Source organism: Eleutherodactylus coqui, chromosome 4 (assembly GCF_035609145.1).
Source record: "Eleutherodactylus coqui strain aEleCoq1 chromosome 4, aEleCoq1.hap1, whole genome shotgun sequence".
Taxonomy (NCBI): Eukaryota; Metazoa; Chordata; class Amphibia; order Anura; family Eleutherodactylidae; genus Eleutherodactylus; species Eleutherodactylus coqui.
Window position 1 is genome coordinate 216,827,088 of NC_089840.1, and position 72,089 is coordinate 216,899,176.

Consider the following 72,089-nt stretch of genomic DNA (forward strand, 5'->3'; position numbering starts at 1 on the left):
TGGTTAGTACCTACCAAAAGCGGTTCGAAGAAGGACAACTGGTGACAGGGTCATGGGCACCATAGGCTCATGTATGCATGTTGAGAGAGACTTTTGTTAAATGTAAATGAGCAAATTAAAGAAGTATAGGGATCATCGCACTGTAAGAGGTCATTAGATACCTCTACACCCTGGACAGTGGATTTCTAAATTACACTTTAGTTTTTTCTTGCTGGCACAACATTACATCTTTCCTCACAATTAAAACACTAATAAAAATGTAACTACAAAACTCATCTTTATTTTAGAAAATAAAAACATTTAGCAAAAATGTAACATTATACACAAGTTTTCACTGTATACAAATCTGAAAACAATCGTCCCTGTTCATTCCCAGTGAAGGTACAATGGTAAACGGCTTTATGGGTCGGGATAGTCACAAATGGTAGAAGACTTCAACGTGTAGCGATTTGTAGACTCATTCTATGGAGCGGCAACGACTGCAGTATAAGATGCTGGTTTTAGAAGAACAACTGAAGACATGGTAGAGGATGTTGAGCCCTGGTAGTACCTTCTCATGCTTGCACATAACAGTTTAATCGTTTAGTATGGTCCGGCTCAGGGGTCGAAGTGGGCTAGGGGTCATCTGCTTCCAACTCTTCCACTAATCCGGCCAACTTCTCCATCCGGGATACTTGTTGATCTGAAAAGATTAGACCTAAACAAATGTTACTGCAATTAGAACAGGATTCTCTCCAGTCTCTCCAGGTTGCTCCATGATGTCGGGTAATCACTGAGAAGGATCATAAGAAATCACTGCTTTTGACAGGAACATAGTCTTATCACAGTGTACATTGACACTTACAAGGTGCTCTCAAGCTGGTGACAGACTGTCTGAGCAGTTAGAAGACTTAGAAGGTTCTTTAGGGATGCTTCTTTACCCAATTAGTGTAGGCACAGGTTAGACTGTTCATATCTGTGCAAGCGTCTTCGGCACACAGCTGACATAGATTCCCGAGCAGCCTGGCGGAAGCCCGGAGGACACCATGCTAGTCAACTGGGTCCTATGGACATCATTCATGTCAGTTAAGCATGGGGTCCAGCACTTCCAATGTTTAGCTCCTATGATGGAGCCAAACAATGGAAATAATAGTGCAAATGTGAATCCAGCCTAGTTTTTGGCTGTGGATGGAGGGTTTATTATACTATCAGGATCAAATATGGCTGGATATTCAGAGGAAGTGGATAGTTTGATTGAGAAAAGAGGTCCATCCAAGTGTAAAATACCCCATTTTTAATTTTGCATAAAATGCCTTTATCAAAAATACAAATAGTGGGTGCCTTACTTGACTTATGGTCAGTAAATTACGGTGTAGCATAAGCAGAGGCAGTGAACGATAGCAAAGTACAACTCAAATGGTGCATTTCCTTGAAAGCCAACAAAATCTTGGAGATTTTCTACAGTATAATTGGCTGTGAAAATCAAGACTTCTAGACCAGCTTTTCTCAACTCCAGTCCTCAGAGACCCCCGACAGGTCATATAGGGGGGTCCCTGAGGACTAGAGTTGAGAAACACTGTTCTAGACCAGTCAACGCTTTGATGGGCTGCGCCAGCTGTCTTGGCAATGCTGATTGGAGGACCGTCTCTGACTGATGCATATCCCAAGATATGGTGCATATTTCAAAATGTTGGTGCAGAAAATGAACATGGCATGGGGTGGAGGGGGAAGGGGAAGGAAATATCATACTGCAAATGTGCTGATAATGTAAGCCTTTAAAAAGCTAAGTTGATATTTCTGTTGCCAAATTTTGTGCCTTCTGAAGTGTCTCTCGTTTTGATTGGAAAAATAGCTCTGCATACAACGCTGTTTTTCTAGTCAGAATTAGTGATGAAGGCTCCAAATGTAGCCCAACCTTTGCAGAAGTCCTTACCACCTCATGACATTAGCACAGTCTAGTCTTATAGTTTTCTTAAATCATAAGTCATAGGAGTACAAAAGTAACCAGTCATTTGTAGTAACTCATACCTCTTGTTATAGTTGTATATCTCAAGATCTGTAAGTTATAGCATTAACCTCTTCAGTGGCACGCCCGGAAATTTTCCAGGACTAGCTGCGCTGCCCATAGTGACATAGCCCAGAAGATTTCCTGGCTATGTTTCACTATAGGACCATGCAGAACACAATGCCATAAGCTGTGGCATTGTGCTCTGCCTGCATAGTCCCACAAAGAACCAGTGCAGGACTTTAAAAAAAGAAGCGGGAAGATATAACCGATCTACCGGCAACTTTCCGATTCTTCCCTGCACTGTTTACATCTGGCCACGGAAACCATCGGCTTTTCAGACGCCGGCTGATGGTCCGCGTGCAGGGAGAGCTGGTGACCAACTGTCAGATGATAGCCGGGCACCAGCTCTTACAGCAGAGAACAAAGAAAACCTCCAATCTCCGCTGTTTAACCCTTTACATACCGCAATCTCTGTGACCGCAGCATGTAAAGTGCTGACAGCTGAGAACGGAGAAAACCTCTGATCTCCGCTGTTTAACCCTTTAACATGTTGTGGTCTGTGCGACTGCAGCATGTAAAGGGCTGACAGAAGCAGAGGGCTCCCTCTGTCACCATTGGACAGCTCTCCCTGCCACGTGGACCATCGGCTCGTCAGAAGCCGGCCAATGGTCTCCATGGCAGGGAGAGCTGGTGATCGGCTGTCAAATGAAAGCCGTGTCACCATCAGAACCCTCGCAATGTGATCAGGCGGTTCTGAAGGGTCTCAGTTGCATCCGGAGGCTTGAATATAGCCTCCGGGTTTGCCAGCTAAATTAGGCTATGGCGCTAAGACTCTGAGCTTCATAGCCTGTCTAATACCCTACTATGCCTCAGCATTCCAGAGTATTAGAAGAATAAAAAAAAGGATTATGCAAGTTCCCTAAAAAAGACAAAAATGTAAAAAAAATGAAAAAGTTAAAAAATTATAAAAAAAACAACAATAAAAATGCCAAAACCCCACCATTCTCCCTTTAGGGCTTATTTAGACGGGCATATATCGGTCAGGTTTTCACGCCCGGCTGATATACGCTGCCCCTTTCTGCAAGGGGAGGAGCTAGTGCATTGAACTCCCGCCCCCTCTCTGCCTCTTGCTACTGTTTGCAATGGAGGGTTGGGTCAGGGGCGGAGCTATGTTCCATCCTGTTATGCCCCCTCCATTGCAAGCAATGGCGAGGGTCAGAGAGGGGACGGGATCTCAGTTCACCAGCTCCCCGTCCCATCTCACCTGTTTCTGGGCTGGTGCACTGAGCTGATTTCTGCAGGAAGCAGACAGCTCCATAATCACTGCAGTGGCAGGGCTCGGTATTGCATCAAATTTTCCATTCATTTCAATGACTGCAATGCAGGGGGTGGGGTTAGTACAGTTAGAACTGATAGATCAGCCATAAGTACGAATAGCAACAAAACAAATTTAAAAAACAAAAAAAATGAAATAAATTGTATGATCACGAATGCACGAAGTCTGATCGGTAAAGTGGGCGAGCTTGAAGCAAGAATGACTGATGAAAGTTATGATATGGTCGGAATTACTGAAACATGGCTTGATGATAAGTGCGATTGGGCGGTGAATTTGCAGGGGTACAATCTCTTCAGAAGAGACCGAAGGAACCAGAAAGGGGGAGGGGTATGTCTGTACGTCAAATCGAACTTGAAGCCGAGGCTACGGGAGGATATAGGGGTAGGAGACGAACAGGTGGAATCTCTGTGGGTAGAAATACAGGGAGGAAAAAATAACAAAATCCTGATAGGGGTCTTCTATCGACCACCAAAAGCAACAGAAGAAACTGAAGACTTACTACTAAGGCAGATAGAAGAGGTGTCAAAGCGCAACGAAGTAATTATCATGGGGGACTTTAATTACCCAGATATAACATGGGAGAACGAAACCTGCAAATCTCACAGGGGTGATAAGTTCTTGAGAGTAATTAAAGACAATTACCTGAACCAACTTGTGCAGGAACCAACAAGAGGGAGAGCCATTCTGGACCTAGTGCTAACTAACAAACCGGAACGTATAAAGGGGGTGCAGGTTGAGGGGCACTTGGGGAACAGCGACCACAATATAATCAACTTCCAGCTGTCAATCAATAGGAAGCCTTATCAGGGAGTGACAAAGAAACTAAACTTTAGTAAAGCAAAATTTGATGAGCTTAGAACTACTATCGGTAACATTAATTGGGACAACATCCTCAAAAATATCAGTACAGAGGAAAAATGGGAAAAGTTCAAAAGGATCCTAATCGCCTCATGTGAGCAGTCCATTCCCTTTAAAAATAAAAGAAACTCAGCTAAAAGGAAACCAATGTGGTTCGACAAGACGGTACGAGGGGCAATAAACGAAAAGAAGAAAGCGTTCAAACTACTAAAGCAACAAGGCAGCGAAGAAGCGCTAAAATCATACAGGGAAAAAAACAAAATATGCAAAGACACGATTAAAACTGCCAAGGAGGAAGCAGAAAGACGGATCGCAAAAGAGAGCAGAAACAACCCGAAGCTATTTTTCAACTACGTAAACAGCAAAAGGATTTGCAGGGAGAGCGCTGGCCCTTTAAAAAACAATGCAGGAGAAATCATTGATGATGACGAAGGGAAAGCAAATCTAATAAACAGTTTCTTCTCAAGTGTGTTCACCAAAGAAAAGGAAATGCCACACGAGATGCAGGGGAATAAAACGAACTCCTCACAAAATATCTCATACCTAACGCAGGAGGAGGTGCGGAAGCGTCTAAAGAAAACTAAGATTGATAAATCACCGGGCCCAGATGGATTACACCCAAGGATACTAAAGGAACTAAGTGACGAGATAGCTAGGCCGCTATACCTAATATTTCTAGACACTATCAAGACCGGAGTAGTACCATTGGACTGGCGCATTGCCAACGTGGTTCCAATTTACAAAAAAGGGAGCAAAAGTGAGCCTGGTAACTACAGGCCAGTAAGTCTCACTTCAGTAACGGGAAACATTTTCGAGGGGATTCTGAGAGACGCCATCGATGAGTACCTCAAGGAGATTAAGGGAATAACTCCTCACCAGCATGGATTCATGAAGGGTCGCTCATGTCAGACAAATCTGATCAGTTTCTACGATGAAGTAAGCTCTAAGCTGGACCAGGGAGAATCTATTGATCTTGTATATCTGGACTTCTCTAAAGCCTTTGACACCGTGCCACATAATAGGCTAATATACAAAATGAGGCAGCTCGGACTGGGCGAAAACGTGTGTAAGTGGGTAAAAAATTGGCTCAACGATAGAAAGCAGAGGGTGGTAATAAATGGTTCGTACTCTGATTGGACCACAGTCGCTAGCGGGGTGCCACAGGGTTCAGTATTAGGCCCCACTCTGTTCAACATATTTATCAATGACCTGATAGAGGGGCTGCACAGCAAAATATCAATATTTGCAGATGACACAAAATTATACAATATAATTAATGCAACGGAGGACAATGTGCGGCTACAAACGGACCTGGATAAGCTGGGGGCTTGGGCAGAAAAATGGCAAATGAAGTTCAATGTTGAAAAATGTAAGACTATGCACATGGGCAAGAGAAACAGATGTCACAAATATTCACTTAATGGGGTACCACTAGGGAAAAGTGATATGGAAAAGGATCTAGGGGTATTAGTGGATAATAGACTGAGCTGGAGTAACCAATGCCAGTCAGCCGCTGCAAAGGCAAATAAAGTCTTGGGGTGCATCAAAAGAGGTATAGGGGCGAAGGACGAGAACATTATCCTTCCATTATATAAGGCACTTGTCAGACCTCACATGGAATACTGCGTACAATTCTGGACACCGGTGCTCAGGAAAGATGTCACAGTGCTTGAGGGGGTTCAAAGAAGAGCGACTAAACTAATACATGGAATGACGGGACTGGAATACCCAGAGAGGCTATCCAAATTGGGACTATTTACTCTAGAAAAAAGAAGGTTAAGAGGCGACCAAATAACCATGTATAAGTACATGAGGGGACAACACAAGGATCTCTCCCGTGATCTGTTTACACCCAGGACTGCGACGGTAACAAGAGGACATCCGCTACGATTAGAGGAAAGTAGGTTTCATCACCAACATAGAAAGGGGTTCTTTACTGTAAGAGCAGTTAGACTGTGGAACTCTCTACCGGAGGAAGTGGTGATGGCAAAATCGATAGAGGAGTTTAAAAGGGGACTTGATGTCTTTCTGAAGAAGGATATTACAGGATATAAATTTTAGGTTAAGTGTCAATCCTGGTATATAGGCAGGTAGGAACCATTAGGGGTTGATCCAGGGAACAGTCTGATTGCCATTAGGGAGTCGGGAAGGAATTTTTTCCCCAAAAGGGCTAATTGACTTCTGGCCTTGGGGTTTTTTGCCTTCCCCTGGATCAACACAGTAGGATAGACAGGCTGGACTAGATGGACAATGTCTTCATTCGGCCTTACATACTATGTTACTATGTTACTATGCCAGGGCTGGCCACCGCACTGAGAAGGAAGCTGTCTGCTTCCTGCAGATTTAAACTTAGTGCATTGGCCCTACAAACAGCTGATCGGTGGGGTTCCTGGTAACGGACTTCCACCAAGCTACTATTGATGATCTATCTTCAGGATAGGTCACCAATAGTTTACAAACTCTTTAATTCACTTCCCTCAGCCATAAAACAGGCATGCATTACTTAATACAGTTTGATAGAAGAGAAATCTGTAGGATGAGTTTCTGTTTGCTGGTGTAGACTGGATTATGGTCATGATTTGCACTCGTTACTTACCATGTTTCACCTGCTTCAGCGCTGATGCGACTTGATAACTGAACACGGATTCACAAATGAAAAATCCCTCTGCGCCATCTGCAAACAGAAGGATAGAAAAACGCATGAGCAACGTTCTTGACCAGACTGCACTATTGTATGTCCTGCCTACAAGTTGTAGAACATCTACTGACACTGGCCAGGATTCCAATCATTTCCACCTACTTTTACTGACATGTGCATGTTATGGCCCCCCGTTCACGCTTATGGACTACTAGCGCCAAACACATGTCTAGGTTAAATGGCCGTTGATGAAACTGTCCCGCATCTGCAGGCGCGTGTAGTGTGTGTTTGCGATAGAAACATTACATTGTGAGCGTTACCGGCGACCATGACAGATATTAGGGACGACAATCTCTGTACATTGCTGCAGAATATGTTGGAGCTATAGAGGTAACAAGAAAATGAAGACCAGCACAAGTAACCATTTCTCCGCATTCACATGGGCGCTTGCGTATTTCGGTCTGTAAATACGCTGTTGCCTTGCGCTTTGCGGCGTATTGGTATTCTTTTACTTCACATAAATATGCAGCGTATTTCCGCATGTAATAGAAACGTGCGAAATCTTCTTGATTTTGTGGGTAAATACGTAGCGATTACGCAGGTTTCCTGTGTATTTTGTGTGCATTTGCGCATGCACATTGATTTCAATAGGCTTCTACAGTGCGTAACAGACGCTAAGATACCGTGCTTCCTTAAAAAGAAGACCCTGTCTTATATTAACCCCTTAAGGACACGGCCTATTTTGGGCTTAAGGATGCAGCTATTTTTGGCAGGGTTTTATATCCATTTTTCAAAAGCCACTTTTTGTCGCCACGGCCATATAAGGGCTTATTTTTTGCATGGCGAACTATAGTTTTTATCGGTGCCATTTTTTTTTACTCTAAATCATCACTGTTATCTATTGGATAACAGTGATCACGTCCCCGGTGACATCTCTCTGCACATGTTACCCAGGAGCAGAGGGATTTAAAATTTCCCGGGGCACGAGCCCCTCTGCGCAGAAGGATACTTCAGGTCCCAGAAGATTGGGACATCGCGGAGGACCCGAGTGAGTATTTTCACCTCTCCTTATGGATCCGATCCATGAGAGGAGATGGAACAAACTTCTTTCCAACCTTTTAAAACTTTTTCGTGATCGCCGCTTTCCATTGAATAGTGGCAATCACGTGCACAGGGGACCGGTCACCTCGGTCTCCAGTGACATCTCCTGGTTCCCGGCTACCTTCAGGAGTCGGCATCCAGGAGACTTTAAATTTGCCGGGGCTCCTGGCCTTCTGCGCATGCGCATGACGTCATACATCTGGCACACATATGCAGAAGAGCGGTGACGGGTCCCAGAGAACCAATTCCCCGTGGGAGACCACGGACAAGGCGGGTGAGTAATCTCAGCTGCCCTGATGGATCGGATCCATCAGGGCAGCTGAATCTTAATCTTTTTTTAACTATTTATTCATTTAATTGCGATCGGCGCTATACACCGGATCACATTGCCGGGGGGGGGGGGCAATAGGGCTTTAATTCTAAGAGGATGCATGTTTTTATGTCCTCCAGGATTAAAGCCCGCTTAGCTAGGACGTAAAAAGGCAATGGGGCCGTCACTAAGAGGTTAAAGTTGAAAGTGTAAATTGTTACAGATGCCCATAATCCCACTGACAGATGATGTCACAGGAAATCAGGTGACCGCTGCAGCCAATGAGAAGCTGCAGTGTCACCATCCATTCTCCTGGCATCGGCGCTCAGACCCTGATAGCCGCGATGCCAGGAGTTCAAGAACATGATGCTGCATTTATCATTGGCTACAGAGGTCATGTGACTTCCTATGCCCCTCCCCCTGAGTCTGCAGCAGGCTGCAGTGCTGAGTCCTGGGGTACGCGTGTATCTCTGTATATTATTTTCACACAGGGCGTCCTACTGAAAAGGGGTTGTCCGGTAACCGGAGAGTCCTTAAACATAGACATATACCTTATATTTACTATCTACAATGCAGTAACAATAAAGCAATATGACCGTTGTTCTCAAACAGCTGAGCGATCTCTCCGAATATAAGTGCGAGATTTACTAAACTGAATAAGGCAAAATTCTGGCTCAATCTTAGGCTGAAGCGGTGCGCCCCCTGTGTACGTATGATGTAACTACACGCTATGCCTCACACTCACTCATCATCACCATAGCATCTGCAGGGTGGTCCACGGAAAAGAAGGACGGCAGCCCACACTGTCTATAAGAAAGTCTATCAATGTTGTCCATAGCAACCAATCACAGCGCAGCTTTCATTTCTTATACTGCTGAGGTAAATGAAAGCTGCGCTGTGATTGGTTGCTATGGCAACAAAGATTTTCTTTTAGACAGCTTTGATGAGAGTGTGGTGACGGGCTAATATTCCGTGGCCCATCCTGTACAAGAAGCTTCATTAGAATATTGCTTACTGGGAAATATTGTAATTAGATGCGCCAAGAATATAACAAAAGTCTGGAAGCTGCTGAACAGTTCCGCCCGTGGCTACAGAAATATGGCGGAGGGGGCATGCAGAGGGACCTCCATGTTGGTTCACCCCGAGTACTTTGTGGATTAGGAACAGAGGACGCCTTTACATTATAACTATTATTCCTAAGGGCTCGTGTCCTCGGGTGGTCTTTCACCGCCTATTACACATGCGTTGCACGGCCACGTAAAGCGTGCTGAATGGAGCTAATGAGAGTAAATGGACCTTCATTAGTCCTTGCACATGAGCGTATAGACACTGCATGTAGATACCAGCGAGAACTAGATCGCAGCATGCTCTATTCTCCGGCGTACCACGCAGAGTGAGCCGTATACGTTTGTATAAGCAGCGTATGCAAACCTGTCCATACACAATACATTATGTACGGGCGGCGATTCATACGCAACGCAGATACGACACAGCGGGGGATTAAAAAAAAGACAGCCACACTGCGCATGACCGCGGCCGTGAGATACGCAGATATGCGCAGTACACTCGCTGCCCGTACGCGGTATCACAAACACTGGTAAAACGCTGCGAGGGCACCTGTGGACATGAGCCCTAAGGCCGCTGAGTAATTCTCCTGAGCATGGAGATATGTATATAGATTGCAGTCGCCGTCGGGACGGGCTTCCCAATAATACACCATATCCCTGCAGCACATCATATATTCTGTCACACAAGTACCACGTCCGCTGCCGGATATCCATACTAATAGTATACATGCTAAAGTAAGGCCCAATGTCCACAGGAGGATTCAGTTTGTGGAACCAGCGCTGGAGAACCGCAAATCAAGCCGTCCATAGGGATGCATGGATGTCCGCAAAGCAATGACAAGCATGCAGATGTGATTTTTCCCACACACCGCATACAGGGCTCAGGCAGGCAGATCAGCCGGAAGGTCAGTTTCTTACTTTGATATCTGATGTTCAAAGCAGCTTTCAAAGATGGCGCCCTTGTGCTGACTTCCCACAATGCCCTGCGCTCTCCCCCCTCTGTGTGCGAGCTCCCAATGACTGGCCTCGCTCAGCTCCCGTCCTGGCCACGCCCACCTCTAGTGAACTCATCTAAGTCTCTTCCTGCCCAGGCCCCGCCCCCTCTAAGTCCCTCCACAGGACAGCATGTTCTCCTGCTGTACAGTGTACTTAGAGGGGGCGGGGTCAGGAGAGACTGTCTATACTCACAGGATAAAATCCTGAACGACGAGAGTTCAGTGTAAACAGCAGCCGTTCAGTACTGAACGTCCGCTGTGCAAAGTGAATGGAGAGGGGCGGGGAGAGAATACCCGCTTGACAGGCACCTCCCCCCCGACCTTGACAAGTTATGGTGACAGCCCCCTCCCACCGTGCAACAAGTTATAGCAATAGCCCCTTCCCCCCTGCGACAAGTTATGGTGAGAACACCCCTCCGCCTCTCCCAGTGCGACAAGTTATGGTGAGAACACCCCTCCCGTGCGACAAGTTACGGAGACAGTCCTCCCGCGCGACAAGTACACTGACAGCCCCCTTTCCCCCCACATGACAAGTAACACTGACAGCCCCCCCTCTTCCCCGCGGCGACAAGTTGTCAGCACCCCAACTCCCGCGGCGACTAGTTGTCAGCACCCGAACCCCCGCGGCGACAAGATGTCAGCACCCAAACCCCGCGGCGACAAGATGTCAGCACCCAAACCCCATGGCGACAAGTTGTCAGCACCCCAACCCCTGCGGCAACTAGTTGTCAGCACCCCAACCCTCGAGGCAACTAGTTGTCAGCATCCCAACCCCCACGGCGACAAGTTATCAGCACCCCAACCCCCGCGGCGACTGGTTGTCAGCCCTCCAACTCCCGCGGCGACTAGTTGTCAGCACCCCAACCCCCGCGGCAACAAGATGTCAGCACCCAAACCCCCATGGCGATAAGTCTTCAGCACCCCAAACCCCACAGCGACTAGTTGTCAGCATCCCAACCCCAGCGGCAACTAGTTGTCAGCACCCCAACCCCCGCGTCGACAAGTTGTCAGCCTCCCAACTCCCGCGGCGACTAGTTGTCAACACCCCAACCCCCGCGGCAACAAGATGTCAGCACCCAAACCCCCATGGCGATAAGTTGTCAGCACCCCAAACCGACTAGTTGTCAGCATCCCAACCCCCGCGGCAACTAGTTGTCAGCACCCCAACCCCTGTGTCGACAAGTTGTCAGCCCCCCAACTCCCGCGGCGACTAGTTGTCAGCACCCCAACCCCCGCGGCAACAAGATGTCAGCACCCAAACCCCCACGGCGACTAGTTGTCAGCACCCCAACCCCCGAGGCAACTAGTTGTCAGCATCCCAACCCCCGCGGCAACTAGTTGTCAGCACCCCAACCCCCGCGTCGACAAGTTGTCAGCCCCCCAACTCCGGCGGCGACAAGATGTCAGCACCCAAACCCCATGGCGACAAGTTGTCAGCACCCCAACCCCTGCGGCGACTAGTTGTCAGCACCCAAACCCCTGAGGCAACTAGTTGTCAGCACCCCAACCCCCGCGGCGACTAGTTGTCAGCACCCTAACTCCTGCGGCGACTAGTTGTCAGCTTTTAACCCGCGCGGGGACTAGTTGTCACCCCCCAACTCCTGCGTCCACTATTTGTCACCACCCCAACTCCTGTGTCGAAAAGTTGTCAGCACCTGAACCCCCGCGGCGACAAGTTGTCAGCACCCCAACTCTTGCGGCAACTAGTTGTCAGCACCCCAACCCCCGCGTCGACAAGTTGTCAGCACCCTAACCCACACAGCAACTAGTTGTCCGCACCTCAACCATTCAAAATAGTCATGGCTCTCCTCCCTGCACAAACAGGATTACACTGAGATGAGACACATCTGTATAGATAACACAGGACCACTATTCACAATACTCACAGCTCACCTCCTCTCCTCCCTGCACATACAGGATTACAGTGAGAGGTGACACCTATTTGTAGAGAACACAGGACCCACCATTAACAATAGTCACAGCTCACCTCTCCTCTCCTCCCTGCACAGACAGGATTACACTGAGAGGTGGCACCTATATATAGATAACACAGGACCACCATTCACAATAGTCACAGCTCACCTCCTCTCCTCCCTGCACAGACAGGATTATACTGAGAGGTGACACCTATATATAGATAACACAGGACCACCATTCACAATAGTCACAGCTCACCTCTCCTCTCCCTGCACAGACAGGATTACACTGAGAGGTGGCACCTACATATAGATAACACAGGACCACCATTCACAATAGTCACAGCTCACCTCCTCTCCTCCCTGCACAGGCAGGATTATAGTGGGTGGGTTGGTGGCTCGCTGGGCAGGTCGGTGGCAGGGGCAGTTATACAACCCACTCCCCTCCCTCCCTGCAATAAGTTATGGCAGCCCCCTCCCCCACTCCCATGAGAGAAGTTATGACAGCCCCCGCTCCCAGTAGTAATACTTACCCTTCAGCTGATGACCGGTGGACACTCCTGTCCGTCTCTAGTACGGACTGCGCATGCGCGAATAATCTGACGCGTGTTCCTGAGCCGGCAGGCGCTGCTGCGCATGCGCAAAAAAACAGGCGCGCACCCCTGGCCCGAGGACGTGTGTTTACGGCCCGACAAGAGGAGAAGACTGAAGATAGGGAGCACTCCTGTAGGTAAGTATATATCTTCTGTATGGCTGATTTACAAAGCACAAAGTATATTACAAAGTGCTTTGTAATGGCCATACAGAAGTGCATACATACATTTGTCAGGGCCAGACAACGCCATAAAGTGCGGTGGAGCGGAGTGCCTCCACAAACGGGCAGACACCTGAGGGCAGACCTCGTTGCCGCACGTATGTGATTATTAGGCTAGCAGGGGTACCAGCGTTGCCCCGGATTAAGGGTGGGTTCACACAGGGCGGATTCCCGTCGGAAATCTCGCGGTTTGGCCACAGCAAAAACCGCGAGATTTCCGCCGGGAGAACCACCGCGGTTTAAGCTGCGGCGGCTTTGAAGCAGCTCGGCGGCATGCTTTTCCGTTGCGGCTGGTGCTCCCATAAAGGGAGAGCGCGGCCGCGGTTTCAACCGGATTTACTGCAGCGGATTAGCCGTCCCGTGTGGACGAGGTTTCTGAGAAGTCTCATCCACATGGCTGGCTAATCCCGAGATTAGCGGCCGCGGGCGGATCTGCTGCGGCAAATCCGCCCTGTGTGAACCCAGCCTAAAACTTGAATGAATGCCACATTAACATGGATTGAGATTTTAAAGAAAATCTGGGTTTCCCATAGCAACCAATCACAGCGCAGCTTTTATTTTACCTCAGTAGTATAAGAAATACCAACCAATCACAGCGCAGCTTTTATTTTACCTCAGTAGTATAATATATACCAACCAATCACAGCACAGGTTTTACTTTACGTCAGTAGTATAATACATACCAACCAATCACAGCACAGCTTTTACTTTACGTCAGTAGTATAATACATACCAACCAATCACAGCACAGCTTTTACTTTACGTCAGTAGTATAATACATACCAACCAATCACAGCACAGCTTTTATTTTACCCTAGCTGTGTAAGAAATGATTTTGACAATTGTATTTCCCATCCATTTTTTGCTCTTCCTGTAATTCGCCTCACAAGGACAAGTCAATCACAGAACATGGCCGTTACTTACTGAGTGAGGAGTGCATATAGACAAGTCAGCTCGAGCGCATCTGATGACCAGAGCATTTGTAATCACCATCAATAAGGCTCAAGGGCAAACACTGAGGCCCAATGTCCCCAACCGAAAGATACACAAAGGGAAACATGGCCGTCCGCAATGAAATAAAGCATGTGGATTTGATTTGCGGACCTTTCGGTCTAGAAACAAGTTGCAGCATGCTCCATTTCAGTGCGGATCCCTCATGGACGACTTCCATTGCAGTCAATGGAAGCAGTCTGACCCGCGGCCCACGCGTATCTAACTGTGCCGCCGGGCAGCGGATCCCGCGGGAAAGCAGGAGACTTGAAAAAAATCCTCCACTGCGCATGTACGGCGGCATGCCAGCCGGCACTGCCGCACACATACGTAGTGAAGAAAATAGAAGACCCGGACGGGTAAGCAGTGTCCTCGGCCACGGACAGAGTGGGAATCCACTGCGGGCTACTGCCACGGAATCCGACCCGCCCGTGGACATGAGACCTTATGGTAGGTGGTGTACATTTTCTCATGGGCACCTATGCGCCGCGCTCACATGTATACAGGCCACAAAACCTTTATATCCTAGCAAAAGATGACAAGACCAGAAACGTACAGAACTGCGCTGACAGCAGATCGCGGCTACATTCCTTTCACTATTTCATAAAAAACACAAATTCCACGCAGATGGAAATATGCTATAGCCCCCCCTTGGCTCATGTGCTGGGATAGCGCTGCCGCCGCACACGGCTGGGGTCAGGGGTTGGCCACGGCAGTCGTGTGTATATGAAAATGTCACCCCAGCAGCATGTCAACAAAAGCCAGCGAAGAAGCCTGGAGCAGTGGAGAAGACTAACCACTTTACCCCTCATCCGCTCCATCCATGGCAGGGCGGCTGTCTCTGACAGCTGACACCCGCCTGTAACAGCCGCCATCAGCGTTCACATTGATCGCAGCTGTTAATCCTTTAAATCGATCTGACAGCGGCATTTAAATGCCCCAATCGGCATTTAGTGGTCCAAAACAGCCCCCTCGCGATGAGATTGCAAGGTGCGGTTTGGTTGTCATGACACCCTGGGCCTCCTGAAGATTCCCAAGGCTACCATGAAGAGACTGACTGTCAGCATACAGCATAATGCAATACTATGGTACTGCATTACACAGTATGGCCTCATGCCCATGGCCGGGTCCATTTCCACCTGTGAAATATCGCAGCAGAATCAGACCTGGCGTCCCCCAGACACCCTATAGCAGTGATGACGAACCTTTTAGAGACCGAGTGCCCAAACTGAAACCCAAAACCCACTTATTTATCGCCCCAGCGGTAATAGTGACTGCGCACAGCGACCTCAGTGTTCATAGTGACATCCCACAGCGGATTTATTTAGCTTCACAATACATTATATGGTGCATTAAAGAGAACCATAAAAAACTACAATTCGCCCCACAAGAAGCAACAAGCCCTCAGACAGCTGCGTTATCGGAAAAATAAAACGGTTCGGATTTTCTGAATGTGGGGAAGAGAAACGAATCTTATATAAAACCGCCTGCAGGCTTTTCTTGCACCGCACTTTGACCCCTTTGTGTGACCTTGGGTGGATGATTTTGGTGTCATTAGATTTGTGACATCGTCACCACCGCCGTAAAATCATGAAATTAGAGTTTGATGCATTGAGTGACTCTCAGGCCGGGTCAAAGATCTTATGTTAAGTCTAGCGGCGCTGTTGTGCTTCACCCATTGATTATGAGCGCTATAACCAGCGATAAGGTATTGCTGTACAGAAGTCATGCAATGCCTTACCATAGCAATCACTGCTGCTATGGAGCAGGTCCGCTTCAGGGCTTATTCACGCCTGTCCGATATACGGTGTCCCTTTCTGCAGGTGGAGGAGGTGGGCTGGTCCAGGAGCAGTGCACTGAGCTCCCGCCCCATCTCTGCCCCTCGCCACTATATGCAAGCGGAGGGGGCAGGATGAGGCGGAACTTCTCTCTGCCATCCCCACCCTCCTGCCCCTCCCATTGTAAACAGTGGTGAAGGGCGTAGAGGGGGCAGGAGCTCAGTGCACTGCTCCCGGCCCGCCTCCTCCCCCTGCAGAAAGGGACACCGTATATTGGGCGGGTGTAAAAACCAGGACAATATACGGACGTCTGAATAAGCCCTCAGGGAAATAAACAGTGTAAATAAACTAAAGAAATAATGTAAAGAAATAAAATAAAATACCTTGGTTTTTTACTTGTTTACCGCTATTTGCAAGAAAAAAAATTACTAATTTCAGAAAAACCTCACATATGTGGTATCATTGTGTCCGTAATGAGCGCACGAATTATCCTGCGCAGCAAATATCTCCTAAAAAGAGCAATAAAGGCAATCCAAAGAGCCATATGTACCCCGAAATGGTACAAATAAAAACTACAGTTCGTGACGCAAAAAACAAGCCCTGACAAAGCTCTGTCCATGAAAAAATCAAAAACGTTATGTGACTTTGAATGTGATGAAGTGGAAAAACCTAAAAAAAATTATGTTTTTGGCATTGTTGTAAACGTATCGAACCGCAGAAAAAATGAATTGCGTCATTTATATGGTTAGGCCTCATGTCCACGCGCTTAGAATCCGCAGCGTTTCTCCTGCACGCGGATCCGCGCCTCATAGGGATGCATTGCACACCCGCAGGTAGTTAAATACCTTTGGATGTCATTTCCCGCGTCAGGCGCGGATCCGCGTGCGGGAAACAAAATGGACATGCTCCATTTTCGTGCGGGTCTCCTGCGGGGACGGCTCCCGCAGGCTTCTATTGAGGCCTATCGAAGCTGTCCGGATCCGCAGGAGACCCGTACCAGAATTAAACTCACCTGCTCCGGACGATGCGGTTCTTCCCTTCTTCGCGGCCGGATCTTCTTTCTTTGGCCCGGCAGATGTGCCCGGCACGCCGCCGGCGTGTCGAGCACATCCGCCGGGTCGGAGAATGAAGATCCGTCCGCGAAGGAAGGAAGATCCGCATCCTCCGGAGCAGGTGAGTTTATTCTGATTTTTAGGCATCATGTCCGCGAGGCAGGAGGGACCCGCTGCGGGATTCTACATGAAGAATCCGCGGCGGGCCTGATTTTCCCCGTGGACATGAGGCCTTAGATTGTCGCTGTAAAAAAAAAAAAAATTAAAAACAATGGCAGAGTTAATTAATAAAAACTATAGTTGACCACGCAAAACATAAGACCTTATACGACTGTCGACTGGAAAATTAAAAGTTGTGGCTCTTGAAAACTGTAAATGAAAATTCCTCAGAAATCGTCGCGTTCTTAAGCCCAAAATAGGCCATGTCCATAAGGAGTTAACCGCTTAACATCACAGGACCACAGATCGCGGTATGATGTAATGCTATACATTAGATCATACTGTAGGAGCGATCAACGCATCACAAGTTGTTGTCCCCTCTGGGGACTAACAAAAAAGGTAAAATTGCATTTTTACTGATTATTAAATTAAAAAAGCTAATAAAAGTAAAACAAAACCCTTTTGCCATATTTATAATAAAGGGATCTAAATAGTAATACAAAAAAACATATTTAGTATCGCAGCGTCCGTAAAAGTCTGATCTATCAAAGTAATGCATTATTTACCCTGCATGGCGAACATCATCAGAACTAGAGATGAGCGAGCCTACTCGGCCAAGCCCCTTTTTTGCCTGAGTACCGCGATTTTCGAGTACTTCCGTACTCGGGCGAAAAGATACGGGGGGCGCCGTGGGTGAGTGGGGGGTTGCAGCGGGGAGTGGGGGGGGAGAGGGAGAGGGCTCCCCCCTGTTCCCCGCTGCTACCGCCCGCTCCGCCACGCCGCCCCCCCCCCGAATCTTTTCACCCGAGTACAGAAGTACTCGAAAATCGCGGTGCTCGATTGAGTAATTACTCGAAACGAGTAGGTTCGCTCATCTCAGAACATAAAAATAAAGAACACCAGAATTGTGCTTTTTTGGTCACCCCTATATCCAAGAAAAAATGTAATAAAAAATGATCAAAAAGCCGTATGTACGCCAGAATGGTAGCAATGGAAACAATGGGGCGTCCCGCACAAAATGAGATGTCGTACAACTATGTCGAAAAAATGAAAAAGTTATAGTCGTCAGACGATGGAAGCAGGAAATAATTTTTAAAAATTACATATCTTCGAAAAACAAAAAAAAGGAGTACAGCCCAAAAAAAACCTATATAACTTTGGTATTATAAGTATTCGTACTGACCCATAGAATAAAGTGATCAGGTCATTCTTGTTGCAGTCTGTACGCCGTAAAAACAAGACACACCCAAGATGGTGGAATTTAGTTTTTTTCCCATTTCACTCCACTGAGAAGTTTTTCCTTACATTATATAGTACATTATATAGTACCACTGAAAAACACAACTCGGCCCGCAAAATACAAGCCCTCATAGAGCGACGTCGATGAATAAATGAAGGAGTTATGATTTTTTTAAAAGGGGAGAGGAAAAAGCGAAAATGGAAAAACAAGGGCCGTGTCATTAAGGGGTTAAAACACATATATACCGAGCAAAAAATATATAACCATCACTTGCATCATATATACACTTCTGTACATCCCATATGCCCCCTGTATATACAGATAACGACAGTTATCACACATTTTATATATAATGTGAGCCCTCACTGACCGACTCTGAGGCTGACTTCACACTGCGCTCGTCAACGTGCGATTTCACCGCGGATGCGAGGCGTCTTTTGTATTAAAAACATCTGGCATCACTTCGGAGAAGTAGCGATCCTCCGCCGCGGCTGATCACGGAGTTTCTCCCATTGTTCTCATTGGTGAGACGCCTCATTGCATCGCGTGCATCTAGCACATGGAGCGATGCTGCCGCCGGCCCCACTGACAACAATGGCCGCTGCGATGTGAAGGCGCGCCCAAAGACGGTACGTGTCGCGATTCTTTTCCTGTATCGCTTTGTGGTGCAATGTGGGTAAACAATCGCTCATGCGTATGACCCCGTTCAAAAGAATGGGGATCATATTCACATCCCGCAAGGCACAAGACTCGTGGGAGAATCTTGCCCGTGTGAAGCCGGCCTGACTCATCACTAATTCCCTAAGGCCGCTCTCACGCACGCATTAGCACATCATGGAGTTTTACTGCGATTTCGCGCGGCCTTTTCTAAGGCATTCCACTATTTGTCAGCGTTTTTTGAAGCGCCCCACTATGGGTGATGAGGTGCGTTAAAAAGTGCTAAAATGCACGAAAATAGAGCAGACAGCGCTTGAAAATCACAGCGTTAGACATGCTGCGTCCGAGCGCTAGTCGGCAGAACATCACTGAAATCAATGGAGGCGCTGTGCCGCGATTAAGCATCGCAGTAAATAGCGGGCTGTGTGAGAGCGGCCTTACTCCCCATGGAGGACAAACATGACATTTGGCGCAAATGTTCCTTAGATCCTAAGTAGGAAACGTAACGGGGTCACAACTGGATTATACAATTCTAGCCAAGGAAGCACGCGGTCACCTCCACGCGGTGTTTCCTGGGTAACGTGAAGAACCAGGCAAAGTGGGGAACATACTATAATCCTCGGTTCCTGTTCTCTGTACCAAACTAACTGGGGCGAAGCCGAGTATATCAGCCAGTATATATATATATATATATATATATATATATATATATACATATACACACACACACACAACACCCGTATGCGCATAGCGCTCACACCATACATATAGCACCATCATCCACCGGCCATACACGCCTTCTACACAGGAATATGGGGTCGGACACATATACTCTATCATATATATATATACAGAACAGAGATCAGAAGGCAGCGCCCCAGAGTGGGGGGGGGGGGGATTTATATTTACCAATTTAATAAATATAATATTTTTATCTCACCCTGCGGTAACCGGGTTTCCCTGGGGAGCGCCGGTGGGTCAAAGATCCAGGCCGGCAGGAAGAACCAGATAATCGGGTGGTTGAGGTGATAGATATGCTGGTCGCCGGTCCTTACGACATCACATCATGGAGAGCATCGGAGGGAAATTAGAATATATAAGTATAAACCGGAGAGAGATAGACAATAGCAGAAACTAAATAAAAATCCCCAGCGAGCGGTCCGGACCATGCGGAAGGGGCGGGCCCAGGGGATTATACAACGCTTCTTTAGATGAGGGGTGCACTCGGTGTGAGGCACCCCGTGAAGTAGGTCCGGCACATTTATATGTCTGTTGGAGTCCGTTCACTGCAGCGCTGGGAATATTTATATAGAACACACATATACAAACGTTATACAACATCCAGAGCATCATATACAGACAGTATGCACACAAGGTATAATGTGCATTCACAGCATGCACACGGTGTATTATTTAGGCCGCCTGCAGACGGCTGGGTCGGAGAATTCTCGCAGCAGGATCCGACCCGCGCCCCGGCAGTGAGCAGTGCGGCTCACCTTCTTCCGCGTCTTCTCCTCTCTGTGATGTGCAGGCTGCCACCCAGCGGGCACATGCGCAGAGCGGAGGCGGCGTGCCAGGGGTGACATCTCTGTGTGGGCCTCTGTGAGACCCGCACAGAAATAGAACATGTCATGATTTGTTTACCGCGTGTGATTTCACACGGACAAATCACGGCCGTCTGCATAGGATTGCGTTTTGCAAAGCAATCCTATGCAGGCGGGCACGGGCGGAAATTCTGCGAGAAATCCCGCCGTGGAATTTCCGCCCGTGTGCAGGGGACCATAGTCATATACAATGTATACCAACTATACAGTGTAGTATACAGGCATATCTATATACAGTGTACTACATATAGAATATACACACTATGCCCACAGTGTATTATACTACCATATACACACACTGCACACTGTAGTATACAGCCATATATACACACTATACATACCGGTAGTATACAGCCATATAGACACACTATACATAGCATACAGCCATATACACACACATACATAGTATACAGCATATATACACACACTACACATAGCATACAGCCATATATACATACATACATAGTATACAGCCATATATACACACTATACATAGTATACAGCATATATACACGCACTATACATAGTATACAGGCATATCTATATACAGTGTACTACATATAGAATATACACACTATGCCCACAGTGTATTATACTACCATATATACACACACTGCACACTGTAGTATACAGCCATATATACACACTATACATACCGGTAGTATATAGCCATATACACACACACATACATAGTATACAGCCATATACACACATACAGACTATACAGCCATATATACACACTATACATACCAGTAGTATACAGCCATATACACACACACATACATACATAGTATACAGCATATATACACACTATACATACCAGTAGTATACAGCCATATACACACACATACATAGTATACAGCATATATACACACACACTATACATACTATACATAGTATACAGCATATTAACACATACATAGTATACAGCAAATATACACACATATGAGCAGACTACATACACCAGACGTGCAGCAGAGTGAAGCTTCTCTCCTTCGGCAGTAGGAGCTCCGAGGCTCCGCAGAGCCGCTCACCATGATGTAATCCTGCGGAGGGCATAATAACTTTTTCTTCCCCAGTTCTGCCTAAACTCAGCAATTCAAGCAACCTTAGGGTTAGGGTTTAGGCTTGGGCTTAGTTGCCGACCCTCCTACGGCCGTGCTGCTGCTTGTTTAACTACCCGGCCACACGTGCACATCTCCAAAGGGGGTGTGTCTCCAACAACCAATCAGGTCGCTGGAATCGCTCACTGCTACTGAACTGCGGCTGAAATCCCAAATATGCCTCCCGGCTACTCTGTGTTGCAGTTCTGCAGGAAGAAGAGACAGGAGTCACGTGAGCTGTCAAACCCCGCTCGAGCTCCGCGGGTCACGTGTCCTCCCGCGCGCACCTGATGTCACAACAGACTGCACACGGCTCAACTGACAGTTGAGAGTCGCGCTCAACCCGTATGGACGACGCGATGGACGCAGCCAAGAAGAGGATCCAGCGCCTGCTGCACGAGGCCTCAGCCTACAGGGACTTGTCATCCGCCCTGGACCTTCGGGACAGCCCTGCTCTGTCAGGTAACTCCCCTGCTGATTACCCTCTGCAGGCCCCTCATCTGCTCGGTGTCGCCCCCACACTCCCGGTGGTCAGCGCTGTGCACACAGTGCCGCTTCCCCCGGAGATGTTAGATTATTTTAACCCTATGAAGAACACTCATTGCATGATGGGAGTGTTCCCTGAGATAAGCCAGGCTTGGCTGGCCATTAGCAGTGACCTCTTCCTGTGGGACTTCCGCACCGGCCGGAATGTCACTCGCTTTGGTGGCCTCAGGGACACAATAGTGTGTGCTGGACTGGTCAGACCTCAAGAAGGTGTCGTCCAGCCACAGACATCCCATCTGCTGATCATTGCCACTCCGGTCACACTTGTTGTATTAGGAGTGAGCTGTCTGCAGCCTGAAGATCCCCATGACAACCCTTCTGGGCAGATCCAGCTGCTAGAAGAGCCCTTGTATTCAGCCGCTGCAGAAGATACCTACGTATCTGTCGCCGGCACACACAATGGGCGCATCTTTCTGTCTGGTACATCCGGCTGCTTGTATGAAGTGGTCTACCGGGCTGAAGCCGGCTGGCTTAGCCCCAAGTGGCAGATTATTAACTGTACGCGGAGCGCGGCCGGCGTGCTGCTCGCCTCCTGGCTTCTAAGCAGCCATGACCCCGTCGTTCAGATCGCTGTGGATGACAGCCGAAACATCTTGTATACCCGCTCTGAGAGCGGCGTACTACAGGTCTATGACTTGGGTCCAGATGGCAGCGGAATAACCAAAAAGGCGTCAGTATTCCAGGACGCCATCGTATCCGCTGCTGTAGGGATCGCCAAGACAGCCGACCCGTCACTCTTCAGGCCCATCATTCAGATTGCTGTCATTGAAGATTCAGAATCTGTGAATTGTGACTTGGTGGCTATTACTGGCGCCGGCGTCCGCCTTTACTTTACATCCGCCCCGTCAAAGCGGCCCGCAGCTCAGCCCTGGCGATTGGATTTAGTCCATATTCGCCTACCGCCCGGATTTATAGACTCTGCCACCGTGGACAAGCCATCAAACGTCCATCAAGTGCTTTATAGCGATGGCGTTTTCCTTATGGCAGCTGCTGAAAACGCCGTCTATGACCAACTATGGTGCATCAACCATAACTGCGTCCCATTTCAGAACCAATTAATGGAAACACATGCCGTAAAACATCTGCGGGGTCATTCCTGTGTAATTGCGTCTGTCAAGGACTCTTCCATCCAACAACATATGGTTCCAGCCAAGACGTTTGTTGTGCTCTCCGCACATGGAAGCCATATCTTCTCTCTGGTCAGACCGGTGGAGCAGCTTCAGGATCCTCTCATCGACGCTTATGAAGATGAAGATGAGCAGAAGACTGAACAACTTTTTAAGGTGTATCACCCGGACCAGGCCTGTGCAGCTAGTTTACACCTTGCGTGTTCTACTGCTGCCTCCGATCAGAAGCTGTCTACCTGGGCTACTGAGGTATTTTTCAGATATGGAGGAATAGCGCAGGTGAAGAATAACTCTTCACTTCCCGCACCCAATAACACCAGGGCAAATAACACCATATCTGTTGGGTCACCCTTACCCACATGTAGCCAGATACCAAATAAACGCTTCCAGGGTTCAACTCAACAACATTTTTCTGGAGGACACAATGGGATTTACATCTATTTTACCAGCATTATTCACCTCATCTGGGATAAAGACCTCATAGTCGAAAGAACATGCAAGAATGACAACGGTGACTTCATAAAAATGGATAGTGGCATCTCCGGAGAACTTCTGCAATCAGCTCTACGAGACCTCAGAGACTTACAAGGATTTCTGGAGAGAAATTTTAATTTTGGAACGGGCACCCTCAGAGATCTAAAGTCTAAATATGAGAGCACGATCCCTCGTGGCAACAGGGCGACCACCGGCACAAGGCAGAAGCTGAAGAACAGTTCTGGAAAAGCCTTCAGTTTCCTAAAGCGTGATACCAACACCTGCCATCACCAAGAGGTACATGACGAGTGTCACACTGAGGCCCCGCTAACGGAGAAGACCTCCCTTCAAGGAATTCACCAGTTGGTGAAGAAGACCTGCCAAACCTTAGCGGTGTGGAACCAGTTCTGTGAGCCCCACTTTCACCAGGTAGTGTCTGGGCTTCGCAAGGAGTTGCAGAAGCAGCTGAAAAACATGACCTTTAAAGATCTAGTCATCCGAGGGAAGAAGCTGACCAAGACTCTCATCGCATCATTGATCGACTGCCATATCCGTCACAATGTAAATACGGATGAGGTGATCTCTTACCTGCAGCACATGTGCCCGATATTTTACAGCAGTGAAGATGCCATATTGTCCAAGGCTTATGTACTTATACAACGATCCCTTCAAGTCAACAACAAGTATGATAAAGAACAATTGCTGCGCGCGTCACTGCAGGAGTACCAGAAAGTATGTCACCTTCTTGACTTGGCTAGTGTTTGTGGCAAGTACAGACAGCAGTGTTTTTATGAGGGTGTAGTACAGCTGTGCCTTACATATGCTGGAAACAAGGATCCGCAAGGCCTTGGTTTGCGCTATCTGAAGAACGGTGAGCCCGAAGGCGATGAGTTGGGCTTACAAGCATTTGAAACCAAGATGCACAGCTACAAAATCATCATTGATTTACTGCAAGAGCTGGTCAACCAAAGGAAATCTGCTCCCCGAAGAGTAACCACAAAGCACGGCCCCTCTGGACTTCTTTTTCACCAGATACTGGAATTGCTTCCGCGCTCTGCAGATGAATTCTTCCATATTGTGTTATTCAACTGGCTCATCAAGGTTGATCTCACAGACGTCCTGCTGGAGCTGAAGTCACCTTTTCTGGAGTCTCATTTGGTGCGCATGTCCAACCATGAGGACAACGAAGTGCGCTACATGAATTTATTGTTCTGTTACTACCAGAAGAAGGGAAGTCCCATCAAAGCTGCCAGGGTGATGGCCAAACTAGCGGACTACGAGAGCCCCAACATCTCTCTGAAAGGAAGGATTGAATACTTATCTAGAGCCATCTTGTGTGCCAGAACCACCAATGGCCAGTATGGACGTGCTGAAGATTCAGAACTCATACATGAGCTGGAAGACTTAATGGATGTCGCTAAAGTACAGCTTGAAATCCAGAAAGTGCTACTCAGGAAATACTCCCAACATCCTCCAGCACAGACTTCTGCGGCGCAGCTTGATTCACAGGTAATGGACCTTACAGTTCTGTATGAGAAATTTGCAGACCCATTCCAGCTTTCAGAGTGCAAGCTTGCAATCCTTAGATGTGCTTCTTTTTCTAATGCTTTCTTGGTGCAGCAGATATGGAAGGAAATCATACAAACAGAGTTGAAGGACAGCGTAGAGATGGATGCTGCCGACAGGATGCAACTGCTGAACCTGAAGTTGGTCTCACTGGGCAAGATCTATGCCAGCACTCCCATGTATCTTCCTCTTCAGTTTTTGGCTCAGTACCTGGAACAACAAGTCTGCTCCTTGGATTGGCCGGCAGACTTTGGGTTAAAGACAATATTGGAGATGAATGTGCCGTTTCCCACGTGATTTCAGAATTGGAAATCCCTTCTGGACGGAGGTGAAGAAGCCTTTCCTTCTGCCGCAATGTATTCATGGGCTGCTCCCCGCATATGGAAATGACCATAATATCGTCCAGAGCCTTGACAGACAGCAATTTAACACAACCTGTGTTCCAATGCATCAGATCACACGGGCGTATTTCCAAGCCAATATAGCTCCGGGCGTTTTTACATTGGGCCCAAAAGATAGTCCAAGAACATCGGCCGCTGCATGGGCTCCTATGCTTAGCTCCGCCCCTTCCATTGCACAGTATCAGCGGGGAGGAACAAGAGGTAAGCCTGCGATTGGAAGGGAGGGGAATGGAGAAGTTGAGAAAACATCAATCTATTTTACCACCTTTTCTCAACAACCACTCATTCCACATTCCCCATTGGCTTATCAGTTCCGCCGACATTCTCCATGCTCCACATCTTACTCTACTGCTAGAAATATTGGGCATCTTGTCTTGCTGCATAGATAACATCGATCTGCCGTACCAACTTTCAAAATGTTGATCCAGGGATTATTCTGACTGCCATTATGGAGTCAGGAAGGAATTTTTTCCCCCAATGGGCTAAATTGGCTTCTGCCTCATTGGGGGTTTTTTGCCTTCCTCTGGATTAACAAGATAAGGTGGTACAGCAGAATGATGGTATTCATGCATCAGGACATGTGCCTCATTTAGAGCAGTAGAGAAAGATTTTAATCATGGGGACTGTGGACTTAAATGAGAAGTAAAGGAAAATTGTGTAGAAGTTGAGAAAACATCAATCTAATTTACTACCTTTTCTCAACAACCACTCATTCCACATTCCCCATTGGCTTATCAGTTCCGCCGACATTCTCCATGCTCCACATCTTACGCTACTGCTAGAAATATTGGGCATCTTGTCTTGCTGCATAGATAACATCGATCTGCCGTACCAACTTTCAAAATGTTGATCCAGGGATTATTCTGACTGCCATTATGGAGTCAGGAAGGAATTTTTTCCCCCAATGGGCTAAATTGGCTTCTGCCTCATTGGGGGTTTTTTGCCTTCCTCTGGATTAACAAGATAAGGTGGTACAGCAGAATGATGGTATTCATGCATCAGGACAACATGCGCCACATTTAGAGCAGTAGAGAAAGATTTTAATCATGGGGACTGTGGACTTAAACGACAAGCCGAGGGAAATTGTGTAGAAGTGGAAAAAACATCAATCTATTTTACCACCTTTTGTCCACTTCCACTAATTCCACATTCCCCATTGGCTTATCAGTTCAGCCGCCATGATCCATGCTCCACATCTTACTCTACTGCTTGAAATATTGGGCATCTTGTCCTCCTGCATAGATAACATCAATCTGCTATACCAACTTTCAAAATGTTGATCCAGGGATTATTCTGACTGCCATTATGGAGTCGGGAAGGAATTTTTCCCCCCAATGGGCTAAATTGGCTTCTGCCTCATTGGGGGTTTTTTGCCTTCCTCTGGATTAACAAGATACGGTGGTACAGCAGAATGATGGTATTCATGCATCAGGACAACATGTGCCTCATTTAGAGCAGTAGAGAAAGATTTTAATCATGGGGACTGTGGACTTAAATGAGAAGTAAAGGAAAATTGTGTAGAAGTTGAGAAAACATCAATCTAATTTACTACCTTTTCTCAACAACCACTCATTCCACATTCCCCATTGGCTTATCAGTTCCGCCGACATTCTCCATGATCCACATCTTACTCTACTGCTAGAAATATTGGGCATCTTGTCTTGCTGCATAGATAACATCGATCTGCCGTACCAACTTTCAAAATGTTGATCCAGGGATTTTTCTGACTGCCATTATGGAGTCAGGAAGGAATTTTTTCCCCCAATGGGCTAAATTGGCTTCTGCCTCATTGGGGGTTTTTTGCCTTCCTCTGGATCAACAAGATAAGGTGGTACAGCAGAATGATGGTATTTATGCATCAGGACAACATGTGCCTCATTTAGAGCAGTAGAGAAAGATTTTAATCATGGGGACTGTGGACTTAAATGATAAGCCAAGGGAGAATGTGTAGAAGTTGGGAAAACATCAATCTATTTTACCACCTTTTCTCCACAACCACTAATTCCACATTCTACATCGGCTTATCAGTTCAGCTGACATTCTCCATGCTCCACATCTTACTCTACTGCTAGAAATATTGGGCATCTTGTCCTCCTGCATAGATAACATCGATCTGCTATACCAACTTTCAAAATGTTGATCCAGGGATTATTCTGACTGCCATTATGGAGTCAGGAAGGAATTTTTCCCCCCAATGGGCTAAATTGGCTTCTGCCTCATTGGGGTTTTTTTGCCTTCCTCTGGATTAACATGATAAGGTGGTACAGCAGAATGATGGTATTTATGCATCAGGACAACATGTGCCACATTTAGAGCAGTAGAGAATGATTTTGAGCATATAGAACATGGACTTAAATGACAAGCCGAGGGAGAATGTAGAATGTGTGGAAAGTGACAAAAGGTGGTTCAGCACATTGATGTTTTCTATACAGCAGGAGAAGATGCCCCATGTTGGGAGCAGAAGGGAAAGATATTGACCGTGGAGAATGTGGGCCTAATTGATAAGTCGATGGAGAATGTGTAGAAGTTGAGAAAACATCAATCTAATTTACTACCTTTTCTCAACAACCACTCATTCCACATTCCCCATTGGCTTATCAGTTCAGCTGACATTCTCCATGCTTCAACTCTTACTCTACTGCTAGAAATATTGGGCATCTTGTCTTGCTGCATACATAACATCGATCTGCTGTACCAACTTTCAAACTGTTGATCCAGGGATTATTCTGACTGTCATTATGGAGTCGGGAAGGAATTTTTTCCTCCAATGGGCTAAATTGGCTTCTGCTTCATTGGGGGTTTTTTGCCTTCCTCTGGATCAACAGGGGGGGGGGGGGGAACAGGCTCAACTAGATGGACATTGTCTCTCTTCAGCCTGTGTTATTATGTATTTGTGGGCAGCATGGTGTCTTAGAGATTATCACTGCTGCCTTGTAGGGCCATAATTAAAAGGGGTTGTCCATTTGCAAATGATTGATAGCCTATCTTTAGAATAGGCCATCGCTAGCATATCCGCCAGGGTGTATTCACAGACATAGGTTAATGTAGTCAAGCACTCAGCTGATTTCTGCAGAAAGAAGACAGCTCTATTCCCAGGGCAGTTTTCAAAGGGAATTTGGACTGCACCACAAAGCAAGGCCGCTACAATGCGAAAGGAGCTATATGCTTCCTACAGAAATCAGCTCAGTGTACAATCACCCTGGCCTGGTAAACAGCTAATTGGTGAGGGTATTGTGTGATGGATCCACATCACTCTACTATTGATGACCTAAACTGATGATAGGCCACCAAAAGTTTACAACTAAACAACCCCTAGAAATTTGGCTATGGCAACATCTGCTGTGCATGGAGCTTGTTTTCCGTGTGTTTGCCTGGTTTTTTTTTGTTGTTTTTTTTTAGGATAGGGAACTCGCAAGGTAATGAGGACCCTTGACGTGGGTTGCGAGCTTACATATCTTGGCCAAAAGCGGTGGAAACGAACACCTCTGTATTGCATTCTACTTTGTCCATACACTTTGATTTTATATTGGCATAGCGTGGTGTTAGTACGTTTGGTGCACTTGGGGTGTTGGAGTATCTGCCAGGTCATATATTCATGCCACTGCATTGTCAGTACATGACTTTGTTTTACTGGCAGACCATACCCAGTGCATATATAAACACACTGAGCAGTCACTGGCATCTCCTCAATATATTATTTATTGTTCATTTGGATCCACACAATGAAGAATAAGTTTTCAGTGATGAAAAAACGTGCACAAACACGGCCATGTGAAGAAGCCCTAAGACCTGGATAAGTTAACACAATGGTGGAACTTGACATGTTTGCGTATTTTGGCCAAGATATAAACCAATACCTCATGTTATTTAATGAAGGAAGATAGAACAATTACGAGATTGATATTTTCTTTATTTAAATGAGTAAAAAGGTTATGAGTTCATGGGTAAAATGAAAAGAGGAGCTTCTACATGAAGGTATTGTGAGGTGCAGATGGGTTCACATGGCAGCCCAGAATCAAGGGAAGGTTCCTGGGTCTGCCATGTATTGCAGTCTATTAAGCTCTGTCACAGTCAGCTCTCAATAAAGCATCGTTAATAATACTATATGCTACTGTAGAAGTGACCAAACTGTTGCAAGGTCAAATCACCAATGGGGACCAAAAAAATTAAGATTATTAATTAAAAAAAAAAATATTTCAAAAATAAAATCTATTTAAATAAAAAAAAAACCTTAAAGGGGTTGTCTGGCCAAGACAAGTGTATGTATGCACTTCTGTATGGCAATTACAAAGCACTTTGTAATATACATTGTGCTTTGTTAATGAGCCATACAGAAGATATATACTTACAGGAGTGCCCCCTTCTTGTGTTGACGGTCCTGTTGTCCCTGGTTCCGACAAATTTCTTTCTTCTGTCTTCTCCTCTAGTCGAACTGTGGACTCGCGTCCCGTTTGTTTGCACATGCGCAGTAGCGCTCCTTGGGCTGTGAGTGCGTGCCTGTGTCTTCGCGCATGCTGTCTCGGGTACGCGCGGCAGTTCGCAGTGAGGGTCCGCCGGTCTCAGCTGGAGGGTAAGTATTATTACTAGGGGCGGGGGCTGTGTCGGTGTGGGGTCTGTCACCATAACTTGTCACACAGGGGGGTGGGCTGTCACCATAACTTGTCGCACGGGGGAAAGTGGGTGGTGGGATGGGGGGCTGTCACAATTACTTGTTGCACAGGGGGTGTGTAGGGGGAGGTGGGCTGTCACCATTACTTGTCGTTTCGGGGGTGGGGGTGTCACCATTACCCGTCGCACGGGGGTTGGGTGGGGGAAAGGGGTCTGTCACCATTACTTGTTACATGGGGGGGATGTCACCATTTCTTGTCGCATGGGGCGTGGGTGAGTGTGGGGAGGGGGGCTGTCACTATTACTTGTCACACGGGGGAGGGGGGCCTGTTACCCTAACTTGTCGCACGGGGTGTGGGGAGGGAGGGCTGTTACTATTACTTGTCGCACAGGGGGTGGGGGGACTTTCACATAAACTTGTCGCACGGGGGAGGGGGGCCTGTTACCCTAACTTGTCGCACGGGGTGTGGGTAGGGAGGGCTGTTACCATTACTTGTTGCACAGGGGCGGGTTGGTGGCCGTAGGGGGGGCTGTTGCTATAACTTGTTGTGCCGAGGGCGGGGTGGTCGCTGTCGGGCTGTCACTGTTCGGTTCGGGTGCGGTACTGGGACAGGTTTGTAATTGCCCAAGCAGTGATAGTAATCCCCAATAATTGCTACAGCAGTGATGATCACTTGGTGTCATTATCACTGCTGGGTAATTACTGTGTGTCACAATTACTGCTGGAGCAATTATTAAGGGGTAACTGTCCCAGCAGTGATAGTGATCCCCAATGATTGCCCCAGCAGTGATAGTGAAGCCCCATATTATTACTGCTGGGGCAATTATTGGGGGTCACTATCACTTCTGGGGCAATTATTGGGGGTCACTATTATTGCTAGGGCAGTTGCCCCAGCAAAAATAGTGACTCCCCTAGCAGTGATAGTGACCCCCAATAATTGCCCCAGCAGTGAGTGACCCCTCAATAATTGTCCCAGCAGTGCTAATTACTGGGGGTCACTATCACTTCTGCAATTATTGGGGGGCACTGTTACCGCTGGGGCAATTATTGGGGGGCACTATTAGTGCTGAGGTAATTGCTGGGGGTCACTATTAGTGCTGGAGCAACTATTGGGGGTCACTATTACCGCTGGGGCAATTATTGAGGGTTACTATTACTGCTGGAGCAACTATTGGGGAAGCACTGATGCTGCTGCGGCTGCTATTGTCGGGGCAGTGATGTTGCTGAGGCTAATATGGAGGGAGCGCTGATGCTGCTGTGGCTATTATGGAGTGTTTCACTATGCTATGTGGGGGCACTATGTTAGTTGGGGGCACACTGCACGATCACCATGTTGGGGCACTGTGGGGGGGGGGGGCACTGGTAGCACCATGTGGGGGCACTATGTGGGAGCACTATGGGGGCTCTATGTTATGTGGAGGCACTAGGTGAAGTCACTGTGGTAGCACCATGTGGGAGCACAATAAGAGTTGTGAGGGGTAGTATTACTGGCGCTGCCAATGACTGACCCAGCCAGCCTCCCATCCAGTGTAATCCTGCCTGTGCAGGGATGGGAGGAGGTGAGCAGTGACTATTGTGAATGTTGGGTGCTGTGTTATCTATATATAGGTGTCTCCTCTCAGTGTAATCCTGCCTGTGCAGGGAGGTGAGCACTGTGGGGATACTATGTTATGTGGGGGTGCACTGTGGGGGTACACTGTGGGAGCACTATGTGGGAGCAATATGGCAGCACTATGATATGTGGGCAGGCTCTATGGGAGCACCATGTGGCGGCACTGTATGGACGGGCACTATATAGGTGCACCATGTAGAGGCACTGTGGGGGCACTATGTAGGTTCACCATGTGGGGGCCCTGTGGGTACGCCGTGTGGGGGCACTACGTGGGAGCACCATGTTATGTGGGGGCACTGTGGTAGCACCATGTGGGAACACTATGTGGGAGCGCAATGGGGCTCCATGTTATGTGGGGGCGCACTATGCGGGAGCAGTATAGGGGTACTATGTTATGTGGGGGGTGCATTATGGGGGTACTATTTGGGAGCACCTCAGTGTAATCCTACCTGTGCAGGGAGGGGAGGAGGTGAGCTGTGAATATTGTAAATGGTAGGTCCTGTGTTATCTATATATAGGTGTTCACGCTTAGTGTAATCCTGCCTGTGCAGGGAGGGGAGCTGTGATTATTGTGAATAGTGGGTCTTGTGTTATCTATATCTAGATGTCAGCTCTCAGTGTAATCCTGTCTGTGCAGGGAGGAGAGGAGGTGAGCTGTGAATATTGTAAATGGTAGGTCCTGTGTTATCTATATATAGGTGTTCACGCTTAGTGTAATCCTGCCTGTGCAGGGAGGGGAGCTGTGATTATTGTGAATAGTGGGTCTTGTGTTATCTATATCTAGATGTCAGCTCTCAGTGTAATCCTGTCTGTGCAGGGAGGAGAGGAGGTGAGCTGTGATTATTGTGAATGGTGGCTCCTGTCTTATCTATATATAGATGTCACCTCTCAGTGTAATCCTGTCTGTGCAGGGATGGCAGGAGGTGAGCTGTGACTATTGTGAATGGTGCCTCCTGTGTTTTTTACATATGGGTGTCTCCTCTCAGTGTAATCCTGTCTGTGCAGTGATGGGAGGAGGTGAGCAGTGACTATTGTGAATGTTGGGTCCTGTTTTATCTATATATAGGTGTCTCCTCTCAGTGTAATCCTGCCTGTGCAGGGAGGCGCGCACTGTGGGGGCACTATGTTATGTGGGGGCGCACTGTGCGAACAGCATGGGGGCACCGTGTTGTGCACCATGTGGGGGCACCATATAGGGGCACTGTGTGGGGGCACTATAAAGGTGCACCTTGTAGGGGCACTGTGTGTGCACCATGTGGGGGCACTGTGCAGGTGCACCTTGTGGGGCCACTATCTAAGTGCACCATGGGGGGCACTAACTAGGTGCACCATGTGGTGGCACTGTGGGTACACCTTGTAGGAGCACTGTGGGGGCACTATGTAGGTGCATCGTGGGGGCCACTGTGTGTTTGTGTGGGCCACTGTGGGAATACTCTCACTTTTAAATAGTTTCAATGGGAGAGCATTGCGATCTCCTGCTCCTGCTGGTGACAACTGTAGCAGGAGATTCCTTCATCTCCCCAGCATGTCTCCATATCACTGGACACTGTGACAATGATGTGACAATGATGTGATAATGATGTGACAATGATGTCACAGTGTTCAGTGATGAGGGGACATGCCGGGGAGTTGAAGGAATCTCCTGTCAGAGCTATCACCAGCAGTGGTAAGTGATCGCAATGCTCTCCCATTGAGGGCGGACACCCACTGGTGACATTTTCTATCTTGCGCTGCGAGAGCAAGTGAAAACGCTTGCCTCACAGCGCAAGAAAGAAGCCGCAATGAAACTGGGATATCGCCAGTCTTTTCAATGGGGCAAGCGGCAGCTACGCTAGCCCCATTAAAAAGATAAGGAGAATACCGTGGACTTCTGCCACAGCTGTGGCAGAAGTGCAGCATGCTATCCCATTGCTTTCAAGGGGATCGGCGCTGCTGCCGGTCCAATTGAAAGCAGTGGTTTTTGGCAAACCCTGCAGCATGATTTTCGGGGAAGGGCTTGAAATATAAGCCCTTCCTTCCCTGAAAATCATCAATAAGTGGTAAAAAAATGTAAAAAAAAAAAAAAAGTACTCACCTATCCGCCGCTCACACGCGTCCTCCGGCTGGCTCCCCAACACTGCTATCCAGCACTTTCAGCAGGCGGGGATTTAAAAATCCCTGCCTCCTGAAAGGGCTGTGCTGCTTGGCTGAGCGATTAGCCAATAGCAGCTAGTGCTTAGCTATTGGCTGAGCGCTCAGCCAATTACAAATAGTGCTTAGCTATTCATTCATGAATAGCACTATCCTAGCTATTCATGAATGAATAGCTAAGAACTATCTGTAATTGGCTGAGCGCTCAGCCAATAGCAGTGTCGGGGAGCCAGCTGGAGGACGCGTGTGAGCAGCGGATAGGTGAGTACTTTTTAAAAAAAAAAATTTACCACTTATTGATGATTTTCAGGGAAGGGCTTATATTTCAAGCCCTTCCCCGAAAATCATGCTGCAGGGTTTTCCAAAAACCACTGCTTTTAATGGGATCGGCAGCAACGCCGATCCCATTTAAAGCAATGGGATAGCATGCTGCACTTCTGCCACAGCTGTCACAGCTGTGGCAGAGGATTCCTTCATCCCCGCCGTACCCGGGGCTGCCGCTGGCCGCATTGAAAAGACAGGCAATGTCCCGCGCGGCTGCCGGCCCCGTTGAAAGCAGTAAAGGGATTCCCCGCAGGGGTACGTGGCTGTTTTCACATGAAACGCCGTGCATCCAGGAGACTCACATGGATGGAGAGAGCGATATCAGGCCGTCACTCACAGCTTGATATTGCTTTTCCCATCACAGCACGCGCCTCTCTTAATGACGCCAGTCTTTCAGTCATGTGACCGGCGTCGTCAGGAGCGCGCACGCTCAAGAGGAGAGAGAGCAGCGCATCATGGGAAGTACCCTGGTGGCGCCATCTTTAGGTCAGCTTTACAAGGAGAAGATAAGGAATAAAAAGGTTAGCAGAATATCGTTTTTATGTGTAATGCTGCATAGTATGATCCTTTTAATCTACAGGGCATTAACCTCTTGAGTGGCGGGTTTCCTACCACCCTGTCGTGCCCACCAGGGCAGATTTTTTAAAATGCTCTAATCATTGAATTTCAACTAATTTTGCAGCTGCGTCTCAAGAGCCATAACTTTTTCATTTTTCCATTGACATGGCCATATAAGGGCTTGTTTTTTGCGGGACAAGTTGTGATTTTTTAAACAGGGGGGAGGAAAAAAAGAAAAAAAGGGGCCATGTCATTAAGGGGTTAAATAATGCATTAACTTCCTTCTCTGGGTCATTATGACACATGGATACCACATGTGTGATTGTATTTTTGATTTTTTACAAAGTAAAGGGAGACAAGTGCTTTTATAATTTTTTAAATAATTTTTAACCTTTTTTATTTTTATTTTTTTAAATTTTTTTTTTTGTCCCTTTAGGGGACTTCCACAGGGACCCATCAGGACCCCTGATCACATTCTGGGGGGCCGATGGTAATAGCCCTTTACATGATGCAGTGACAGCCCTTTACATGCTGCAGTCACATAGACTGCAGCATGTAAAGGGTTAACACAGCAGAGATCGGAGGTTTTCTATGATCTCTGCTGTAAGAGCTAGTACCTAGCTGTCCTCTCACAGCCAAGCGCTAGCTCTCCCTGCCACAGAGACCATCGGCTTGCTTCTGACAAGCCGATGGTCTCTATGGCAACCTGTAAACAAAGCAGGAGATTGTTGACAGGACTGTCACAGTGTTCAGTGATGAGGGGGCTGCAGCTGGGACGAAAGAATCCTGTCACTGCTATCCGATTACTTTCAATGGGGCCAGCGCTGCTGCCACCCCGTTGAAAGCAATGGGATGAAGGCAACCCCTGCAGTGATGATGTTCAGAAGGGGTGCTAGACATATAAGCCCTACCCTGAAAATCATCCCTAGCTGTGAAAAAAGAAAAAAAAATGTTCCCCCCCTTCCTGAACCGCTATTCGGCTCTTCTCCCCATCCCTATCAGTCTGCATCTGTATCTGGGGGTCGGGGATTGAAAAGTCCTTGCCTCCTGAAAGCGCAGCCTCTGATTAGCTGAGCGCTGTGTCCAATCAGAGTGAGCGATCAGCTATTCATTGAATGACAGCTGAGCGCTGCCTCTGATTGGTCAGAGAACTCAGCCAATCAGAGGCAGTAGTCAGCCATTCATTAAATTCGTCTGAATGAGCCCCAGACCATGTGATTTGTAGCAGTGCTGCCGTGCGCTACCGACTGCTGGCAACGTGCTCACACTTTTTAATTGAGAGGTAGAGGTGGCGGAGGAGAAGGAGGGAGGGGTTTTGGAGGAGGTGAGATAATACGCCGCAGATACCAGCACCAAGGTAGGACCCGCTATTCTTGGTGTGAGTAGCACGTGAGGGGTCCCATGCTCTGACTCTGTCCCAGCCTCCACCAAATTCAACCAATGTGCCGACAGGGAGATATTGTGTCTCTGCCCGCCAGTACTTGTCCACGTGTCCATTGTTAAGTGGATCTTCCCTGTAACCACATAGGTGATGAAACGGTTTATGTTGCGTGAGACGTGCTGGTGTAGGGCAGGGACAGTACTCCGGGAAAAATAGTGGCAACTGGGGACCGAGTACCGAGGGACAGCTGCCGCCATCATGTTGCGGAAAGCCTCCATTTGTAATAGCCTGTATGTCAGCATCTCCAGGCTGAGTAGTTTAGCGATATGCACGTTTAAAGATTGTGCTTGCGGGTTGGTGGCCGTGTATTTCCGCTTTTGTTCCAACGATTGGGTTAGCGACAGTGGAACGCTGTGCTGGGACACATTGGTAGAGGCAGTGGAGGACCGTAGAGGTGAGGGTGTGGGTGTAGGCTGGGAGGCGCTCGTGCCTGCATCCTGGGAGGGGGAATGTACCTCTGTTCCAGGTTGTGACACGGGGGAAGAGGCAGTGGTGTGACCCGCAGGCGGTGAATGGCTTTCGTTCCACCTCATGGGGTGCTTAGCCATCATATGCCTGTGCATGCTGGTGGTGGTGAAGCTGGTAGTGGTGGCTCTCCGGCTGATCTTGGTGCGGCACAAGTTGCACAACACTGTTTGTCGGTCTTCCGTGTTCTCACTAATAAACCACCAGACCTTCGAACACCTAGCCCTCTGCACGGAGGCTTGCTGCGAGGGATTGCTGTGGGAAACAGTTGGTGGACTATTTGCTCTGGCCCTGCTTCTCCCCCTGGCCACCCCACTGCCTCTTCCAACCTGTTCTGTTGCAGCACTTGCCTCCCCCTCTGAAGCCCTATCTTCAGGAAGCTTTGCAAGCCAGGTGGGGTCAGTCACCTCATCGTCCACCAGCTCTTCCTCTGACTCCTCAGTCTGCTCCTCCCTTAGACTTACTACCCTAACAACCACCTCGCTGACAGACAACTGTGTCTCATCCTCATCATCCACGAATAGATCTTGAGAAAGTAATTCGAAGTCCCCACCCTCATCACCCTGAGTCTATGAAAGTTCCACATTTTCGGCATCGGTCATGGAAAACTCCTCACGTGGCTGTTGAACCATTTTTTTACACTCAGGGCAGGGACCCGAGAAGAGTTCTTGGGTGTATGCCTGTTCATCATAATCTCTCCTTTTCCTAGAGTGACCAGGCTGGGCGGAAGAAGGAGCAGCCTGAGGATTGAGAGATGCATTCCCTTGGGTGGCGTGAGTGGACTGCGTGGAAGACTGGGTATTGGATAAAGTAGTGGAGGTGTTATCCGCTATCCACGTCAGCAGCTGATTGCACTGCTGTGCTTGCTTTTAATAATGAATGGTCTACCACGCGGACCTGCAAAATGTGACATGAAGCTGGGGAGTGGAGATACGCGGTGCTCTACTAATCTCTCTGCAGCAGGGCACTGTTTCACCCTGCCAAGGACCTCGGTCTCTGCCCACACGCTCATTGGGAGGCCCACGTCCTCGGCCTCGACCCTTACCCCTATTCTTCATCATGAAGGATAAAGCATAGAGCAGGGCCAGAAAAAATTTCACCAGTGGATACCGCTGATCCCTGGGGCTAATTCACCGTCTACAGAGACTGGTAGATTTGAGAGACTCTGATCAGGGCCAGAATAAATTTAACCAGTGTATAACGCTGAGACCTAGGCCTAAATCACCGCCCACAGAGACTGGTAGATTTGAGAGACTCTGAGCAAGGCCAGAAAAAATTAACCCACTGTATAGCGATGAGAACTATGGCTAATTCACCGCACAGAGAAAATGGTCGCTTTTATAGACTCTGAGCAAGGCCAGAAAAAATTAACCCACTGTATAGTGATGAAAACTACGGCTAATTCACCGCACAGAGAAAATGGTCGCTTTTATAGACTCTGAGCAAGGCCAGAAAAAATTAACCCACTGTATAGTGATGAAAACTACGGCTAATTCACCGCACAGAGAAAATGGTCGCTTTTATAGACTCTGAGCAAGGCCAGAAAAAATTAAAGGGGTGGTCTCGCGAAACAAAGTGGGGTTATACACTTCCGTATGGCCATATTAATGCACTTTGTAATATACATCGTGCATTAATTATGAGCCATACAGAAGTTATTCACTTACCTGCTCCGTTGCTAGCGTACTCATCTCCATGGTTCCGTCTAAATTCGCTGGCGGCTTGCTTTTTTAGACGCGCTTGCGCAGTCCGGTCTTCTCCTTTCAGCACGAGCCGCTTCAGTGTGCTCCCCGCTACAGCTCTTCTGCGCATGCGCAGACAAGCTGTCACTGCTCGGGAGCGCGCTGGAGCGGCCATTCTGTACCATCCTCTGTTAGAGGAAGGTGCAGAGCCACCCAGCCGAGAAGCCCAGCAGCCCAGCCGAGAAGCCGCCCAGGTAAGTGATGGGCCGGGGGAACTGTCGCTGGGCCGGGGGAAAGGAACTGTCGCTGGGCCGGGGGGGGGGGCTGCCGCTGGGCCGGGGGGGGGGGGGGCTGTCGCTGTGCCGGGGGGAACTGTCGCTGGGCCGGGTGGGCTGTCGCTGGGCCGGGGGGGCTGTCGCTGTGCTGGGGGAACTGTGAGGGTGAGGTGAGGGTGTGGGTGCAGGCCAGGAAGCGCTCGTGCCTGCATCCTGGGAGGTGAATTGGATCAGTGTGGCAGGTTGTGGCATAGGGGAAGAGGCAGTGGTGTGACCCAGAGGCGGTGAATGGCCTTCGTCCCAACTTGTGGGATTTTTGGCCATCATATGCCTGCGCATGCTGGTGGTGGTCAGGCTGGTAGTGGTGGCTCCCCGGCTGATTTTGGTACGGAACAGGTTGCACACCACTGTTCGTTAGTCGTCCGCGCTCTTACTTAAAAACATCCACACATTTGAACACCTAGCCGTCTGCATGGAGGCTTGCCGCGAGAGGGTGCTGTGGGAAACAGTTGGCGGATTCTTGGCTCTGGGCCTGCTTCTCCCCCTGGCCACCCCACTGCCTCTTCCAACCTGTCCTGCTGCTGCACAAATTACCCCACCGTACAGCGCTGAGAACTGGGGCTAATTCACCGCGCACAGAGACTTGTAGATACCGGAGGCTCTATGCTGTGACTGGGAAAAATTAGACCGCTATCTTGCGCTGATACCTAGGGATCATTGACCACTCACAGAGACTTGTAGAGAAGAGAGGCTCTATGGAGTGGGAGAAAACTAGAAAGCCAGTGGATAGTGCTGGTAACTGAGGCTACCTCAACCACCCCCCCCCCCCCCCCCAAGAAAAGGGTTTTGTGAGATGCTCTTCACAGGGGCAGAAAGCTATAAAGCCAGTGGATAGTGCGAATAACTGCGGCTACTTCACCACACCCAAGGAAAGGGTATTGTGAGACACTCTGCACAGGGGCAGAAAGCTATATAGCCAGTGGATAGTGCTGCTAACTGCGGCTACTTCACCACACCCAAGGAAAGGGTATTGTGAGACACTCTGCACAGGGGCAGAAAGCTATATAGCCAGTGGATAGTGCTGCTAACTGCGGCTACTTCACCACACCCAAGGAAAGGGTATTGGGAGATGCTCTGCACAGGGGCAGAAAACTATACAGCCAGTGGATAGTGCTGCTAACTGCGGCTACTTCCCTGCACCCAAGGAAAGGGTATTTTGAGATGCTCTGCACAGGGGCAGAAAGCTATACAGCCAGTGGATAGTGCTGCTAACTGCGGCTACTTCACCGAACCCAAGAAAAGCGTATTGCGAGACGCTCTGCACAGGGGCAGAAAACTCTAAAGCCAGTGGATAGTGCGAATAACTGCTGCTACTTCACCGCACCCAAGGAAAGAGTATTGTGAGATGCTCTGCACAGGGGCAGAAAGCTTTACAGCCAGTGGATAGTGCTGCGAACTGCGACTACTTCACCACACCCAAGGAAAGGGTATTTTGAGATGCTCTGCACAGGGGCAGAAAGCTATAGAGCCAGTGGATAGTGCTGCTAACTGCGGCTACTTCCCCGCACCCAAGGAAAGGGTATTTTGAGATGCTCTGCACAGGGGCAGAAAGCTATACAGCCAGTGGATAGTGCTGCTAACTGCGGCTACTTCACCGCATCCAAGAAAAACATATTGCGAGACGCTCTGCACAGGGGCAGAAAACTCTAAAGCCAGTGGTTAGTGCGAATAACTGCGGCTACTTCACCGCACCCAAGGAAAGGGTATTGTGAGATGCTCTTCACAGGGGCAGAAAGCTATACAGCCAGTGGATAGTGCTGCTAACTGGGGCTACTTCACCACACCCAAGAAAAAGTTATTGTGACACGCTCTGCAGAGGGTCAGAAAGCTATACAGCCAGCGGAAAGTGTGAATAACCGTGGCTACTTCACCCAACACAGAGAATAGTATCTGTGAAATGCTGTTCTGCAGTGGCCCAGGGAATATTTGCATACTATTCAGCGATGACAATGAGACCTCTGCCTAAGGCACTGCACACATGGTATGGTATGGCTGCAATGATCTACAGTGCCCCATGAAATATTTGCGTACTATTTAGCGATGAGAGTGAGACCTCTGCCTAGGGCATTGCACACATAGAATGGTATAGCTGCAATGATCTGCAGTGGCCCAGGAAATATTTGCGTACTATTTAGCGATGAGACTTCTGCCTAAGGCACTGCACACATATATAACGGTATAGCTAAAATGATCTGCAGTGGCACAGGAAATATTTGCTTACTATTTAGCGATGAGAGTGAGACCTCTGCCTAAGGCACTGCACACATGGAATGGTATAGCTGAAATGATCTGCAGTGGTCCAGGAAATGTTTGCGTACTATTTAACGATGAGACCTCTGCCCAATGCACAGCACACACACTACAGTATAGCTGTAATGGCCTAGATGCTTAAAAAAAAAAATCGGTGCGCTACTGCTCCCCGCCGGCCCCAACAGTAATGCACACAATGAGGAGTAGCCCTAAGAAGCACCGTTGGGGTTCTTGAAGAGAGGATCCTACTTTAACACTTTCCCTATATTAGCATCAGCTCTTTCCCTAACCTCTGCCAGCATGCGTCTGAGGCGAGCTGCGGGCGGGACCAGTTTAAGTACTCAGCGGTCACCTGATCCCGCCAGCCACTCATTGCTGTTGGCGGGCAGAGGGCTGGTACATCACAGCAGGAAGTGGTAATGCCGTCCCCGCATGTTTATTGGCTAGAAAATGGCACTAAACATGCGGGGAAGGGAGATGAAATTGACTTGAATACCCCGTGGTGTTCGTCTTGAGTAACGAGCATCTCGAGCACCCTAATACTCTAATGAGTATCAAGCTCGGATGAGTGTCTTCGCTCATCTCTAATAGAAGCCTGTCCAGTGTCTGCACAGTATGATGTAATGCCATAGCATTACATTATGCTGTGCAGGACAGATAGTTCTTATCTTACAAAGTTCGTAACTCGAACGTTCGCAAGTAGAAGACTATCTGTACGTTTTTTTTCCCAGTGGAATTACGCAGTGTTTCATGCATCTCCTTGTGTATTGCGCATGCATTTGCAGACACCCCATGTTTTTTTGAGCAACCAAAATGTATGCGCAAAATACAGAAATATGAATGATGCAATTGAAATCAATAGATTCTATTCTCTGCATATTGTGCGCGCAAATAGGCCCCTGTGAAGCCAGCCTTAGGGCTTATTCACACGAACATATGCATAAATACGTTCGCTCGTACGGAATGTATTAACACATGAATGAATTACAAAGCTCATCTCTTGATCTTAATTGGCGTATTTAAAGCCACTCAAACCGTGCGCTGCAGCGCATATGTAAAAAAACACGCTGAACCATCGCAAGCAACGACCGGAAAGAAAGGCTTGGAATGGAAATTAAATGCCTAATCATGGCGAGTTGTCTTATTTTTCCTATGTTGTAGGCATGTTAAATTCCTCCCCCTCCCTTTTTTTCAGCTGCCATAGAGGTCTGCATAATCCGGACAAAGACAGGGCAAGACGTACCTTTTCACGGCCTGTATAAAAGATGCATCCTACAAAGATAGAGCAGGTCCTATCTTTGCTCGCACAAATATTTTCCTTGGAAGAAAAGGTAAGTCTGAATGACGCCATTGAAAGCAAAGGCATTGCTTGGTCGCGTTATACTGGCGAATTGTTCACGTGCGGAAAAGCCTCCGCAAATATGTTTGTGTGAAATTAGCCTTATACTTCCCTGTTGTTCCCTCGGTGTCAGCGCTCAGACAAGCCGCTGCAGTACATTGAGCACCTCACTAAGTAGTCCTCCCAATCTAATGTTACTACTCAATGCATTGGCGAATGGCGGAGAAAGTGAGCTTAAAACTTACATTCCTGGACTCAGAGGGGAACTACTGTGAGGCCATAAGATTAGTTTACGGGGCTAAAAGGTGCCCACAGATTCCCTTTAATATTTTTTATATTTTTTTTAAATGAAGAACAATTCCTCAGAAGTCCCATTGTTTATTACATAAGAGCCAAAATATAGATTACGTGGCTAAGTGGGCAGCGCAGTTCCAGTACCAATATAATAGTGTAAGATGGTAGCGTTCTGCTTAACCCCTTGAGGACAGGGCCTATTTTGGCCCAAAGGACGACAGCGATTTTCTGGTATTTTCATCTCCACTTTTCAAAAGCCATAGCTTTCTAATTTTTCCGTCAACATGGCCGTATGTGCGCTTGTTTTTTGAGTGGTGAACTGTAGTTTTCGTTGGTACCGTTTTGGGTGCAAAAATTGTATTTATTTTTTAGAAAGCAAGGAGAGAAAGGTTTTTTAGGTTTTTCTACACAATAATAAAAAACATTTTTTGACAATTATTAATTTTTCTATATCATTGCATTCGAGGTCCCATAACTTTTTTACTTTTCAATGGACAAAGCTCTTTGAGGGCTTGTTTTTTGAATGATGGGCTTTTGTTTTTATTTGTACCATTTTGGTACAACTCATGGCGAGTTGGCTTTTTCAATGTTTTTTGTGTTTTTTTGGGAGGCAAAATGAACAAAGTAAACATTTTGCCAAAATTTTTAAGGGTTTTTATCACAGTTTTTTTGTGCAGTTCAATTTATTGTAGAGATCGTGACTCGTTACAAATACGATGATACCAAATATTTGAAATTTTTTTAACATTTTTCATTTTTTTACAAGTACGGGAAAATGCACAAAAAAAGTAGTTTTTTTAATTTTGTTTGATATTTTTCATGTCCTTGTACGTGAATTGAACCATGACAGCTGGGATCACTATGATTATGCATTGCAGTACTTCTGTACTGCAATACCTCATTGCTTACAATAGCGATCATAGGCAATGGCAAGCTGGGAAACAAGTATCTTGCTTCCTCTTGGCCCAGTGATGCTCCCTCTGTGAACCCTTTATCTGCCACAATGTACATAGATCGTGGCACGTAGGGATTAGCAACAGGGATCACCGTTATTACCTGTTATTGCAGCGGGAGGCCAGCTATCAGTCATAGCTGGCTTCTGCTGCGGGATGGCGTGGGTTCAGCTTCTGAACCTGTGCCATCCACAGGACGCAATTTATGTCCTGCTCCATTAAGTATACCACCACTAGGACATAAACTTATGTCCAGTAGAGTTAAGGGGTTATAGGGCCATTGCAGTGATTTTTTAAGTTTATTATGTAGCTCTCCTTCCAGTATATATAAGTGAGCTAGTGTAAGGTGACCAGATTTTCCAAAGGTCAAAGCAGTACAAACGGGTGTGGTCAGGGGGAAGGGCTTATCACGATGTATGATTTTTACTCTGGGCTTAGTAGCAATACTGTGACCTCAAAAGTAATAGTGACTCCCACAGTGGCCCCAGGAGCAATAGTGACTCTCACAGTGGTCTCAGTAGTAATAGTGACTCCCACAGTGGCATCAATAGCAATATTGACCCCCTATATAAACCCTTGTAGTAATAGTGTCCCCTATATTGGCCTCAGTAGTAATAGTGACCACCACAGTGGCCCCAGTAATAATAGTGTCACCCACAATGGCCTCAGTAGTAATAGTGAACCCACACTAGTCTCTGTAGTAATAGTGACCCCCACAGTGGCCTCACTAGCAATAGTGTCCCCTATATCAGCCCCAGTCATAATATTGTCTCTGTATATTGCCCCTAATAGTAATAGTGACCCCCACATTAGCCCCAGTAGTACCAGTGATCCCCACAGTAGCCTGAAAAGCAATAGTGTCCCCCCACAGTAGCCTCAGTAGCAATAATGACACCCACAGTGGCCTCAGAAATAATAGTAGCCCCCATAGTGGCCCCAGTAGAAACTGCCGAGATGGGGATGCAACATTCCTATCACAGTTACTGATGATGATTAGAGGTGCCTGACACATAGTTATAACAAAGGAGATCACACCCATCCTCCTCACTGTATAATTCAGGACTGTAGCTTATTTAGCTGAATATAGAATAAGGCCTAGTGCCCAGGGCCGTGACGGGCTCCGCAAGCGGAATTACGCCCCCCTCCCCAGAGACCCCATACTCACCTTCGGATCCGCTGCCCAACGTCCCGCAACCCGTGCAGTGCAGCGCATGACACACCGGACGCATCATATGATGCGGGCGTCGGTGGGCGGAGAAGCGTTTTCACGCTATCTTCTGCTGTGCTACAGCGGAAGATACCGTGACAGACGGCTTCCATTGACTGCAATGGAAGCCATCCGCGCGTACGCCCGCGGCATGTACGTGTACTTTCAAGGGGCGGAATTCCACGGTGGAATTCCGCACCGCGAGCTCTGCACTATTAGGTTCAATAGAACCTAATAGTTGCGGGGTAACGCCGCGGATTTCCGCCGTGTCATACGCGGCAGAAATCCGCCCGTGAGAATTAGGCCTAAAGATGTAATGGTAGTGTTGGAGAGCTTGTATAGGCTGTATCTGATTATGTAATGCTATGTTGATGCATCATGGTATTGCTGTGAAAGGGAAAGCAACATTAACATGGAGCCTGCACTGCATGGAAGCAGAGGCGTAACTTGAAGTTCCTGGGCCCCAATGCAAAACCTGGAACGGGACCCCCAACTATAATGCTTTATTCATTGTACTGGGCTCCCTATATGGAGAAGAAAGGCCTCATGGGTCCCCCAAGGCTCCTGGGCCCGGGTGCAACCGCATCCCCTGCATCCTCTATAGTTACACCCCTGCATGGAAGTCATTACAGTATACATAGAAAATGACCAGAGTGTGACAAGCAATCTGGTGATGGGAGCAGAGATGGAAAAATATGCTTTAGCCAGAATGGCCCTTTAATTGTAGTAGATAATTGTTATGTAGCAGAAGTGGATCCTTTGTGCCTTAGAACTTATTTGACTTACGGCTCGATTCAGAGGCCACAGCTGGGGATTCCTGGTTTTCATCCATTCACCCCACCAATCGGGATTTGGCCTTCGATGTGTGGAACCCCAGACCGTTACTTTAGAACAGGGGTGTCAAACTGATTTGCACCGAGGGCCACATCAGGCTTATGGTGACCTTCAGGACTCAGTCACACGGGGCATCCAGGCGCCGATGAGTTTGTCGTCCTGCATGAAGAAGACGGCCACACTGCAGGTGCGGACGACTCACCGCAGTGCTGGAAGAAAGAACACATGACCGGCAATGGAGTCGGCCATGTGTTCTTTCTCCGAACCTGTGGTGTGGCCATCTTATCCTGCAGGAAGACGGGCGCATCAGCGCCCTAATGCGCCCGTGTGACTGAGCCCTTAAAGGGCTGATTGTAAGTCAGTATAGTAATGGCCTGTTCACACAAGCGTATTTGCGCACATAATATGCAGTAAATAGAAGCCATTGATTTCAATGAGTTAATTCACATGAATGTATCTTTCACACAGCATGACCTATTTTGTTGCATACTAAGCACCCCAATGGGCTATTGAAGTGAATGGGACGCACAAATATGCAGTGATTGTGCGGGAAACCTATGTATTCACTGCATATTTGCGCACTATTTCAGTGAGCCCATCTGCGTTCTTTTTTTGCGTGCTAAAATATGCAGGCATAAGCGATTTTCAATTACACAGCGTATTTGTGTGACCGAAATACGATTACGCCTGTGTGAACGAGCCCTAATAGTGACCTCTATAGTGGTTGCAGTACTAATAGTGACCCCCACAGTGGCCCCAGTAGTAATAACGACCCCCACAGTGGCCCCCGTAGTAATAGCGACCCCAAGAGTAATAATAATAACCCCCTCAGTAGTAATAACCCCATATTAATATTAACCCCCCTCAGTAATAGTATTATCCCCGTCAGTAATATTAACCCCATAGCAATATTAACCCCCCTCGGTAATATTAACCCCCCTCAGTAATAATATTACCTCTGTCAGTAATAATAACCCCATAGCAATAGTAACCCCCCTCGGTAATATTAACCTCCACAGTATTATTAACCCCCCTGAGTAATATTAACCCCACTCAGTAATATTAACCCCCTCTCAGTAATAATAGTTCCCCTCCAACCCATATACTTACCCCCTCCTTGCTGTCAGCGCTGCTCCCCCTCTGCTCGTGCTGAGCCCGGATGCACTCTGACGTCAGAGTGTGCACCCCGCACGCTTCTTTCCTGAGTCCTCTCCTGCGGCACTGAGGAGCAGGGACCTCAGGGGAGGAGGATCCTGGCTGCACACTGACATCAAAGTGTGTGTCGGGATCAGCGTTGCCAGCGTGATTACTAGTGAGGAGCTGCAGCAGCCCAGCTGGTAATCGCTACAGTGGTGGGCGTTGTCGGCACGCCACGGGCCACATAAAATGAGGCAGCAGGCCTGCGGGCCTTGTGTTTGACACCTGTGCTTTAGAAATAGTCTAAGTCAAGGGCATAACTAAAGGCTCAGGGGCCCGGGTGCAAAAGTACACCTCGCCCCCCCCCCCCCCTCCACTCCTGTACAGGTGCTCATACCTAAATTGTGCTGCATACAGCTGCAAAATGAATTTACATACATAATCTAACCTCTTGGCACAAGCTTTCCAAACATGGCTCATTTCCTGGACCACATGAAAATTTGCTTGTAGCCCCTTAGGCTACGTTCATGCTTTTTGTTGTATTTTTGAACCACGATTATATAACACATTAAAAACTGCATACGATATTCAAAAACCACATTTGTTTATAAGAAACTGCATAAACTACTGACAAAAAATTGTTTGCATTTATATACAAGAGATACCCAGGTTATACCAGCATACTCCATATCACTATGTACAGGGAGATGTATAACTTATATCAACTGTATTTATATAATTATATACAGGAGATACCCAGGTTATACCTTCCAGTAAGGTCTCTATAATTATATACAGGGAGATGTATAACTTTTACCAGCTGTATATTGTGAGGGCTTAGTGTTAGGATAGGTAGCAATCTGGGCGTTAACAGTCAGAGACAGTGACACTCTGGATAAAGTTCGTAGTCCAGGCTTCGCCTGGGTTTATTTCAGCACAGAACAAAGAAAAACAGGCCTTACCACCAGGCCAACATGAAGTAACTCCTGCTCGTCTGAGCACTTACTAGACATAGACCGACCCTGACTACTCACTTGCAAAAACAAACACTTGCTGCGCACAGCTAGCCTGGCTCTCAGAGCTGCAGAGGTCTCAGCACACCTCTCAAAGGACCGGCAGGTCCAGGCTTTATAAGGCCTGGTACTAGCCTCACCTGGTACATGGGAGTGGCCATCCCACCCTTCACTTTGACCACTCCAGGAAAAGCCAGCCCGGATTATGCGGCTTGGAGCCACTTACCAACTACAACGTGTCAGTAACTTAATGCTACTGACACACAACTGCCGGCTTCCTCCACTGAGCCCAGGCTGCTCGGTGGCACGTATCTGCCCACGTGCTTGCTAAAACCTCATAGGAGAGCATCCTAGGCGAAATATATCTGCCCTCCAGTACTTTGCTCGTCACTGTCTCACATACCCTCCCCCTCTGTTCGAGCCTGTGGGGTCGGACACCTTTAGCAGCCATACAAGGCGTCCTAGACAAGGCATCTGCATTGCCCTGTAGCTTTCCTGCCCTGTGTTCGACAGAGAAACTGAAGTTTTGAAGCGTCAGGAACCACCTAGTGACTCTGGCGTTTCTCTCTTTTGCCTGTGAAATCCAGGTTAAAAGAAAGCGGTCTGTGATCAGCCTGAAGTGCCGACCTAGAAGGTAGTATTTTAGGAATTCAAGGGCCCACTTGATGGCTAGGCACTCCTGCTCAATAATACTGTAATTTTTTTCGGGTGGCGTGAGCTTCCTGCTCAGATAAATTACGGGATGTTCTTCTCCCTCTACTTCTTGGGACAGAACTGCTCCCAGTCCCACATCGGACACATCTGTTTGAACCATAAATTCCCTTTTAAAGTTGGGTGTGACCAACACAGGACGTCTACAGAGTGCCCGTTTTAACTCCTGAAACACCTTTTCTGCGTCAGGGTTCCACTTGACCATGACTGACTTATTGTTCTTGGTCAAGTCTGTTAGGGGCGCTGCTACGCTAGCAAAGTTTTGCACGAACCGCCGATAGTACCCTACAATGCCTAAAAAGGCTCTCACCTGCCTTTTAGTTGTGGGTTGTGGCCAGTCCTGAACTGCTTCAATTTTATTAACCTGGGGTTTTATAATACCCCTGCCTATTATATACCCCGGGTATCGTGCTTTTTCGAGGCCTATGGCGCACTTCTTTGGGTTTGCTGTGAGCCCCACTTTTGTAAGGGAGTTGAGTACTGCCTGTACCTTAGGTAGATGGCTGTCCCAGTCCTCGCTAAAGATCATGATATCATCTAAATACGCTGATGCATACTGACGATGGGGTTTGAGTATGACATCCATCAATCTTTGGAAGGTTGCTGGAGCTCCATGCAAACCAAAGGGTAAGCAGATGTACTGAAACAGCCCGTCGGGTGTGGCAAACGCTGTCTTTTCTTTCGCCCCTTTCTGTAAGGGGAACCTGCCAGTAACCTTTAGTAAGGTTGAGAGTGGAAAAGTATCTGGCATGACCCAGTCTCTCAATTAACTCGTCCACTCTTGGCATTGGGTATGCATCAAATTTTGATACGTCATTTAACTTCTGGAAGTCATTACAGAAGTGCAGAGAGCCATCAGTTTTTGGTATCAGCATGATCGGGCTGGACCATTCACTTTTCGACTCTTCAATTACCCCGAGGTCTAGCATTTTCTTGACCTCCTCAGAAATGGCTCGTCTGTGGGCTTCTGGAATCCTGTACGGTTTCAAATGCACCTTTACCTCTGGCTCAGTTACAATGTTGAGTTTTATGACGCCAGTACGCCCTGGTATATCGCAGAACACGTCCGAATTATGTTGGATCAATTCCCTAGGCTCTTGCTGTTGAGATTTAGACAGGGACCCTGATACACACACCTCTGGGACCCCGCCATGGGGGGCGCTCACTGCAGTCAGGGTTTCTCTGTCCTTCCATGGCTTAATTAGATTTGCATGGTACAACTGTTCTGGCTTCCACCTGCCCGGCTGGTACACCTTATAGTTTACCTCTCCGACTTTCTCGATTATTTCATAGGGCCCTTGCCATTTCACTAGGAATTTACTTTCTAGGGTGAGCACCAACACTAGTACCCGATCCCCAGGGTTGAAGCTTCTCACCTTGGCGGACCTGTTATATACCCCGCTTTGGGCTTCTTGAGCCTGCTGTAAATGTAACAATGGGCATGACCGCCACAATTCGATGTTGCATGAGTGAGATGTGTTCAATAACACTCCAGTATGGAGTGGATTCGTGCTCCAAGGTCTCCTTGGCTATATCAAGGAGCCCCCGTGGATGTCTACCATAAACTAACTCAAAGGGAGAGAACCCAGTGGAGGATTGTGGGACTTCCCGGATTGAAAACATTAAATATGGCAGCAGACAGTCCCAATCCTTCCCATCCCTATTGACTACCCTTTTTAGCATGCTTTTTAGGGTCTTATTGAATCTCTCAACAAGACCATCTGTCTGTGGGTGGTACACAGATGTCCGTAAGTGCTTAATATTCAGCAGCTTACACAGTTCCTTCATGACCTTTGACATAAAGGGGGTTCCTTGGTCCGTCAGGATCTCTTTTGGTATACCCGTGCGGGAGAACATATGAAGTAGTTCCTTTGCAATACCCTTTGATGAAGTATTGCGCAAAGGAACTGCTTCGGGGTAGCGGGTGGCATAATCTACAACCACTAACATATGTTGGTGACCCCGGGCAGACCTCACCAAGGGACCGACTAGGTCCATAGAGATCTGCTCAGACGGCACCTTTATAATGGGCAGGGGCACTAAAGGACTCTGGTAATGGGGCATAGGAGCTGTTATTTGACACTCCTGGCATGACTCGCAGTAACATTTTACATCCCCATCTACCCCGGGCCAGTAAAACCGCTGAAGGACGCGTTCCCTAGTTTTTTCGCTCCCGAGATGACCTCCTAGCACATGCTTGTGCGCCAGGTCTAAGACCATCCTACGATAAGACTGAGGTACCACCAGCTGTTCTACCATCTCCCCACGGACCTTGTCAACCTGATACAACAAGTCTTGATTGACTGCAACGTGTGGGAACTCTGCCTCAGCCCCTGGGAATTGAGGCTCCCCATTGATCACTTTAACACTTTCCCTGGCTTTTACTAAGGTGGGGTCTCGGAGCTGCTCCGTTCCGAAATTGGCACGTGAGACCTCTAAGTCAGGCATGGCAACCACTTCGTCCTGCACCTCCGTCTCACCTGCCAGTACCGTTAAGGGAAAGTTATCCCCATTCTCTTGGGTTACCGCGACTGCCGGAACCGTACCCTCAGGGTCAAATGGTTCGGGACATACATCATACATATTTGCATCATCATGAACCTTACTTGTAGACGACCCTTGGCTTTGCCACAAGTCCCAAAATAGGGGAAAGTCTCTCCCGAGGATCACGGTGTGCATTAAGGACCTTACGACGCCCACCTCATGAGTGGCAAGTCCACACGGAATCTCAAGTCTTACAGGGGCAATAGGATACTCCTTGGTGTCCCAATGCACACACACAACGCCCATGTGATGGCCGGTGACGGTTGTGGGATCGACCAAGCTGGAGTGCACCAGCGTAACCAAGCTCCCCGAGTCCAGTAGAGTTGTTCACCTTTAAGTGGCATAAGGGGCGATCAATCTCTGACACCGTTCCTGCAGAGCATACTGGCCGTGCGAACATCGACCTCCGCCGGGCAGAGTCACAGTCCATTGGCTCCACGGTGAGTGGACAGTTGGCGGCAATATGCCCGGGCTCATGACAGCGCCAACACAGTATGGGGGCTCGGTCACCTTGGGGTTCTATCCGGGACCAGACTGTCCATTTGGGACTCCTCTTTTGTCCCAAACGATCCCCCCTCTGAGCCGCCTCCCCTGCGACACTTTTGACACCCTTTACATAGGGAACAGTCTTACCAGGTGCTCCGGTCGACTTGCTGTTCCCAGGGTTGGAGCTTCCAGGAGGCACGGCTTGCAATAAGTCCTCTGTGGCTTTATACCTCTCGACGAGGCTCACAAGTTGTTCCACATCCTGGGGGCCCCCTTGTCCCACCCAGCGCTGAATGGCGGGGGCAACGAGCGGATAAATTTGTCCAGAACCACTTTTTGCATGATCTCTGCCGGGGTCGACTCCTCCGGTTGCAGCCACTTTCTCACCAGGTGGAACAGGTTGTACATCTGAGAGCGAACTGGCAGGTTGTCAGCGAAAGTCCAGGCGTGTACGCGTCGGGCCCGCTCATTGGTGTCCACGCCCAAGCGTGCCAGGATCTCACCCTTGAGCTTAGTATAGTCCTTGGCATCCTGCTCACCGAGGTCAAAATAGGCCTTTTGGGGTTCCCCCGTCAGGAAAGGCGCTACTACCTCAGCCCACTGATGCGCCGGTAACTTCTCCCTTTCTGCCACTCTTTCAAGGACAGGCCTCAATGTCATCGGTGGGCGTCATCTTTTGTAAGGACGCCTGTACCGCGGTACGGGTGGTGGAGAGTGAACCAGACGACCTCTGCACACTTTGTGCCACCGCCAGGACTTGCTCTTACAGCTGCTGGTTAACCCGCTGTTGCTCCTGCAAGGCTAAATGATTGGCTTCCGCCAGGAGAGCATTAGTTTCGGCCTGAGCTCTCATGGCCTCCTCATGGACCTTTTGCTGGGTCGCCGTCATCAGCGTCAACTGTTTCATTAGGTCCTCCATCTTGGCCGTATCTGCTTGCTGCACCATGCAGCTTTCACCCAGGACATGGGGGGTTACAGCACTCTCCAGTAAATCCCTTGGGCAGTTGCCCTTAGCAACGGTTCTCCAGCTGCTGCAGCATAACGTCCATTAATAGGCGTATGTCTCTTTAAGACCGTTTGTCCGCATCCAAACACCATATGTGAGGGCTTAGAATTAGGATAGGTAGCGATCTGGGCGTTGACAGTCAGAGACAGTGACACTCTGGATAAAGTTCGTAGTCCAGGCTTCGCCTGGGTTTATTTCAGCACAAAACAAAGAAAAACAGGCCTTACCACCAGGCCAACATAAAGTAACTCCTGCTCGTCTGAGCACTTACTAGACATAGACTGACCCTGACTACTCACTTGCAAAAACAAACGCTTGCTGCCCACAGCCAGCCTGGCTCTCAGAGCTGCAGAGGTCTCAGCACACCTCTCCTAGGACCGGCAGGTCCAGGCTTTATAAGGCCTGGTACTAGCCTCACCTGGTACATGGGAGTGGCCATCCCACCCTTCACTTTGACCACTCCAGGAAAAGCCGGCCAGGATTATGCGGCTTGGAGCCACTTACCAACTACAACGTGTCAGTAACTTAAAGGGGTTGTCCCGCGCCGAAACGGGTTTTTTTTTCTTCAAACCCCCCCCCCCCCCCCCCGTTCGGCGCGAGACAACCCCGATGCAGGGGTTAAAAAAGAACACCGCACAGCGCTTACCTGAATCCCCGCGCTCCGGTGACTTCTTACTTACCTGCTGAAGATGGCCGCCGGGATCTTCTCCCTTGATGGACCGCAGGGCTTCTGTGCGGTCCATTGCCGATTCCAGCCTCCTGATTGGCTGGAATCGGCACGTGACGGGGCAGAGCTACACGGAGCCGGCATCCTGCACGAGCGGCCCCATTGAGAAAAGAAGAAGACCCGGACTGCGCAAGCGCGTCTAATTTGGCCATTAGACGCCGAAAATTAGTCGGCTCCATGGAAACGAGGACGCTAGCAATGGAGCAGGTAAGTGAAAAACTTCTTATAACTTCTGTATGGCTCATAATTAATGCACAATGTACATTACAAAGTGCATTAATATGGCCATACAGAAGTGTATAGACCCACTTGCTGCCGCGGGACAACCCCTTTAATGCTACTGACACACAACTGCCGGCTTCCTACACTGAGCCCAGCCTGCTCGGTGGCACGTATCTGCCCACGTGCTCCCTAAAACCTCAGGCCAGAACCACGGCCAGGGAGAGGAGACACAGTTCAGGTGCAGGTTGCCTTGTTAGAGTGCCCTGGGTGGCACTATTATGCCTGAGCTTTAATGAGGCACCCCCAGTGATGATGCAGGCAGTGATGCCCAGTAGTTTCAGCCCCAACGATAGGGGATGTGAAGAGGGCTACCCCTCTACTTGCCCAGAGAGCTTAGGAAATGATTCAGCGTGCCTAACATTCTTTCATGTGAACTTTTCTATAGGAACATATTGGTTCCTATTAGAAGACTAATAGCGCGAAAACAGCACTCGTCTGAACGAGTTCTAAGGGAAAAGTACCATGGCAGTTCGTTAGCTGTGATCAAGAAAGAAATGTCTTTTGAAACATGTATGAAGGTAGACATGGTGTTACACGGTACCTACCATTTGTGATTTATAGATTTTTTAAGTCGGCTTTTCTTGTAGAACAGTCTTACGGTCTCATTCCCATAAACTTATAGCTTGGGTACCAGGTCTTTTTCAGAGTCTCTGATGGAAGGGTTTGGCCTACCTGCAATGGACAATCTTCCCCCCTGAACGATTAAGGGAAACTGGGGTGAACCTACGGAGTTGACCAACTCTGATCTTTATGCAGTAGTAGTACAGCAACAACTTCTGCTATGCCCGTAAGGCAATCGGACCTTCCTTGCAGAGCCGCTCCGCATACGTCTCACTCTCTCAACAACCTTGCTCACTCTGCCCACTTTCCAAATTCTGGTCCATGGTTGCAGGCCGGAACAGCCATTGCTTGGGTCTCCGTGACTCTTAAGGATACAGGAACAAACATAACATGTAAAAGCAAAAACATTGCCCTGACTGGCTACCCTTTACATGAATATTATTGCAGACCAAGTATGTGACCTCCATTTGCAACCTTTGGACTGCCTATGAATCCTGTACAGTTGCTTTTTTTAATGGACTACAAGTTTACTGAGGAACTACTCAGATAGTCATTGGTTGTGCCATGTAGATATACCCCTGTATGTTGTGTGGAACAGCAAGTTGGCTGGATGACAGGCCTAGTGCCCTGCAATGTCATAGTATATATTGTGCTTTAGCTGGACTAGGAATGAGAGCCTTCTGAGGACCAGTTACATGAGAGGCATGGAGGAATCACTAAGCTAGGGGATAAGTATCTGATTGGTGGGGGTCCGATCACTTGGACCCCCACCGATCATAAGAACAGTGATCCTATGTACCTACAAATGACTGTAGTGGCAGTCTAGTATATGTGCTGCCCCCTATTAATTTAAATTAGACTACTAGAGATAGAATGGGCTGAATATGTCTAGAGATTTTAGCTCTTCCAGACACACCCATGCAGCTATCCCTGCTGATTAGCATTCAGTATACAGATGGCCTGTTTACAGCCCCCTTCAGGTCATTCTATGCACAATCTTGCCAATTTCTCTTCCCAAACTCTAAATGGATAAAAATGAGTTCATCATCTTTCCCTACATTGCTCCCTGTCCTTCAAACCATACTTACAAGCTATCACCACTTCCTGCCGCCTCCAACTCAAAAACATCTCTTGGATGTGATTAGAGATGAGCGAGCACACTCATCTGAGCTTGATGCTCGATCGAGTATTAGGCTACTCAAGATGCTCGCTACTCGAGTCAAGCACAACGCAGTACTCAAATACATTTCATTTCCCCTCCCAGCACGTTTACTGCCATTTTGTAGCCACTAAGCATGCAGGGAAGGCATTACCACTTCCTGCTGTGACGTGCCAACCCTGTGCACGTCTACAGCAGTGAGTGGCTAGCGAGATTAGGTGACCACGAAATACTTAAAATGGTGCCACCAGCGGCTCGCCTCAGACGCATGCTGGCAGAGGTTAGGGAAAGAGCTGCTGAGATAGGGAAAGTGTTGGTGTAGTCCTTCTTAGGACTACTCCTCATTTAGTGAATTATCATTTTAGCTGGCTGGGACCAGTAGTGCATCAATTTTTTTTTCAAGCATCCCGGCTGTATTCTGCCCACTGGTAGAGGTTTTATGCAGTGTACTGCCAGGGGTGTACACACAGAACATAGGAATTTACCATTTTTAATTTACATTTTTTCTGGCCTTGCTCAGAGTCTATAAAAGCTAACAGTCTCTGTGTGCAGAGAATTAGCCATAGTTCTCATTGCTAAACAGTGGGTTCATTTTTCTGGCCTTGCTCACAGTCTGAAAAAGCTAACAGTCTCTGCATGCGGTGAATTAGCCGAAGTTCTCATCACTATACAGTGAGTTGATTTTTTCTGGCCTTGCTCACAGTTAATAAAAGCTAAGAGTCTCTGTGTGCGGTGAATTAGCCATAGTTCTCATCGCTATACAGTGGATTAATTTTTTCTGGCCCTGTGCAGAGTCTGTCACATCTACCATTCTCTGTATGCAGTGAATTAGCCGTAGTTTTCATCGCTATACAGTGGGTTAATTTTTTCTGGCCTTGCTCACAGTCTATAAAAGCTACCATTCCCTGTTTGCGGTAAATTAGCCGTAGTTCTCATCACTATACAGTGGGTTAAAGAAGATGTCTCGAGGAAGCAGTGAATTTTTTTTTTTGCCCAGTCCCCCCCATTAAGTACACATTACTAAGCCCCCCTGTAAATGACATTTCTAGCTGGTTCGTACTTACCGTTCCAGCGTTTCAGCAACTTATAAAAGTTTCCCCAAGATGGCCGCCAGCTCTTTTCCCGTCGCTCGCTGCAACCCGACGTGCGCGCTCCCGAGATGCTGCCAGCTGTGTCTCCATGGCAACCAGACGCCCCGCAGCCGCCGACTGGACCCACCGCAGCCGCCGACCAGTCACCCACCGCCAGGCAGCAGGTAACCGGCGCAGCCCCCCCGGCGCAGCGACAGCCCCCCCCGGCCCAGCGCTAGTTCCCCCGGCCTAGCGACAGCCCCCCCCCGGCCCAGCGACAGCCCCCCCCCCGGCCCAGCGCTAGTTCCCCCGGCCCAGCGACAGCCCCCCCCGGCCCAGCGCTAGTTCCCCCAGCGCAGCGACAGCCCCCCCCCCCCCCGGCCCAGCGACAGCCCCCCCCGGCCCAGCGCTAGTTCCCCCGGCGCAGCGACAGCCCCCCCCATCGCAGCGGCAGCCCCCCCCCCGGCGCAGCCCCCCCGGCCCATGACTTACCAGGACAGCCGGGCGGATTCTCCGGACAGCTTGGCAGCTCTGCACCTTCCTCTAACAGAGGAAGGTACAGAATGGCCGCTCCAGCGCGCTCCCGAGCAGTGACAGCTCGTCTGCGCATGCGCAGAAGAGCTGTAGCGGGGAGCACACTGAAGCGGCTCGTGCTGAATGGAGAAGACCGGACTGCGCAAGCGCATCTAAAAAAGCAAGCTGCCGGCGAATTTAGACGGAACCATGGAGACAAGGACGCTAGCAACGGAGCAGGTAAGTGGAATAACTTCTGTATGGCTCATATTTAATGCACGATGTATATTACAAAGTGCATTAATATGGCCATACGGAAGTGTATAACCCCACTTTGTTTCGCGAGACCACCCCTTTAATTTTTTCTGGCCTTGCTCAGAGTCTATAAAAGCGACCATTTTCTCTGTGCGGTGAATTAGCCGTAGTTTTCATCACTATACAGTGGGTTAATTTTTTCTGGCCTTGCTCAGAGTCTATAAAAGCGACCATTTTCTCTGTGCGGTGAATTAGCCATAGTTCTCATCGCTATACAGTGGGTTAATTTTTTCTGGCCTTGCTCAGAGTCTCTCAAATCTACCAGTCTCTGTGGGCGGTGATTTAGGCCTAGGTCTCAGCGTTATACACTGGTTAAATTTATTCTGGCCCTGATCAGAGTCTCTCAAATCTACCAGTCTCTGTAGACGGTGAATTAGCCCCAGGGATCAGCGGTATCCACTGGTGAAATTTTTTCTGGCCCTGCTCTATGCTTTATCCTTCATGATGAAGAATAGGGGTAAGGGTCGAGGCCAAGGACGTGGGCCTCCCAATGAGCGTGTGGGCAGAGACCGAGGTCCTTGGCAGGGTGAAACAGTGCCCTGCTGCAGAGAGATTAGTAGAGCACCGCGTATCTCCACTCCCCAGCTTCATGTCACATTTTGCAGGTCCGCGTGGTAGACCATTCATTATTAAAAGCAAGCACAGCAGTGCAATCAGCTGCTGACGTGGATAGCGGATAACACCTCCACTACTTTATCCAACACCCAGTCTTCCACGCAGTCCACTCACGCCACCCAAGGGAATGCATCTCTGAATCCTCAGGCTGCTCCTTCTTCCGCCCAGCCTGGTCACTCTAGGAAAAGGATAGATTATGATGAACAGGCATACACCCAAGAACTCTTCTCGGGTCCCTGCCCTGAGTGTAAAAATATGGTTCAACAGCCACGTGAGGAGTTTTCCATGACCGATGCCGAAAATGTGGAACTTTCATAGACTCAGGGTGATGAGGGTGGGGACTTCGAATTACTTTCTCAAGATCTATTCGTGGATGATGAGGATGAGACACAGTTGTCTGTCAGCGAGGTGGTTGTTAGGGTAGTAAGTCTAAGGGAGGAGCAGACTGAGGAGTCAGAGGAAGAGCTGGTGGACGATGAGGTGACTGACCCCACCTGGCTTGCAAAGCTTCCTGAAGATAGGGCTTCAGAGGAGGAGGCAAGTGCTGCAACAGAACAGGTTGGAAGAGGCAGTGGGGTGGCCAGGGGGAGAAGCAGGGCCAGAGCAAATATTCCACCAACTGTTTCCCACAGCAATCCCTCGCGGCAAGCCTCCGTGCAGAGGGCTAGGTGTTCGAAGGTCTGGTGGTTTATTAGTGAGAACACGGAAGACCGACAGTGTTGTGCAACTTGTGCCGCACCAAGATCAGCCGGAGAGCCACCACTACCAGCTTCACCACCACCAGCATGCACAGGCATATGATGGCTAAGCACCCCATGAGGTGGAACGAAAGCCATTCACCGCCTGCGGGTCACACCACTGCCTCTTCCCCCGTGTCACAACCTGGAACAGAGGTACATTCCCCCTCCCAGGATGCAGGCACGAGCGCCTCCCAGCCTACACCCACACCCTCACATCTACGGTCCTCCACTGCCTCTACCAATGTGTCCCAGCACAGCGTTCCACTGTCGCTAACCCAATCGTTGGAACAAAAGCGGAAATACACGGCCACCAACCCGCAAGCACAATCTTTAAACGTGCATATCGCTAAACTACTCAGCCTGGAGATGCTGACATACAGGCTATTACAAATGGAGGCTTTCCGCAACATGATGGCGGCAGCTGTCCCTCGGTACTCGGTCCCCAGTTGCCACTATTTTTCCCGGAGTACTGTCCCTGCCCTACACCAGCACGTCTCACGCAACATAAACCGTTTCATCACCGATGTGGTTACAGGGAAGGTCCACTTAACAACGGACACGTGGACAAGTGCTGGCAGGCAGGGACACTACATCTCCCTGACTGCACATTGGGTGAACTTGGTGGAGGCTGGGACCGAGTCTGACCCTGGGTCTGCTCACAAGCTACCCACACCGAGGATTGCGGGTTCTACCTCGGTGAAGGTTTCACCGGAGAATTATGCCACCTCCTCCAAACACCCTCCCTCCTCCTCCACACCGTCCACCTTTCTATTACCACGTGTGAGCACGTCGCCGGCAGTCGGTAGCTCGAGGTGCTGTAGCACTGCGGTGGGCAAGCGTCAGCAGGCCATGCTGAAACTACTCAGCTTGGGAGAGAAGAGGCACACCGCCCAAGAGCTGTTGCAGGGTTTGACAGAGCAGACCGAGCAGTGGCTTTCGCCACTGAACCTCCAACCAGGCATGGTCGTGTGTGATAATGGGCGTAACCTGGTGGCAGCTCTGCATCTTGGCAGGCTAACACACGTGCCATGCCTGGCCCACATGTTCTATCTGGTGGTTCACTTTCTGAAAAACTACCCCCATTTGTCTGACCTGCTCACCAAGGTGCGTTGTGTGTGCGCCCATTTCAGGAAGTCCACCACAGGTGCTGCCACCCTCAGGACACTGCAAAAGCGCTTCCAGCTGACAGTGCACTGACTGCTGTGCGACGTGCCCACGCACTGGAATTCTACATTGCACATGTTGGCCAGGCTGTACGAGCAGTGTAAAGCCATTGTAGAATACCAGCTGCAACATGGCCAGCGAAGTGGTAGTCAGCCTCCACAGTTCTTCACAGAGGAGTGAGTATAGATAGCAGACATCTGTCAGGTCCTAGGAAACTTTGAGGAGTCTACACAAATGGTGAGTGATGACGCGGCCATTATCTGCATAACCGTCCCGCTGCTTTGCCTGCTGAGAAGTTTGCTGCTAAGGATAAAGGCTGACGCTTTGCAGTTAGAATGGGAGATGGGGATGACAGTATGTCGCTTCATAGCCAGACCACCTCCACGCCTGTTTCTCAGTGTGTATGGGAAGAGGAGGAGGGGGATGAGGAGGAGGAGGGGGAAGAGACTGCTTCCCACACTGCAAAGGGTACCCATACTACTTCCCTCACATTTGTTTAGCGTGTATGGGCTGAAGAGGAGGAGGAGGATTATGAAAGTCATCCTCCTAGTGAGGACAGCGATGTGTTGCATACTGGGACTCTGGCACACATTGCTAACTTCATGTTAAGCTGCCTTTCCCCTGACCCTCACGTTAGACGCATTCTGGTTAACAAGGATTACTGGGTGTTGATCCTTCTCAACCCATGGTATAAGGAGAACCTTTCCACTCTCATTCCCGAAGAGGAAAGGAGTATGAAAGTGATGCAATACCACAAGGCCCTGGTGGGAAAGCTGATGCTAAGGTTCCCATCTGACAACGCTGACAACGCTAGCGGTACAGGACGTACATCAGTGGGCCAACTAGCAGGGCACACGCAGGAATCAGGCAGCATGTCCAGCGCAGGCAAGGGAACACTCTCCAAGGCCTTTGCCAGTTTTATGGCTCCCCAGCCAGACTGTGTCATCACTCCCCAGTCTAGGCTGAGTCAGAGGGAACAGTGTAAAAAGATGGTGAGGGAGTATATAGCCTACTGTACCAACGTCCTCCGTAATCACTCTGCTCCGTACAATTATTGGGTGTCAAAGCTGGACACGTGGCACGAACTTGCGCTGTATGCCTTGGAGGTGCTAGCCTGCCCTGTCACTAGCGTCTTATCAGAGAGGGTGTTTAGTGCTGCTGGGGGGATCATCACGGATAAGCGTACCCGCCTGTCAACTGTCAGCGCCGACAGGCTTACACTTATTAAGATGAACAAAGGCTGGATTTCCCCAGACTTCTCTTCTCCACCGGTGGAATGCAGCGGAACATAAAGGTTCTTTCAGCTGGAACAAGAGAACCATTCATCCTATATCACCCAAAAAAGGGGAGAAGTTGCTTGGTCTATCCATCTCTGATCTTCCTCCTCCTTTCTTAAACCAGCATGTCATCACGCTGAACAGCCAATTTTTCTGAGGGCCAAAAGGCTCCGTTAAAACAATTTTTTTTCCGAGGGCTGCCTCCAGGTATTGTTAGCAGATTAAGCAACTATGAGTTGTATCTTTAAAATATGTTTCTGGGTTTCACCTGCACCGTGGGTAAACCAATTTTTCAGGGGTACACCTGTACTCTTGGTACACACATTTTTACGTGCTTCGTCTATACTCAGAGCAAAACAATTTTTTCTGGGCTTTGTCCAAACTCATAGCAAACTAATTTTTCAGGCCTTCGCCTATACTCATAGCAAACCAACTTTTCCGGGCTTCGCCTATAATGTTAGTAAATAAATGTTGGAGGTGTTTGCCTATACTCTTGGTACAACAATTCTTCAGGGGTTCACCTATACTCTTGGTACAGGAATTTTTCCGGGCTTCGTCCAAACTCATAGCAAACTAATTGTTCTGGGCTTCGCCTATACTCACAGCAAACCAATTTTTTAGGCCTTCGCCTATACCCTTAGTAAATAAATGTTTGAGGTGTTTGCCTATACTCTTGGTACATCAATTTTAGAGGGGTTCACCTATACTCTTGCTACACCAATTTTTCCGGGAGTCAGCTATTGTTACCATGCAGGGCGGCGCTGGGTCCCGCGGCCGGCGCGCGCCGCTTCGAGCTCGGCTTCGGCGTCCCGGAGCTGTGCTGTCAGGGATATCCCGGCGGCGTGGAGCAGCCAGCGTGCAGCAGCGTGGAGCAGCCAGCGTGCTGCGGCGTGGGCGTGTCCGCCCATAGGGTGCCGCCCGCTCTCATCCACCTCCCTTATGCAACAGGGGGAGAGTCGGCTCCTCCCACTCTCCGCCCCGGGGCGGAGGCTTTTAGTTAAAAGGCTGGCAGTGACCTGAACTCACTGCCAGTTATTGGTTCTGCTAGCCTCTAGTCAGGTCTATTCTAGTCTGTCCTAGTTGCTTGTCAGTTTCCTTTCGTTTGCCTGTGAGCTACACCTCCAGCCTTGTTTCACCTAGTAGTTTGTTGGTCTGTTTCACCTGCCTCTTCTGTCGGCACTCTGTCCCCTGTTAGTAGTTCCATCCAGGTAGTCACCAGGTCCCTAGCCAGTGCAGGGACTGCCGTCCAGTTGTCCGCCTGGGGTTAGCCAGGGCCGAGGCAAGTAGGCAGGGACAGTGGGGTGCAGGAGATCAGGGCACCCCAACTGGCGCTCGGGGGGCAGAGTGCCGTAACATAATAACTGGCCCTTTAAAACCGTTTTTGTCATGGAGGCGATCAGTTCCCTCACGAACCAGCTGCAGGCCCTGGTGCCTGTGATCCAGGATTTATCCGCCCGCATGGTGGCCCAGGAGCAGCGGGGTGTCGCAGGGGTCGGACGCCTCAACCAGCCCCGAACCCAAGTGCCCTCTTCCCGAGGTGTTTTCGGGGGAGAGGAACAAGTTTTTTGTTTTCCGACAGGCGTGTCGCCTGTTTTTTCGCATGCGTCCCCGTTCTTCCGGGTCGGAGGCTCAGAGGGTCGGGCTGATAATGTCCCTGCTGCGGGGCTCGGCACAGACATGGGCTTTCTCCATCCCCGAGGGTTTCTCCTGCCTGCAGTCCGTGGACTCCTTTTTTCAGGAACTCGGGGGTATCTTCGACGAACCGGACCGAGCGGGGTTGGCGGTCTCACGGTTGTTGGCGCTGCGGCAGGGGTTGTCGTGTGTGGAGGATTATTGCTCCAACTTCAGACGCTATGCGGGGGATACGACATGGAACGATAGCGCGCTGAAGGACGTTTTTCTGCAGAGCCTCTCGGACGCAGTTAAAGACCTGTTAATTTCCCATCCCGTTCCCGGGTCCTTAAGGGAGGCTATGGAGCTAGCGGTGAGAGCAGATAGGAGGCTCAGGTCTAGGAAGCAGGACAGGCAGACCCGTGGAGTCAGGGAGGTCAGTGGCCCTGGTCCCTCCTCCTCCTTACCAGTCTCTGCGCCCGAGCCGATGGAGGTGGACCCGCTGGACCCCAAAGAGCGACGCCGGATCCGTTTGTTGCATCGTCTCTGCCTCTACTGCGGGAAAGCTGGACATCGGGTGATAACCTGCCCACTGAGGTCTCAACGCCCGCAGCCGGAACCGGCGGAAAACTCAGAGTCCTAGGCGATTGCAGGGAGGATCGCCTAGGACTTCAGGTACTTCCTAAACTTTTGGTACCGTGTCATGTTAGATTCGGGGATTTTTCCCGATCAGGGCGGGCGTTTATTGATTCCGGAGCAGCCGCTAACTTGATAAGTCTGGGTTTTGTCCGTTCTCTGATGGCGGAATTTGTGGCGTTGAAGACGCCAATTCATTTTACCAGCATTGATGCTACCCCTCTCTCTACAGGCTTGGTACGATGGAGGACCCCAAGATTACAGTTCACGGTGGGGGTCCTCCACTCGGAAGAACTGTCTTTCTTGGTTATGGAAAAAATGTCGGTTGATGTGGTGCTTGGTATGCCCTGGTTGGCACTGCACAACCCCCAATTTGATTGGTCCACCCGGGAATTGACTCATTGGGGGTCATCGTGTCACAATCACCTGTCTACCATAGCTGTGTGCTCCGCAGATACGGTGCTCATTCCGGAGTATTTGTCAGACTTTCAGGATGTATTCTCCAAACGACTGTCTAAGGCTCTGCCCCCCCATAGGGAGTGGGACTGTGGTATCGACCTGATTCCCGACGGTCCCATCCCTAAGGGAGCCATTTTCAATCTGTCAGGTCGTGAGCATGAAGCCCTCAAGTCCTATGTCTCGGAAGCTCTGGTCAACCGACATATCCGGCCGTCCAGGTCCCCGGCCGGGGCAGGTCTCTTCTTTGTAGAGAAGAAGGACGGGACACTAAGGCCTTGTGTGGATTATCGGGCCTTGAATAAAATCACTGTGAAGAACCAGTGCTCCTTGCCCCTAATTCCTGACTTGTTGAATCAGGTGGTAGGGGCTCACTGGTTCTCCAAACTGGACTTAAGGGGGGCTTACAATTTAATTCGCATCAGAGAGGGAGATGAATGGAAGACAGCGTTCAACACCCCGTTAGGACATTTTGAATGTCTGGTCATGCCTTTTGGGCTCTGTAATGCCCCCGCTGTGTTTCAGGGTTTTATGAACGCAGTCTTCCACGACTTCCTGGGGGTATTTCTGGTCATTTATCTGGACGACATCCTGGTGTACTCACCGGACTGGGATTCACATGTGCGGCACCTGAGGTTGGTCCTGACCCGTTTGCGCGAGTATCAACTTTTTGTCAAATTAGAGAAATGTACATTTGGCTCTAAACAAGTATCCTTCCTTGGTTATGTAATTTCCCCCACAGAGATTCAGATGGAGTCTGATAAAGTAGCAGCAATCTCCCAATGGGTCAGACCCGACAACCTCAAGGCTCTCCAGCGGTTCTTAGGTTTTGCAAATTTCTACCGCAAATTCATTAGAAATTACTCAGTTATTGCTCAACCTCTGACCGACCTGACTAAGAAGGGGGCTGACTTGGGTAAGTGGTCGCCTGCAGCCCTTGAGGCCTTTAGCCGTCTAAAAAAGGCATTCACGACTGCCCCGGTGCTAATACAGCCGGACGCACGACTACCCTTTTTTATGGAGGTAGACGCGTCGGAAGTGGGGACAGGAGCAGTATTGTCGCAGGAAGTCAGTGGGAGGTCTGGCTATAGCCCATGTGCGTTCTTTTCGCGAAAGTTCAATTCAGCAGAGCGCAACTACGACGTGGGTAACCGTGAATTGTTGGCTATCAAATGGGCTCTGGAAGAGTGGCGACACCATCTTGAGGGTGCTAGACACCCAATTACCGTATATACTGATCACAAGAATCTGGTATATCTCGCCAATGCGAAAAGACTCACTGCTCGTCAAGCCAGGTGGGCGTTGTTCTTCGCCAGGTTTAACTTCGTCGTGACATATATCCCCGGAGAGAAGAACGTGAAGGCAGATGCTCTGTCACGGAGTTTCGGGGTACCAGACAGTGGGACTATGACTCCCGAGAATATCTTAGCCCCCGGCGTGGTGGTGGCAGTGTTAGAGTCTAACTTCGTCCCTCAACTACAGGATGCTCAGCAGGACGCTCCGTCAGGGGTGCCGGAGGGCAGATGGTTTGTGCCAGAGACCCTACGCCCTAGAGTCATGGATGAGTCCCACTCGTCGGCTCTCGCCGGGCATCCAGGGTTCCAGGGGACCCTGGAGCTTTGCTCCCGATACTTCTGGTGGCCAGGCATGTCTCAGGAGATCCGCAACTTTGTGAGGGGTTGCTCGGTCTGTGCTCGCAATAAGAGTCGGCGGCGTCCTCCGGAGGGTCCTCTGAGACCACTACCGGTTCCCTCCAGTCCCTGGTCTCACTTATCAGTAGATTTCATCACTGACCTACCAGAATCCCAGAAATGCACCACTATCTTAGTGGTGGTCGACCGGTTCTCAAAGATGGCACATTTTGTGGCGTTAAAAAAGCTACCCTCGGCAAAAGAGTTTGCCACGATTTTTGTAAAGGAAATAATTCGCCTACATGGGGTTCCCCAAAATATTGTATCTGATCGCGGGGTTCAGTTTGTGTCGCAGTTTTGGCGTGCCTTCTGCAGAAACCTGGGAACGTCGCTTTCCTTCTCGTCAGCGTTCCACCCGCAGACTAATGGTCAGACTGAGCGGAAGAACCAAGACTTAGTGCAATATTTACGGTTGTTTGCCAGCGAAAAGGCTTACCAGTGGGCAGAGTTCCTGCCGTTGGCAGAGTTTGCACTAAACAACCGCCTTTGTTCTTCTACTGGGGTGTCTCCATTTTTTAGTGTATACGGTCAGCATCCTCGCTTCCTTACAGCAATCCCTACTCCGTCGCTCTGTCCGGCAGCGGATGACGCCACAGATACGCTTCGGGGAGTATGGGAAGAGGTGCAGAGAAACTTGGAGGCAGCGGGGGCCCGTATGCAGTTGCGCAGTGGGAAGAGTCTGTCTGTGTCTGAACCTTACAGGGTGGGACAGAAGGTATACCTGTCTTCTAAAAATCTCAAATTGCGGGTCCCGTCCTTGAAGCTGGCGCCACGTTACGTGGGGCCGTTTGCCATCACACGTGTGGTGAACCCACTCGCCTACGAGCTGGGGTTGCCAACCACATGGAGGGTTCACAGGGTATTCCATAAGTCGCTGCTGAAACCTTTTGTCCCTTCGGTGATACCCACCTCCGGTCCCCCTCCGCCCACCCTGGTCCGGGATGAAGTCGAATACGAGGTCCAGGAGATACTGGACTCTCGTCGGTGTCGAGGAATCCTACAATACTTGGTGGCCTGGAAGGGTTTTCCACCAGAAGATCATTCCTGGGTGGCCGCATGTGATGTTCATGCTCCCGTGTTGGTACGGCGGTTCCACCGTCGTTTTCCAGATAAGCCTGGTCGAGTTTCCGGGGGCCCGGAGGTCCCCCGTCAGAGGGGGGGTAATGTTACCATGCAGGGCGGCGCTGGGTCCCGCGGCCGGCGCGCGCCGCTTCGAGCTCGGCTTCGGCGTCCCGGAGCTGTGCTGTCAGGGATCTCCCGGCGGCGTGGAGCAGCCAGCGTGCAGCAGCGTGGAGCAGCCAGCGTGCTGCGGCGTGGGCGTGTCCGCCCATAGGGTGCCGCCCGCTCTCATCCACCTCCCTTATGCAACAGGGGGAGAGTCGGCTCCTCCCACTCTCCGCCCCGGGGCGGAGGCTTTTAGTTAAAAGGCTGGCAGTGACCTGAACTCACTGCCAGTTATTGGTTCTGCTAGCCTCTAGTCAGGTCTATTCTAGTCTGTCCTAGTTGCTTGTCAGTTTCCTTTCGTTTGCCTGTGAGCTACACCTCCAGCCTTGTTTCACCTAGTAGTTTGTTGGTCTGTTTCACCTGCCTCTTCTGTCGGCACTCTGTCCCCTGTTAGTAGTTCCATCCAGGTAGTCACCAGGTCCCTAGCCAGTGCAGGGACTGCCGTCCAGTTGTCCGCCTGGGGTTAGCCAGGGCCGAGGCAAGTAGGCAGGGACAGTGGGGTGCAGGAGATCAGGGCACCCCAACTGGCGCTCGGGGGGCAGAGTGCCGTAACAGCTATACTCTTTGTACAGAAATGTTTCAGGGGCTCGCCTATACTCTTGGTACAGAAAGGTTTCAGGGGTTTGCCTTTAATCTTGCTACTGAAAGGTTTCAGGGGTTCACCTATACTCTTGGTACAGAAATGTTTCAGAGGGTCACCTATACTCTTGCTATGGAAATGTTTCAAGGGTTCGCCTATCCTCTTGCAACAGAAAGGTTGCAGTGGTACGCCTACACTCTTTCTACAGAAATGTTTCAGGGGTTCGCCTATACTCTTGCTTCAGAAGGGTTTCAGGGGTTTGCCAATACTCTTGCTACAGAAAAGTTTCAGGGGTTTGCCTATACTCTTGCTACAGAAAGGTTTCAGGGGTTCGCCTATGCTCTTGCTACAGAAAGGTTTCAGGGGTTTGCCTATACTCTTGCTACAGAAAGGTTTCAGGGGTTCGCCTATACTCTTGCTACAGAAATATTTCAGGGGTTTGCCTATACTCTTGCTTCAGAAAGGTTCAGGGGTTCGCCTATACTCTTGCTACAGAAAGGTTTCAGGAGTTCGTCTATACTCTTGCTACAGAAATGTTTTAGGGGTTTGCCTATACTCTTGCTACAGAAAGGTTTCAGGGGTTCACCTATACTCTTGCTACAGAAAGGTTTCAGGGGTTCGCCTATACTCTTGCTACAGAAAGGTTTCAGGGGTTCGTCTATACTGTGGGTACACAAGGGTTTCCCATAGCAGTGTTCAACTATCTGACACATACACAGAATAAATTGTGTGGGTACACAAGGGTTTCCCATTGCTGTGTTCAGCTATCTGACACATACACAGAATGAATTGTGTGGGTGCACAAGGGTTTTCCACTGCAGTGTTCAGCTATCTGACGCACACACAGAGCGAATTGTGTGGGTACACAAGGGTTTCCCAGCGCGGTGTTCAGCTATCTGACACATACACAGAATTAATTGTGTGGGTACAGAAGGGTTTCCCATTGAGGTGTTCAGCTATCGGATACATACACAGAATGAATTGTGTGGGTACACACGGGTTTTCCATTACAGTGTTCAGCTATCTGACACATACACAGAATGAATTGTGTGCGTACACAAGGGTTTTCCATAGTGGTGTTCAGCTATCTGACACATACACAGAATGAATTGTGTGGGTACACAAGGGTTTCCTAGCGCGGTGTTCAGCTATCTGACACATACACAGAATTGTGTGGGTACACAAGGGTTTCCCATTGCGGTGTTCAGCTATCTGACACATACACAGAAGGAATTGTGTGGGTACACCAGAGTTTCACATTGCGGTGTTCAGCTATCTGACACATACACAGAATGAATTGTGTGGGTACACAAGGATTTCCCATAGCGGTGTTCAGCTATCTGACACATACACAGAATGAATTGCCCTGCTTTGTCCACGCCAACTTCTTCACGGTTCATACAGTCTTTGGAGCGATCAAAGGAACCCTAATTGATTTAATGAGACTTTTACAGGGTCACTGTATTGCTGTGGTGACAACTTTGGAATACCTCCTGCCTAAAAGAAATCTTCCATTTTCGAAAGGATTGCTGAATTTTGCTGATGCTTGGAAGTACTAGCATTCGAGTCAGCTTTATGCCCACGATTGTTGGAGATGTGGGCAGAGGCCGAGGTCCTGGGTGAGGTACAACTGTGCCAGGTGTGGCCAGTGGAATTTCTTTGTGGTTGATCCAGTCTTTGGAGCAATGAAAGGAACCGTAACTGATTTAATGAGACATTCACAGCAGTACTAGCATCCGAGTCCGCTTTCTGCCCACGATTGTTGAGTATGTGGGCAGAGGCCGAGGTCCTGGGGCGGTGGGGGTGCAACTGTGCCAGGTTTGGCCAGTGGAATTTCTTGGTGGTTTATCCAGTCTTTGGAGCGATGAAAGGAACCGTAACTGACGGCACATTGGGTCAACCAGGTGGAGGCTGGGACCAAGTCTGACCCTGGGCCTGCTCACATGCTTCTCACACAGAGGATTGCGGGTCCTACCTCGGTCACAGTTTCTCGGGCTTATTATGCAACCTCCTCCTCCAGCTTGGGGTCTGGGGATTAGCGCTGGTCGACATGTATTTGCCCTCGTGTTACCACAGTTATCCGAGACACTGGTTTGGACCAATCAAAAGAAGCGTATCTGAATTAATGAGATGTTCACAGCAGTACTATCATCTGAGTTTGCTTCATGCCCACGCTTGTTGTGTCTAGTAGTGCGCACTAGGCTTTTGCAAGCATTCCGGCTGTTTAACAGGTCAACTCATTGTACATTGCCTGTCCCTGACAAGCCTGTTTTTGGGTGTCCGCTGACGTATAATGCCATGAGTTGTAAACTGCCGGATTGGTTTAGGTGTGATAAACGCACGCATCCCTAGGAGTCAGCATTGGTCGGCATGTATTATCTCTCGTGTTACAACTTACCACAGTTATCTGAGATACTGGATTGGAGCGTTCACAGGAAGCGTAACTGATTTAACCCTTTGCAATCCAATTTTGGATTCAGGGTTTCCTAGGGGGCTTTCTCTTTTTGCCATTATACAATGGCACCATCTGCTGGCTAAAGCCAGTACTGCGGTATGGGACATGCTGGAGAGGCCCCCGACAACAGAGTGGCCAGTAATATACAGTAAGAATACACTGCCGGATGTCTTTTGACATCGGAGCTGTACAGCCTTCAATCAGAATGTCTTCAGACATCAGACATTGGATTGGAAAGGGGTAATGAGACTTTCACAGGGTCACAGTATACCTGTGGTGGCTATTTTTGTGACACCTCCTGCTTCAAACCAATCTTTGGTCTTAGTATGCGCTGCTGCAGTGTGATGTGTAGAAGTACTGGCATCTGAGTCCCCTTTATGCCCACGTTTGCAGCTCCTGACAATTTTGTGATGGAGGTGGCACGGGATTGAAATTATGATTGTACGTTAATTTATTATCAGTTCTCATCAGCATTGTGGGCTATCGCCCACAATTTCAAAGAGGGTCGCTGCCAGGCACTGCCAACCCTCTGCAGTGTGTGTCTCCAGTTCCTCCTCATCCAAGACGCACTTATAAATAGACATGAGGGTAGTGTGGCTATCAAGCGAGCATGTGGCATGAGGCTCAGCCCTGGCTGTTGAAGGCAGGTGAGTATCATTTTTTTATTTTTTAAACTGTTCTTCATGGTTTTTCAGGGAAGGGCTTATATTTAAAACCCTTCACTGAAAAACCATCAACTGCCGGGGCTCAGCCACGTCTTAGCCGCGTTGACCCCGGCTCTGTAGCGCCGTTGATCTTTCAGCAGGTGGGGATTCAAAATCCCCGCCTGCTGATAGATCAGGACTACAGAGCTGGGGACAGGGTGGAGAAGATGTGGCTGAGCCCCAGCAGCTGAAGGGAGGTGAGTATCATTTAAAGCCCTTCCCTGAAATCCAATAACGGATGCAGGCAGCAGAATCCTCTACCGCAGCTGTCATGTGTGACAGCTGTGGTAGGGAATTGAAGAATTCATCTGCTGCATCTGTCACAGATGTGGCAGATATAGCAGCAGGGAATTGTTCTTACTAGCAGGGATGAAGGAAACATCTGATGCATGCGATAGATGTGTTCTTCATCCCAGCGGGGGACGCGGCGGCGGGTTAGTTTTTTACATTTTTTTTCTCTTTTTACACTAAAACTATTGCTTTTCAGGGAAGGGCTTATATGAAAATCCCTTCCGTGAAAAACAATTTAGGGGTGCCAGCAGAGCATTGTTTTCAATGGAGCCACTGGCAGCAGCCGCGGCTCCATTGAAAACAATGCACGCTCCGCCCGGATCATCAGTCACCCTGAAAAGTGCTTGACTCTCTCATTGACTTCAATGGGGTTCGTTACTCGAAACGAGCTCTCGAGCATTACAAAAAGCTTGTCTCGAGTAACAAGCACCCGAGCATTTTGGTGCTCACTCATCTCTACCCAGGTGTAATAGCATCCAACACAGTAACTCAGTAGTAATAGTGACCCCCACAGTTTCCCCAGTAGTAATATTATCCCCCACAGTTGTCGCAGTACTAACAATGACCCCCTCATTAGACTCAATAGTAATAGTGTTCCTTCACAGTAGTATCAGTTGCAATAGTGACACCCACAGTGGCCCCAGTAGTAATAGTATCCCCTACAGTTGCATCAGTTGTAAGAATGACCCGCACATTGGCCTCAAAAGCAAAAGTGTCCCCCACAGTAGCCTCAGTAGCAATAATGACACCCACAGTGGCCCCAGTAGTAATAGTATCCCCCACAGTTGCATCACTTGTAAGAATGACCCGCACAGTGGCCTCAAAAGCAAAAGTGTCCCCCACAGTAGCCTCAGTAGCAATAATGACACCCACAGTGGCCCCAGTAGTAATAGTATCCCCAACAGTTCCCTTAGTAGTAATAGTGACCCCCACAGTGGCCTCAAAAGCAATAGTAACTCCCACAGTGGCCCCAGTAGCAATAGTGACCCGAAAGTAGACACAGTAGCGAGTGTCGCCCACAGTGGCCCCAGTAGCAATCGTGTCCCCCACAGTAGCCTCAGTAGCAATAATGACACCCACAGTGGCCCCAGTAGTAATAGTATCCCCAACAGTTCCCTTAGTAGTAATAGTGACCCCCACAGTGGCCTCAAAAGCAATAGTAACTCCCACAGTGGCCTCAGTAGCAATAGTGACCCCAAAGTAGACACAGTAGCAAGTGTCCCCCACAGTGGCCCCAGTAGCAATTGTGACCCACACAGTAGACCCAGTAGTAATAGTATCCCCCAGAGTTGCCTCAATAGTAATAGTGACCCCCACAATAGCCTCAGTAGTAATAGTGACACCACATATCAACCCCAGAAGTAATAGT

At 48.9% G+C, this 72,089-nt stretch overlaps 1 long non-coding RNA gene and 1 pseudogene across 1 annotated transcript; one reads left to right on the forward strand and one right to left on the reverse strand.

Moving 5' to 3' along the window:
• Nucleotides 1-260: 260 nt before the first annotated feature.
• On the reverse strand, nucleotides 261-21,269 carry LOC136626042 (uncharacterized). The gene is made up of 3 exons (XR_010792613.1): nucleotides 19,839-21,269; nucleotides 6,778-6,855; nucleotides 261-682 (listed from the first exon to the last, which is right to left on the reverse strand). It is a non-coding gene; the product is annotated as an uncharacterized lncRNA (long non-coding RNA).
• Nucleotides 21,270-21,743: 474 nt separating this feature from the next.
• On the forward strand, nucleotides 21,744-37,609 carry LOC136626611 (nuclear pore complex protein Nup155 pseudogene; annotated as a pseudogene).
• Nucleotides 37,610-72,089: the final 34,480 nt, after the last annotated feature.